Source organism: Dipodomys merriami, unplaced genomic scaffold (genome assembly GCF_024711535.1).
Source record: "Dipodomys merriami isolate MVZ:Mamm:240054 unplaced genomic scaffold, mDipMer1.0.p SCAF_2, whole genome shotgun sequence".
Lineage (NCBI taxonomy): Eukaryota > Metazoa > Chordata > Mammalia > Rodentia > Heteromyidae > Dipodomys > Dipodomys merriami.
In genome coordinates, this window is record NW_027203381.1 from 35,680,178 (window position 1) to 35,752,266 (window position 72,089).

General features: G+C 36.7%; 1 long non-coding RNA gene across 1 annotated transcript; it reads left to right on the forward strand.

Moving 5' to 3' along the window:
• Positions 1–15,942: 15,942 nt before the first annotated feature.
• Positions 15,943–57,561, forward strand: LOC138831593 (uncharacterized). Its single transcript, XR_011373395.1, has 3 exons — positions 15,943–16,051; positions 56,615–56,735; positions 57,230–57,561. It is a non-coding gene; the product is annotated as an uncharacterized lncRNA (long non-coding RNA).
• Positions 57,562–72,089: the final 14,528 nt, after the last annotated feature.

Genomic DNA, 72,089 nt, shown 5'->3' on the forward strand with positions numbered 1-72,089 from the left:
CCCTTCAGGAATTTAGCAGTGGAGAATTCAAATTTTGTTTGTGCTATTAACACATGACAGACAATAATAATAGCTCTTTGAAATGGGCATTTAAAATGGTCTCATTTATTATCATTATTGTTATTTTCCTTTTGTTGGTGGTTGTGGGGCTTGAACTCAGAGCCTGGGTGCTGTCCCTGAGCTCTTCAGCACAAGGCTAGTGCTTTACCACTTTGAGCCACAGTGCCACTTCCAGTTTTGTGGTGGTTAATAGGGGATAAGAGTCTCATGGACTTTCCTGCTTGGGCTGGCTTTGAACCATGATTCTCAGATCTCAACCTTGTGAGTAGCTAGAATTACAGGCATGAGCCACAAGCACCAGGCTTACTGTTATTTCATAAGTGAATGTTTATATGTGATAAGAAAAATTACTGGAAATTATAAACATATTTCCAAATTTTACAGAAATATATGGACATATACAAAAACATCAGTTTCATTTTCTTGCTTATCTGTAAAGTCTAGACATCATTCTTGTAGAATGTTGGGAGATTAATGAGAAAATACATATAAAATGAAATTTATTGTTCCAGCAAAATAACAGAACACTCATCTAAAAGCTAAAAGCCTTTTGTGCCAATTTTTACCTGGTGTTATTGTTATTGGAGCAAATTAGTGCCATTTAAAAAAAAGGATTGAAAAATAAAAAATAACATAATTAAATAGCCAGTTCTTCATTGGAGAGATTGAAGGTGATCTGAGTCTAAACTAGAGAAAGAAGCTTATACGCTTCTCCTAAAACAAGCCAGTCCATTTTATAGTTAGAAATATATTGATTATGATTTACTTTTTTATCTTTCTTTTGTTGGGAAAGCATACAGTCAGCAGAAATGTATTCTCTTAGATAATAAGTATAATTATTTTTTAATGCACCCTTGATTATCAATATCTTCTGTACAAAATGTGGAGCTATAAAAAGCAAGCCAGGTATTTGCCATTTTCTACTTTTACTTATGTCTCCTTAAGGACATTTTTTTAAAATATAAATTTTCTTGGCTAGCCTAGTTTTAAAAGTACATTTAAAATTGTTGAAGACATTGATTGCTGCTTAAGAGGCATGATTTGCTCCTGTTTGCATTATGCATTTAAAAAATCTTTTATACAAGTTGCTACTTCACTAATTACAATTTGGCAAGGGATCAGGAGAACTAATAAAGGCATGTAGACTTTCCTTTAAAAAAATCTGTTCTGATGTTAATAAAAGGGGCAAAGCTACAATGTCAATTGAAGAACAGTTTTCTTTTTCAGACATTTGTTCTTAATGATGAGTTATACTTGAGGAAGACAAATAATGTTCTTTCTTAAAGAACTCATTTTTCCCCCATGATGGCATTTTGAAGTCTATGATTTGTCACAACTCTCAGCAGGAAGTATAATGGGCAAGCATGGCTTAACATGTCATTTATTCAAGGAACATGGTCTCAGTTCTGTAGGTGGCAAAAATTCTCAGTCTCTGATTTGCCCTTGACCAGCAAGTTAACCAATGAGAACAGTACAAGAATGAAATTCAAAGTCAAAGTGAAGTTCCTAGACTCACCTTGTTCCATCCCAAAGAATGGATAAGTACATACTGAGTAAAGAAAACACAAACCACTTGAACAGGTAAATTAATGATTTTTTTTCTATGTCTAGCAAGTAACTTGGGAATCTAAAAATATCTCTTTTTGATATATGGTGAAAATTCCCAATAGAAAATGTATATATGAGGGTAGTACACAATTTCTTGAATATTTTCTGAAGCACAGTTTGAAGTAATAATTTCAGGCATAACAAAAATGGTTTTGTGAAGACCATAATACTCCATCGCATTGTACCTTGGCATAGAGACTGTTTGGGGCTAACAACATTGGAAAGAAGCAGAGCAGAGGGCTCTCTGCCCTTACTCTAGTCACCTAAAAGCAGAACATAAATTGACCAAGATTAAAAGTGTCTTGCTGCCTTTTCTACCAGGAAGAACAAAAATTCGTCCCTGAAGACAACTTCAGCCACTCATTGGTCTGAAAAGTATCATTCAATGAAGTCTACATTAAGACACTGTGCTATTTTGCTTTTCTCTGCCACTTGTTTGCTTGTCCCAAATTTACAGAATCAATGGTTTCAAAATTCTTTCCTTTTACTCCTCCAGAAAATTACACTTGTTTGTGGAAGAGGCCATACAAACTGGATTCAAAGCCTTTTCTGAGAATTATCCATTCCCTGGTTATTGCCCATGTATGTTAGAAATAGACGTTAATAAACCTGTAAATGTTTTTCTCTTGTTAATCTGGTTGCTGTTACTAAAGCTTGTTCCAATTAAGTACTTATGAGTGCTAAGAAAAAAATATTATTTTTCCTTCTCTCCTGTTGCTTAGCAGGCTAGTTAATGATAACCAACAGGAAGTGAATATTGGCACTGATTGCTGAATGTGGCTCATGTAATGGAAACCAAGCTATCATATTTGAGCTCCTGCTGCTTAGAAGAAAAGTCATCAGGAAGGAACTTGCTCTCGTTTGAATATTCTCTCCTCCAATTTATGCAGAAGTGTAATCTCCAGAGTTTTCTGTTAATGCATCATGAAGGCTGAAACCTTAGCTGGAAGAGCCTGCAATCCTAGCACTAGGAGACCGAGCCAGGAAGGTACTGAGTTCAAGGTCAACCAGGCTTCATATTAGGGTCCTGTCATAACAAGAGAAAATGAAGCAAAACAATACCAACAAAGGTGAAAACCTAATATAATTATGATATTTAAAGGGTGAACAATTGGAAACCTGATTGCATTAGCTTTTATCATTCAGGTAGAGTCATGTGGAAAATGATAAAATAATAAGACAGGCAGCTGGATATAAGCAAAAGGTTCCCTGCTTTGGTATGATGTAGCTAGTGAACACTTCAGGTATTTCTTTAGAGTAAAAATTAAAATCTGCAAATACAGAACTCTTTGTTGTGGTTGTTGATTATGGGATTTGAACTTTGGCAAATACAGAACTCTTAAGTGAGTTCTCCCTGGCAGTGAACTATTTGATCAAAGTTTTCTTCTGCCTTGGTGTTATGTGATGTGTTCATCTCCTGATTAACTTTTGTCTCAAGTTCTTTTCTAATAGACCATACTGTATTGGCCAGTATCTATTTTTTTTTCTGTTTTGCTAGGTATAAATCTATTATTCAAGCCATACCTTCAGCCCTCATTATGGTCTTTAATCACAAATTGTAGAGGTCTGGTTGGGAACCATAAACAACTATAACTGTTTTATGTTGTAGATTTATGGGAAAAAAGTAAAGCTCAAAATTAGAGAAATACCTCTAGATATCTTATAAATATTAGGTAAGGAATAATGCACCGGTGTGATACTGCATATTTAATCTATGGGTATTCTAAACTAATGTTCAATTAGTCAGTGTTTTGCTATACCTCTCAGTTGGTGATTTAATGCTTTTCTCCAGGATTACCCACATACCTGAGCATCTTTTTCCTGACCATAGAACCCATAAAAATCTTTTAAGCATTCCTTTTCTACATTTAACCAGGGCAGTGTTTAAAACTTGATTACATTCATTGCTCACATTATACAATCGCTTGAGTAGAGTTTCAGAGGGAATTTCTACTATTAAAAGAATGCTGCCTTCTTTTATTTCTTAATGCTTTTATTATTAATTCACTGTGTATGGTATAATGTGAAATAAGAAGCACATCTTGTTTTATTTAAGTCTTGAATATGAAACTTACAAAGGTTTGATTTGTAAAACTATATGGTAACTAATTCAGTTAACACAGCAATTTGCTGCTTGTGAATTTCAAGGAACCTTCTATGAGTCCAAGCATTTTTGGTTGAAGAAGCAAGTTAACATAGAACAAAAAAAAACAAATGGATTTGATTTAATTCTGATTTTGCCTTTTCTTTATCCATATCACCTAAATCTAAATTCTACCTTATTCTGGGGCTTGACTTCCATATCTTTAATAATGAGAATTGTATGATCCATTCCAGAAAGGAATGAAGAGATTGAGTATGAAAGTTCTATCAACAGCTTGCATGGAAAAATTCTTGTTTTCCTCCTTAAAAATATCATCTGAAGAAAATGCAATGAGTTTTGATAATCAGCTCAAAAAATGGCTTCTTCTTATGACTTATGTGGATTCCTTTGTCAACATGCATATTAGAAAAACAACCAACAGGTAGAGATATCTTCCATTCTTATACCTTGTTGGTACAGAGTTAGGAACTCTAATAAAGCTGGTCTTTTATTTCCTGGATGTTTAAGAGGGTAGTTAGATAGAAGTGATTGGATGCGGTTCATATTTTATAACACACTGACCTTCACAAAGTGACCAGGAGTTCCTAAGCAGCATGTAAGAGACCTTTCTGGTGCAGCCTCTACTGCTTCTTCTTACCTGTCCATCATAGGCTTTCTGTAATGGACAAAACCTGAAACACAGTAGGATATCTATTTTCATTTGTGTAAAAACTGCACTTTTTCTTCTCACTCTTTACTCTCTTAGCCTTTTGAATATATCCTGGAAAATTGGGATGGTCACTAGGATGAAGAGGGGATTAAACAATGTAGTGTCATATCCGACCGTGCTTACTGGTACAACTGGACAGAATATTTTAAGGAGATGATAGAAGCAAGGATGACCACTGTAAAGATAGCAGACATTTGACTGAAATAAACAAAAAGTATAGTTGTTCTTCTCTTTTGTCACTCCTATTCACCACAAGCATGGCGATGGTCATTTAGGGAAAGATTTTTCTCAGGGCTGAGCAAAAGAACCAATGTATCAGCGCCTCAAGAACTTCCTACATTTTCTCTCCACTCAGGAACATTTTCCTCATATTCTTATTGCTTTTTTCTCCTTTTACTTCTTCCAGAGCTCTATTCAAATACCAATTTATCAAAAGAAGTCTTCCAGGCTGCCTCTATATTTCCATAGCATTCATATATCATCTTTGGAACAATACATATTTACGTTCAACTTACAGCATGGCAGTGGGATCTGCAGCCTGGACTAGTCATTTATCTCTTTTTATCTGTTGAAGGTTTCCCTGGCCGTAGATGAGTGTGTGGTACCTCTGAAGACAAACAAACATGCACTGATTATACAAATGTTTGATATTGTGTACAGAGAAATATATGAATGAGAATGCCACACAAAGCAAAACAGGAATCTCATTGCAATTTCTGGCAAAGCTACTCAAAATGGCAGATGATGGCCTGTTGTTTCAACCATCAGAACAGGGCAGGATATAGGATTTCACCTCACATTTTGTTCAGAAATAATGTGAGAGTACTTTAACTTTTAGCAAGGGCAGTCGCTACATAAGGTTCATCAAGCACCTGAGAAAGAGGAAAGGATTAAAATTAGACAGACTGGAAAACAGGGAGGAACTTAATGGCTAAATCAATATCACTATTTGATCTTGGCCTCTGATCAACAGAGCCCTGCCTGTTGACCCCACAGAGATCATTAGGACAGTGTTTGCTTTTGTTCCCGCTCTCATCAATGCTACTGCTGGTCATGCACAGACGAAGATGTCGGTAAGATACAGCTGAGAATTGGTTCTCATTACAATTTTAGAGTGCATTGAACCTGACAGTTCTCTGGATGACTGGTTTTCAACCAGTTTCCTTTCTCAACAGGCTATCTGCTAGGTAATATTTACCTTAGCTACAAACATCACTAGCTGGCGTCTGCTATATACAGAAGTCATCTAGTTCTGTGAGTTCTGTGCAATTCACTTCCATCCCCTAAATGATCCTTCCTCAGAACCATTTGTTTTTCTTCCATCTACATACTTCAAATATGAGGTGGTTTTCTCCATGAACCCTGCCTCGTGTGTGTGTGAGTGTGTGTGTGTGTGTGTATGTGTGTGTGTGTGTGTGTGTGTGTGTGTGTGTGTGTGTATGTGTGCCAGTCCTGGAGCTTGAACAGAGGACCTGGGTGTTGTCCTTGAGCTTTTGTGCTCAAAATTAGTGCTCTACCACTTGAGCTACAGCTCTACTTCAAGCTTTTTTTTTTGGTGGTTATTTGGAGATCAGAGCCTCCTGCCCAGGCTGGCTTCAAGCTGACATCCTCAGATTGCAGCTTCTTGAGTGGTCATTGGTGCCCAACTATCTGTCTTTTTTTTTTTTTTTTGATACAAGAAAATCTGAGGCTTATAGGCAGCAAGTGATTCACCCCAGTGGAAAGTCTAGGAATTAGAGATACAGAAAGTCAAAGACATTTTCTTGGCTGGAAGACTGTTCATAGTAAAAGACTAAACATAGAAGCAATCAATGAGCAGACAACTCATAAAAGTAAAACTTTGACCCATAACACAGCAACGAGCCCAGAAAGCCAACCTATCAACTGCAGTAAGCACTCCTTGATGTCAAATCATTATCATTAACAACCAGTCTAGGAAGCCAAATGAGATGTTCTGTGATAGCCAGAACATGAAGAATAATGGATGGCTTCCGGTCTATGCTTCCAACTTACAACCAACTGGAGAAAGCCACATGTTCATCCTTAAGTAATATAATAATAATAATAATAATAATAATAATAATAATAATAATAATAATAGTAACTTGCCATGATAGCAGCCAAAGTTACTTAGGGAATAACCAAGGCTGTTCTTTCATTCTACTACTAGAGATTTTCCATTTCTTAATCTGCTTTTGAGTTTCCGTAAGTGATCTTGGTTAACAATTATACTATAGCAAGCTTTAAACAGATTGCTCTTGACTTGCTCTCATTTCAGTGGTCTTCACTGGTTTCCATGGTTTTCATGGAGCTCTCACCAAAATTCTGTCTGCATTGCTCATTGCTACAGACCCCAGCCCCAGAGCACATGCTTCTAGATGCAGTCAAAGCCCTACACCTTGCTGCTCAGAGCTTGTTAAATCCATGCTCATGTGCAAGGGGTCCAACTGTTGTCTTTGCATTGAGTTTCTCAGATTTTAATCCTAGTTTGGCCTCCTAATGTTGGTCCTTTTCCATCCCATTTTACTGTCTTCTCTGCAATGGTCCCTCATTGTGCTGTCTAAAGGGTGCACAGCATTTTTTAAAAAGGCAAACTCAAGCCATAAAGATAAAAGAAGCATTGCAGTAATATTGACACCCATACAAAGTAGAATTCAAGCCACAGAGTCTGAAATAAAGCAAAGAAGAAAGCATAATGTTAAAGACTATCCCTTAAAAATATAATTATTAGTTCAAAACCAGCCCGGGCAGAAAAATCTGTGAGACTCTTATCTCTAATAAACCACCAAAAAAACTGTAAGTGGAGCTGTGGCTCAAGTGGTAGAGCGCTCACCTTGAGCTGAAGAGCTGAGGGACAGCGCCCAAGCCCAGAGTTCAAGCCCCATGACCACTACTACCACCACCACCAACAAAAGTAATTATATTTATGTACTCAAATGCTTAGCAATGACTTTCATAAATGAAAATACTGGAAGATATGGAAGAAAAACTGACAAAACCCCAAAACATTATACAATAGTGTGAGGAAAAAAATTATAATATATATGCAGAATAATCTAAAGCAAGACCAATCTAACAAAAATTAGTCAGCTAGAGAAGTCCTAAGGACAAAATCAGTAGGGTAGGTCAATCATACTCATAGGGAATTTTGTACTTCAGTAACAGATTGCACCCTTTATGCTAAAAGAGAACTTGGAACAGCCCCCCCACCCCAAATCAAATACAACTTAGACATCAAAGAAAGACTCAAAATTCAAAAGTATATGAAGAAGACAAACATCTCAGACTGCATTACAAGGGAAAAATCATGAATGGAAATTACTTGTATCTAGAATATTTTAACATATTCAGAGGGGTTTTGGAGATCTGTATTAAAGGGAAAATAAAAATCTAAAAATTGAAGTTTTATAAAGTTTTTTATAAAAATAAAATCTCAATATAGGAGAGCAGAATCTAATGGCTTTTGCAGAGATGGGACTTAGGGTAAAATTTGCCTAATTAAATATATCAAATTGTTTAAATAGGGATACAGGTTGACCCATTGCAACAATGAGATGTACAAGACGCTATGTCCAAAAATGACCTTTACAATTTAGGCGGGGGCATGGGGGGAGATAGGGGGTGGGGGGGTGTAGCTGAGGAGATGGGAGGGATGGGATGGTAGGGGAAACACAAAGGAGGAGGCAACAATGCTTGATAGGAAATGTACTCATTATCTTGCTCATGTAACTGTAACCCCTTTGTACAACATTTTCACAATAAAAAACTTAATTTAAAAAATTTAAAAATCAAAAACAAGTACAAAGCTAGAAAAAGAAACAAAATAAGCAAATAAAAGGCAAAGGAGCATTTACAAGAAATGCTAAAAAGATAGCATTGACAAGGAATAGAGCTGGAAATAGATTTAAAAGTACCCAGTGAAACAAACAACTAATACTTCAAAAAATCAAAAGACAAATACTTGAAAAAAGTATTTTTAAAGGGCTGTGAAGATAGTGCAGGCATAATTAAACAAATCATGCCAGAGGAAAATATGAGCAAATAAAAATGGCACAGATTTTTTACAACATATGATATTGAAATTTGAAAGATTGAAAGAATGAATAACTTTGGAAATATTTATTTACCAAAAAAGCTTTCAGTAGAGAAAGTTTAGAAGATTAATTTAATTTTTTAAATTAGTTTAATTTATTTTAAATTTTAGGAGGACTGGAGTTTGAACTCAGTGTCTTGTGCTTGCTAGTTTAGCACCCACTTGAGCTATACTTCTAGAACTTACATTTAATATTTTAAATTTTTGAGGCAGTATTTACGATGTAGCCATGCTGGCCTCAAACTCTTGAGCCTCTGGCCTCAGCCTCCGCAATGCTGGGATGATAGGTGAACAACACCATATTTGACTTTAAAAAGATTAATTTTAATAAAATAATTAGAATTGTTCAAGGGCAAATGATTACACTCAGATAGTTTTCTGGGAAAGCCCCAAACTAATTATTTTCAAAGTCATATTAAGAAAGTAGTTAAAAAAATAAAGTAGTAAAAGAAAAGGATCTGCCATATACATTTTCTGATGAACTGTAACATTGATACCAAAACTTGATAAAGTTGACTCGGGAAACAACCAAAGAATACCAATTTTGACTATCAGCATAAATCAGCTTAAATAAAAGCAAACATAAATCATCACTGCCATATATAAAATAGCATATCCCAACCAAGTGGAGTTCATGGGGGAAAAATCTGTCAATGAAATTTAACACTTTGAGAAACAAATTCCCAGTGTTAGTGAGACTTGTATGCAAGCAGGTGATGAAAAGAGAAACAACAACATGAAACAAAATTAGAACAAACATGGTCAGCAACAAAATCAGAGACTTGAAAAAGAATGAGAAAATACAGAATATATGGGCAGCTTTAGGTATGATGAATGATTAATTGGTTCCAGAATTTCCCATGGATACCCCAAATCGATGAACATTCAAAAATTCCTTTATACTGAATGGCATATCATTTGCATATAACCTATGCATTTGCATATCCTCCTGTATACTCAAAGCATCACTAGATGACCTATAGTACCTAATACAGTGTTAGTGCTAAGTGAATAGTTGTTGTAGTGTATTGGGTAGTGGCAATAGGAAGCATAGTTCATATACCTTCACCACAGAGGCAATTTCCTTTCATTCAAATAATTTTGTATCTGAAGTCGTTCGAATTTGTTAGTGCAGAATGCATAGAGGATCCAGTTGCATTTTACGTAGCTCATATCTATAAAATGGTACTGTATTAAAAATGATAATACAATAGAGACAACATGGTGGGTGATGTGTACACACACTTGTAGAAGATGAGAATGGTTCACTTGAGTTCCTTCCCTGTCCTGGGACAGTGAATTGCTATGACATCTCATTCTCTGAAGGTTCTAATCCATCCTGCTCTCTGCACTGTACAGTTGTGGAACAGGCTCCAAAGGCAAGCAGCAGAAGCAGTAGCAGCAGCAAGCAAGAGTTTTCCATCGTCAGACTTAAATCTGCAAAGTCAACTGCTCCTGCCTTGCTGAGTTCCTTGAAGTTTATCAGACCCTCAGCTTCTTCTGCCTGCGGAGTCAACATTAGGGTGTCTCTATGCTGCTTAAGAATCTCCAGTGTGATTCTATTTAGAGGTGGTCCATGTGAGAGATGGTTTAGGTTGTAAGGACAGAGCCTTCATTACATCAGTGACCCTACTGGTAGATTCTAGAGAGCAGCCTGGCTCCTCCCCTCTGAAGACACAGTAAATCCATGGCCTTCTGAAGGCTAGAAAACAGGCCCTCATCAGGCTATGAATCTGTCAAAGCCTTGACTCTCCCAGCCTCTAGAAGTACACAAGAGTTACTGGCCCAGTGTTCATATTCTGTTACAGCAGCTAGAAGGAGATAAGCTATCCAAGCTCAGAGCCAACTGGTAACACATTCTCACCCTGCTCCGCCCCCTTAGGGACTCTTGAGAATGCACCTTCTTTGTCTTGTGGGGAGCCTCACTGATCTCAGAAAGGTCCCAGCCATTCCTACAATCTCCCTTTCCCCAGCCAGCCACTAAGCCATACATGAATAGATTTGGGAGGTTTTTATGGTGAACAGGGCCCCTTCTAAAACCCTCCCCCCCCCATCTCTCCTGTGCTCTTTGTTTGTGCTCAGCCCAAGATCCTGGGAAAAAAAATCTAGCAAATGGCCCCAAGGATGTTCAGATAGGCATTTTGGGTCCTGCCATGACTTTAGGGAAACATCTGCAAATCAAAGATATGTGTTTTACTTTCTCAAATATAGAAAATCATAGATGGGGAAAGGCCAATTTATAAACATTGAATTGCTGTCTTGGTTCTTCGTTTAATCTTACATGAACCCTATGGTGTAGATCTCAACAACTATGCTTCAGTGATAGAAATAATGAGGAATAGAAAGGTTGACTTAGCAAATGACACAGCTGAGGAATGTTGGATTCAACTCTGGTCCAGCCCCACAGCGTACTTTCTTTTTATTTTGACACATTGCATGATTATAAATACAGTCTAAAATCTGCAATAAAAAGTTAATAAGATGTTGTTCATATAAAATGTGTTTAAGGGGTAGGAATGTTGAAAAAAACTGGATGAAGTAGAACCCTAGGATCTTGGTCGTCAAAAGTGTATTCTGAGCTCAGAGGGCTGGAGTGCGTCAAAGCCCAACCTTGCTTCCTAGTTAATGAAGTGTGTGCTGCCCTCTACTGGCAATGAGAACACACTGCATCACGCTTTGTGTTGGCTCAGCATGCTAACAAGCAAGGAAACGTGTAAGATTGAATCCTCTTGCCTGCTGTAAGAGACAACAGGGTCTTGGCGCTTTCAGCCACATTTCTCCAAGAATAAATTTATGAGTTTTTGTTTCCTTTCTTCCCATCTGCTTCTGTCATTCCTATGAATGCATTTGAGGCTGTAGCAAATGAATCTAGAAACACTAAGACCATGTCTGCGTAAATATAAATCCAGGAGACAGAGAATTGGCAGCTATGTCTCAATGAATGACTCTTTAGCCCTTGCTGCTTATTCTTAATATTGCCTAGATTATAGATGACAGACACATAAACTTTCGAATGCCTTATTCTTTCCCATGTACATAAAACAGACTATTGATTTTCTATAGGCCAACTCTAATAGTCAGCCATTAATTTAATCATTCATTCACTAAGCCTGGATTTACCAGATCCTTTCTTGTATCATCATTGGAGCCCCTCCTGGGTATGTATAACTAGGAATAAAGCATCTCATAGTTTAATGGTGGAGATGCATGCGTGAACACATAGCTGTAATGTAGTTTGAATAATACCATGGCAATGACGAAGTGCTCTATATCAGAAGGAATGATCCATTTTTGCCTGTTGTGAATGAGGAGAGCTCTGCCCAGGAGGTTGTGCTTATCTCACAAGATAAGAAAGAGTTAATGTACTGAGGGAAAGAGAAGAACATTTCAAATTGAGGCAATCTTCTGAGCCATGATGTGACTGCCCCCAGTAGATATGAAAAAAAAAAAAACACCAGGTCCATCGGTGGCCCATGAAAAGTGTTAAGGAGCAGGAAGAGTTAAGTCTGTATTTAAGAGGTGAGCAGAGTTATAAGAGGATGAAGTGTGCTTGTGCAGAGTCTGGATTACAGATCATGGATGTTATGTGTGCAGGAAAAGAACTGTAGACCACTGACAGACTTCACATTCCACCTGCCATTCTGATCCTGTCTTACTTAATCTAAAGTGGTTACCTTATATTGGAGGGGAATCAGTCAACAAAAATATAGTTCCTGAAATATTTTGATTGATGATTGAATTAAATATTCAGTTAGCAAATTCTCTTTCTTATGAGCATGCTTATGAGTCTATTTATCTTTTGCTGAGATTTGAGGATCATGCTATGAAGCCAGTCTTTAGACTCATCTCTAATTAAGCAGCAATAAGCTGAAACTGCATTTGTTCCTGAGAAGTAGAGCCACATCTGTTAGTGAGAGTGTTAGGTCTGAGTGTTAGGCCTCAGTCCCACTCCTTGACCTTTGGCCACTAGCAGGATTTGAACTAAAGGTTTCATTCTTGCTTGGCCTGCTCTACTGGTACTCTGCCACCTGAGACAAGTTTCTAACCTGGAATTTTGCTACCTATTTTTATAGATGGAGTCTTGAAAACTTTTCTGCCTGGGTTGTTTTATGATCTCTCTCTTTTGGATCTCAGCTTCTTGAGTAGCTAATATGACATGAACCACAGGAGCCCAGATTTAAAAGAATACTACTTCAAGTGTGTGGATATATACTTTAGTACCCCAGAAAGACAGAAAAAGTTGTCCTGCTCATGGTTTTACAGACTACACATTTTCCAGAAAAACATAAAGAAAAGTCATTAAAAACCCATATGGTGTCTGGATTCTTGGATTCATAATTGAACTTAGAATTCATATGAATCTTCCATGACCATTATAATTTATCATAATGGATAACTAGTTAATAAAAACTTAAGACAATACTACTTTCACACTCTGGTGTAGTTCCTGCTTTATTTTCTCAGCATTAATTAATTTTCTATTCATAGGGAAGTAGTAAAGTTTCTGTAAGAAGACTGCTGTGATATCACAAATAGCTAACGAGTTCTTTCAAATTCATTTTTTATCTGAACTCTTATTGGAATGCTTTCCAGTTATACAATAATCTCATTGGGTATTGGGCCATGGGAGAGACTAATACAAAGTAAACCTCTTATATCAAGCGAAGAATTTAACTGAATTTAATTGGCTGTAGATCCCTGCCTATGTCTTTTGTTTCTGTAATTGTTTCTTGCTCTCAGCATCTCTTATAATTTTGACATCATTACATACATGATACACTGAGACTGTATAGATGTATTATTTAAGAATGATTTTTAATTCCAAGCTCATTCTGGGATAATCACAATCTATTTTATTGTATGCTGAAAATAAAAAGACCACCCTCAAATGCCAGAACAGTGTAGCTTAATTCTGTTCAGTTCTTTTTCTCCTTGATTAGTGGGTTTGGATCCAGCATGCTCCTGCTTTTACAAAGGCACCTCACCTAACTGGAGTAAATGAGATAACAGCTGTTTGGGGAACTTACCTAGAAGCCTTTAGAAATACACTTTAGAAATACCTTTAGCCTTTAGAAATACTTACCAAAAAGCTGCCCTTTAAAATACCACCTACCACCAATGGGAACACGTGCCTATTTCTATGACAGACCTCATGTAGTAGAAGAAAGCTCATAATACATTTATGAACAGATACTAAGCTGGAAACTCAAATGGAAAAAAACTAGCAGGTGTCATCTGCTCTCAGTGTTGGGTGGGGCTGTATATTTTTTTTCCATAAAAGCACAATTCCATCTACATTATTTTGTTAGAGTAATATATGCTATTCTGTTTTTCCATTTTGTAGTTGGCAGAGTGTCCTGGTTCTCTGAGCCCAGCTTGACCTTGCGGAAGTCGAGCTGTACCGGCTCTGCAGGTGATTTTTGAGTGGCTCTAGGTGTACTCTGAATGCAGCCGCAGAACTTCTGGTTATTCTTTATTTCTGATTCAGATAAATAGATAAATTCAATTTCTCACTTGCTCTCAAAGATATTTGCTGGGTTTCTCAGCACGGGAGAACCAAAAGCTCACTTTTATTTGTTTTTTTTTTTTTTAATTTTTATTTTTGTCGATCATGGGGCTTGAACTCTGGGCCTGGGCACTACCCCTGAGCTCTTCAGCTCAAGGCAAGAACTCAACCACTTGAGTCACAGCGCCACTTCTGGCTTTTTCTGCTTATGTGGTGCTGAGGAATCGAACCCGTGGCCTCATGTATGTGAGGCAAGCACTCTACCACTGAGCCACCTTCCCAGCCCCCAAAGGCTCACATTTTTAATTGATAATATTTACTTGGCCAGAGCCACTCTGCACCTGTCTTCCCGTTCTCAGGCGTCAATGGCTGACTTCTTATGGACAGCTTCCATTAGCTCTCCTGCCTAGTCCTCTGTCTTTCCAGTTGGCTTATATGAGGTTCAGAAAACAATCAAAGAACTGCAAGAAAAAGAAGTTCTGATTTTTCCATAGACCCGTAACTTTCTGTCAGGTCATGGGGTGGCAACAGCTCCATTTCTCACACAGAGCCTGGGCCACACTGTGATCAGCTTTCAGAGTCTCACTTAGTTGTGTCAAATGGCTGCCTCTCTCACCCTCAGGCTTAAACATGCCAGTGGCTTTCCATCATCTAGGGTTTTTCTCTCCATTGTTGACTATCTTCAACTGGACTAATCCTTTGCAAATATTTCTGAGGTGTTCATTCCCTTGGATAATCCCTCAGGAAAGAGAGCCAGGTGCAATCTTTCCTTCATGAATACAGCAGAATCTGCGAATTGAATCTAAATAGAAGTCATAGGAAAAGGTCAGATGCTAAGATGGTTCTTCTTGGATTCTGTTGTGTTATAAGAGATGATGCAGGCCTTGGAAATCTAGTCTGCCCATGCAGAGGGGATGTAGATCTGTAGGTGACCCTCTTACTCAGAAGAAGCAGTGAGGATATCTAATAATGGAGGCTGGACATTTCCCTTTGGCCTGCGGTCAGCAACCTGGGCATTCGTGAGAACCATTGGTTCCAATCTGATTCTGAAGGCAGAAGAAGCAGACCTCTGGAAGGTCCAGACCCAGGTTATCAGTGTTTCAGCTGGAATTACAACAGAAGGACAAGAACAAGGAAAAACAAAGGACAAGGAAAACAATGTTTCTGCTGAAAGGCAGAAAGACAGCCTTGTTTACATGGGCTCCCAGCTGACTGGATGAGTCTCATCCACATTAGAGAGAGAAATCTGCTTCACTCAGTCGACTGCTGTTTATCTCTTACAGAAACACCTTCATCAGCACACTTAGAATTATGTTTGACTTAATCTCAGCCCAGTCAAGCTGAGACAAAATTAACCGTCACAATGCCCTTAAGAAAACCCCTACCCCGGCTAGCAAGAAAAGTGGACTCCTCTCTACAATCATAAGGTGAAGACTTACACCAACATCCTGGAGGGGAGAGGGCAGTTGACATCTCACCTCCATGAGCTTCTGATGAGTCCACATCTGGATACAAAGTGGTGAGACTTTGGACAGATGACTCAGCAAAGCCTGGGCTCATGATGCACAAAAACTCTAAGATTATATATGAGTATATCTAAGACACTGATGAGTATGTGGCTATTTGTGTAATCATTATTGCACAATAATTCTTCCTAGCTCATAGTTCATCACAAACAAGTAAGATGCTAGATGTGATCCATGAGCCATGATTTGCTAATCTCTGGTTGGGCAAATATAGGTAAATGATCATATGCTTGATTTCTTTCCAGTGAATGGACAAGTGAAGGCAAATCCACAAAGCCCAGCCCTGATCAGACAAAAGCATTGTGAAGTTATCCATACCAGGGAATGCCTCCTTGCCTGTCTGGAAGGAAAGGCTCCAAGGTCTCTGTAGTTAGAAGTGCCTCAAGACAGAGAAGCCCTAAGTCCCTGTGTCTCAGCATGGAATGCTGGAATACCTGGAAGAAAAGTGAGTTTGATTATTGTATTAGGAAGAAGGGATTGTGTGTGTATATTTGTATATATTTCTCTTTTACATTAAACTCCTAGAATCTAAAGTCAATTTATTCTATATACCACAATGTTGAAGGTACCAAGTAGTAGCTTCTTCTGTTTGCATTTTCGGAAGAGAATGTCCAGAGATTGTTTCCTTTGGACACCTTGGTAAGCAAAACTGTTCTCATTTCATCTAGTTCAGGTGTGGTTTATAGACTAAGAATAGGAAAGGTTCAATGGCTGAGTTATGAGTTAAAAATATACATCTGATTAGTGTAAAATCCACATCTAAAGACCTGTTCATTGTTCTTTCTTCTCTGTTCTTTGTTCCTGCTGATTTTGATGGTTCCTCCATTTTTGGAGACAGAACCTTCTTCTCTACCAGAAAAAGACTTGCTGGATCTCTGGATTCACCTTCCCTGCTTGTGCTCCAGGGAGAAAGGTGTGAGCAGTGTGTCCTCCTGCTATAGCTACACAATTCATCTTTGCACCACAGTCAGCTTTTACCATTTCATATTTCTGAATCCCCTCTGTCAACAGCTTCTAGTGAATGTGTGTAAGTACACTCCCAGTATGGACACAAATCTTTAAAGCTACCTCCGTCTCTATTTCATTTACTTTTATATGTTTACGATTTCTTAAGTGATTCTACAAAGGGGTTTCCATTAAACAGCTCAGTTTATAAGTACAATGCACCTTGGTCAGTGACACCCCTGCCTTTTGATGTTATTATTTTAGACTCTTTGAAAGATAGCTTCCCTTCAACCAAACTGTCTCCTGTCAGAGAATTTTGGTATTTAAATTTTGGTATTTGGATCAATTCAATTGGAATATATCATTGGACTTGTTCCTGAGACTGATCTTTGGTCTGTGAAACAACAATCTGGTGATCTGCTGGATTCAGAAGCCCTTAGCTGGGCTACTAACAATAGGATCCTATGAGAGAGCCCAATCAGTAGAGGAACAACAAGACATGGGGTATTTCAGCATACATCTATTTATAATCGATTGCCTTAAGCTACCACACTGTCCTCAGTGTGCATCAATTTAGAGCCTTCACAGAAACGATTCAAATGCCAAGCATCTTAAAGATCCATTCCTCAACGCAGACAATTTGAATATGAGTCAACAGAGACAAAGGTTTTCTAAATAATTAATTATGAATATTATTGCTAAAGCAACTGCATTTTGTCTCTATCTCCAAATTTCCTACTCTGTGTCTGTCTGTCCATCTGTCTCTCTTTTTTTCCCCCCTCCAATTGTCATCTCTTCTATGGAGGCAAGGAATGGAGGCAATGCTTGTCCAGTAACACCAGGTGGCAGCAGTGGGTTTTTAAGCCAATACATTTCTCCTTTTACCAATGGGCAGAAGTTACCATGATTAAGAACCAATTTTAGTTGAGGGAAAACTAGATTTTCATTCTCTAGAATGACACGAATTCCCTGTTCATAGTTTCATAAACTAGTAAAGACATAGCCAAATACTATTCAAGGTGTGGTATCAGGAACGGTGTGACTAGAGTCTTTGAAAATGGAATACAGCCTACACAAAATTAAGACTCTTCCCCTCCCAGAAGATAAACCATTGCCTTAGGAGAGTCAGTGATTCACAGAAGACTTGCATTTAAAGCATTAGAAGTCATTGCCCACTCCACAGTACTTCCCAGTGCGCAATTTGGAAGGAAGTGATTTTTCAACTTACGATTGATACTTGAAAAGTAACTTGCATTTTTGTTGTGATTTATTTCTTGTATTACTACTCTATTACTTTTAAGACTGTGGTATAAATATCATTTAACAAAGAAACTTATTAATCCTTCTGGAAAGAATTAAATCATGTCAGTCTTTCAAGCAAGAAATAGAACAAGATTAACAAGATGACCTTAGTTTGGCATGTTGGGTTAAGAAAGAAAGATCAGGGCTGGGAAGGTGGCTCAGTGGTAGAGCGCTTGCCTTGCATGCCTGAGGCCCTGGGTTCGATTCCTCAGCACCACATAAGCAAAAAGAAAAAAGCCAGAAGTGGCGCTGTGGCCCAAGTGGTAGAGCGCTAGCCTTGAGCTGAAGAGCTGAGGGATAGCTCCCAGGCCCAGAGTTCAGGCCCCACGACTGAACCCCCCCCCCAAAAAAGAAAGAAAGATCATATGTGTACCCACATTCTAACAAGGTTTCATTCAGCACTTACTCTGAATAATTGAAGCAAATATGGACTGATTTTAACAATAGATATGGGATGATAAGGGCAATGATCTGAAAAAATTCTGCATTTCAATCCTAGCTCTGCATCCTAAACTTCATCTGTGGCTTTGAGTCAATAATACAACAAATCTACAAAACTGAATGTTCTGTTTTAACTGTGTAAAGTACACATATTATTTTACATGATTTCTATATTGTAATTTTTGCTTTTGGTTTTGTGTGTGTGTGTGTGTGTGTGTGTGTGTGTGTGTGTGTGTGTGTGTGTGTGTGTGTGTGTGTTGTCGGCTGTGGGGCTTGAACTCAGGGCCTGGGTGCTCTCCCTGAGTCTGTTTGTGCTCAAGGCTAGCACTCTACCACTTGAGCCACAACACCACTTCTGGATTTTTTTTTTTTAAGTAGTTAATCGGAGATAAGATCTCACTGGGACTTTTCTGCCCTGGCTGGTTTTGAATCATGATCCTCAGATTTCAGCCTAGGTAGGATTACAAGCGTAAGCCACAGGCACTTGGCCTTGTGATGTGTTTTTTAATGATGAAAAATTTCATTTGTTTTCTATTGTTTAGTTGTTATATATACTTGACATAAAAGGTGAAGAACATGGTGTGTGTGTGTGTGTGTGTGTGTGTGTGTGTGTGTGTTACATGTGTGTACTCTTTTGGGTTGATCCTGTTTTTAAACTCACAGGTGAAACAATATAGGTACATGTATTTCTTCTTATGTGGAGGTACAGTGTGCCTTTATTAATTTACTTTGCAAATAGCCCTTGAGAATGCTGTTTGTGTAAGTCATTGTATGATGTTGGAGCCACGGAGGGAAGTAGTGACAATATAAAATTGGTTTTGTTTCAACAACTGAGGCAAATTCACCTTTTTTCATTATTTCTTTCATCTCCTGACTTGAAGAATGCAGTGGACAGCATTACATGAAGCACACCATAGGAAGCAATGTCACTTAACATTATGGGTCAAGTGCAGGAAACTGGATGTATGCTTTGGTTCTGCAAAAAAATGGAGAATCATACTTAAATCCTGGACATTCATAGTGGTGAAATGACAGCTATATTGTTTATTGCACACTTAAGACTCCTTATCATTCTCAGGAATTGTGCCCAGTTGTAGAGGATGTCAGGCCTTTCTTTATTAGAAATACATATTCAATTAGAAATAGGTGCTGACATCATGGTCAAATTAAGTCATTTCTACAAAATTATCAAGGATGGGACCTGGAAGATTGTATGCCTCGCAGCAGCATCTCCAAGTTCCATACCATACACTAAGAACTTTATTAACTACATATCATAGCATGGGATAAGATGTATATGATCAGCTTAGGAATAAAGGAACTGGGAGGGTCAGAGAATGATGAGGGGTAAGTGAACTTGAAGCACATGACAGTGGGTAAGGAAACTCACTGAAAACTGCTGAGTGATGAGAGAGACTAACACAGCGATTAGCAAACTGATTCAAGTATAATATACGAATGTGTGAAATCTCACATTGGAAACCCTTTGTACTGTTAACAAACTAAAGAAAACGAATGACAGGAATGGATAACAGGTTCTGTTGGCAATGGGTATCAGTAGGCAGGAGGTGAACAGAGAAGGTAAGAAGGGTAAATACTGGCTCAGTAATTTATATGCACATCTAAAGTAGAACAGAGGAAACTGTTACAATTATTTTTGTGTGTGTGTGCTGGTCCTGGGGCTTGAACTCAGGGTCTGGGCACAGACCCTGAACTTTTGTGCTCAAGGCTAGCACTCTATTGCTTGAGCCACAGCTCCATCTTTGGCACTTTGCTGGTTAATTGGAGATAAGAGTCTCGTGGACTTTCCTGCTAGGGCTGGCTTTGAACCAAGATCATCAGATCAGTCTCCTGAGTAGCTAGGATTACAAGCGTGAGCCACTGGTATCCAGCCCATTGCAATTATTTTAAGAAGAGAGAGTGGGATGGGGTAGAGTGTTTAAGAGGGTGAATTTGATCAGGGGATATTGGACAACAGTGTAATGAATACCCCTTATAGAAACAATAGGTGCTGAAAATATTGAAAACAAACAACAGCAAGTGCTTGTGAAGATAATGCAAGGAGAAAGGAGCCTCTGTATCGTATTGGTGAAAATAAAAATTGAACAGCCAATATGGAAGCCAATATGGAAGTTCTTCAGGAAACTAAATGTCAAACTGCTATTGTGCTATACAATTTTTGGACATATCTCCAAAGGAATATAAATCAATGTGCCAATAGAGATACCTAAATGTCCATGTTTATAGCAGTTCTGTTTAAAATAGCAAAGCTATTAAATGAATTGAGGTGTGTAAGAACTGATGAATAGGTAACAAAAACATGGTAACACACAACAGAGGAAGGTACATTGGAGTATTCTAAAAATGTGAATGAAAATATATCATTGGCAAGAAAATGGATGGAGCTAGAGACAAGGTAAGGTAACGTCAAGCAGACAAATACTGCATGCTTTCACTTGTATACATGGTCTACACATAATAGCAACAATACTAATAGTTTCAGTAATTTATATATCATTGTAAAAATGGAATTATTTGGGGGATGGGATTGGCAGGAGGGAACGAGGGAAAAAGGAGAATGATTGGAGTGAATGTGATCAAGGTACATTATGTATGTATGAAAATAATAAAGGCATTAAAAAGGCAGAAGGGAGGGGAACAAGAAAGAGTAATATAGATGAGGTGAATTTGATCAAAATACCTTATATGTGTGCACATAAGTATCACAATGGAACCTCTTTGTACTAATACTAATGCTAATAAAACCTTTTAAAAGGAGACCAATGGGGGAGAAACTTTAGAAACTTCCCCCAGGTGATGAGAGAGAATTAGGATCAAACTCTAGAACCCTCAGTTCCAAGCCATGTTTGAAAGAGTCATTTCAGGTACTTGGTCTTGTAGTTAAGTCTTCTGCTGTACAATCATGGCAGAACTCTGAGGAGGAATTACTTGGACAATTAGAGCACTCGCCATCCTCAGCATTACTGTGTCTCTTTAAGAAATCAATTTGCAAAATTCTTGCTGTAGTCTACTCTGGCATTAAAAGTAGGAAGAATCTTTGAGTTGTAGTCAATATCAATTGCTTACAAATAAACAGAATACCTGAATAGTTTTGAAGTACTCTTTTATTATTTGAGAATGAGTCATGAAAGGATGTTTCATTATTTTCTGTTTAAAAGAATCATATTCCATTTCCCTTCATTGGTTTATGTCTTTTATTACTAATGTTTCCAGAAGTCAATACATCAATGTTGTCAAGGAAGTGTCTATTTCTCTCTTATTATTGTCACAACAGAAAAGAAACATAGATAGTTAACAATGGTATAAACAATTTCCATCAACAAGTACTTAGGCTCAATGCTACCTAGTTAAATGTGCTGGAAATGAATGAATAAACAGAAAACATATCGCACAGTTGCAAAATTGCATATATTATTTATGATTCTCAAAGCTATAATAAAGTATAGTAACCATTTACCAATTAATGGACTGGTCTAAGCTCATGAGACATCAAGCCGTTTGACCAATGATTTCTTTTTTGGAGGCCAAATTTTCTCTGTAGCTTTCATTGTCTAAAGAAACTACATTTTTCCTTGTCTCTACCAACAACTGAATATCACCGGGGATGATCATTTAATATCACACTTTATTAAAACACTTAATACAAAGCTAAGCTATAACTGAAGGCAAAGCACAGATCCTGGTGTCAGAAGCTCCTCTTCAGAGCAGAGTAATGAGAAAATTATCACATTAATCTATGAATAAAGGCCCCTTAGAGATTGTCATGCCTCCGATGGTTTCATTTTTCCAAGGAAATGTGGAATAAGAAGAGCTTCTCATAAATTACTCGTTGTTAAACATTTCACATGTACAGGTAGGATTCTGTGAAGACACTGCTTCCATGGTGACATATAAAATGACACTTTGTTTTAGCTAAATTCTCCATGGCCTGTACCAGCAGTGCTATGCCTTGATCCAATGCACACAGAGCTGTTGTTTAGCCAACAAGTAGATCTTGGACAAATGGATATCCTCCAAGAAAAATTGCTTTTTATTTTTGTCAGTCCTAGGGCTTGAACTCAGGATTTTGGTGCTGTCTCTGAGTCTCTTTGTGCTCAAGGCTAATGTTCTACCATTTGAGCCACAGTGCTTACAGTAGTTTATTGGAGAGAAGATTTTCATGGACTTTCCTGCCTGGGGTAGATTTGGACCACATCCTCAGATCTCAGCCTCCTGAGTAGATAGGATTACAAGAGTCACAGATCTAGTTGACAGATATTGGCAGATCAAATGATGTGTTGTTGTGTTCTCATAATGTTATTCATAAATGGCAATGTTTCAGCCTAGAATATCATCATCCTGATCAGTTCTTTTGGAAGTTCAGAAGAGGGCAAAGATCAGAGAAGACTCAGACATGAGCTTGCCTCCAGGAGTCTGGCTCTAGTATCTCTGTTTTCAAACTCACCTGGACAGCTAAAGGAGGAGTTGTAGTACAGTGGAGCTTTGTTGGGTGAATAGATGAAGCAGTGTCTACCTGGAGGCCCATCTGTCATTTCCTGCTGCTGACAGATGCTCCTGGCTGCCCTAGGCTTCTGGGCAGGATCTCTGTTACCAAGTCAACAGCCAAGGATGGTTCTACAGAAAGAAGATGAAGCATTCCATAGGTGGCTATTACAAAAAGAGAGACTATTGCAGAAATGAAGAAATACGTAGCCACTCTTTGAAGATTTAGGTATAAGGTTGTAGGAAAGCTTTGACTATCTTTCTAAAAGGCTAGAATATTGTCTCCTTAGTAACAAAAGAGTTTATATTTGCCAAAGTCAAATGCAATCTGCAGTCCAGGCTAGAAACCGAATGGTTCTTGTTGCTATTAAAACGATCACCAGGGAGTTCAAGGACTTGGGAGTCATTTGAAACGGCCTTGGAAAATCTGTTGAAAGAATTGCCTCAAACCATTTTCCCTAGTGGTTGTTCTTTTGTCCCCTATGCTGTAGTACATAGCATATGATAAAATACATCCTGTATATTTATAGTGTGCCCAGAAAATGCCAAAGTGCTTGAGGCTCTGACATTGTTTTCATTAGAGATTAATACTCAAGGGAATGCAAATGCCAGCTTTTCAAATATGCTATAGGTGGAAAAATCTAAGCAATGCCAGCTTTCAAAAAACATTGTGTGCTATGAGACACGCTTGACCAGCTATTTGTGACTAGACTGGAGAAAAGATATTCGGAGAAAATGCAAACAGATTTTTCTACCTCTTGATAGGAGAAATGTTTCTCATACTGGCCAAGATCTCAAAACTTGATTTTTCAGTTAACCTTCTCTTTTTTTCAAGGGTAGCTAGAAAATCAGAGAAAGATAACTTATATTGAAACATTACAAGCTTTTTACCCTGCAATATAGCTCATTCCTTTTGTCTAAATTCATCAATCTCCACTTCTCAGTCATTGGCATGTATCATGAAAGAGGAGTTCCTTTATCAATGTTCTTTTGAGGGGCTTTCCATATTCAAGTGGCCATCTCTAACATGCTTTTGAGAAGTACTAGGCCTTGCCTGTCTTTATATTTGTCCTTTGGTTTTTTACTTGGAAACCATTGAATAAAATAATAATGAGATCTACTGAGGCTCCAGTTCTTTTGGAAAAATGTATGCTATATGACTTCAAACCTGTGCTTTTCGCATCATCTCCTGATTGCTTGTGAAATAATCTCTTAAGTTTCACACTGATTGAAAAACTTAGCGTCATCAGCCATTCCAGGTAGAAAGCCACATGACCTCAATAACTATGTGAAGGCTTACATTTATATATAATCATGGCTGGACACACACTTGTAATTTTTCTTTCAGTATCTACAGATGTCACATTCTCTTTCTTCTCATGGGAAGACTAGGAGGAAAATAGTAACTACCTTCATTCATGACAGAATCCAAGGACACACTCATATCTCCATATGTTTATTGTTTCTATTATCTTCACTAAGCATTTAACGACTGTTGTATGTCAGGCATCATAGCAGGTAGTGGAACAAAGAGGAATAAGATGCATTCTAAACTGACCAGAAGATTCTATTTATACAGAAGGAGTTAGGTCAATAAGTATGTAAGACAGTGCAGAGTGATGACAGCTAAGATGATGGTGACCATGCAGGAATTATTAGAAAGCCATACACTGATCTCCTAACCCCCAAACTGGCCATCCCAGGAAAGGTTTATGGCAAAGGAGACCCCTGAGTTAAGCCTTTTATAGTGTAAGAAGTTAATCATAGAATGGATGTGGGCTCAGAAGTAGTGATGAGTGTCAGCAGGAAAAAGGGGTGGACTAATAAAAGAAAGAAGAAGAAATTGTAGGTAAAAGACAGAGAAGCAAGGGACTCCATAAGAAGGTTTGGAAACATTAAATCATTGTGTTTGGCTTGCTTGAAGAGCAGATTCCATACAGTGCCCAGGCCAGAAGTGCCAAAGGAGAGATGGCCAGCAGAGGGCTGAAGGGGGACTCCAGGCTACTGTGTGTATCCCATGTAAAGGTTATAAGGAGCTGGTAAGGAATTTTGCATGAAAGAGTACATGATCTTGCTTTTTCTAAAGCAAGATGAAATAGATATGTTCCCCTCAAGTACAGTGGGATTTGGAGGTAGTGATGAGGATAGTGGAGAGATGCTTATATGATCTTTTTTTAAAAAATGATCATTTTAAGTAGTTGTACCAATGAATTGCCATATAACAACGCAGTTTATAAAGATAGTGCCTCTTGATCTTTAATGATAACTACACCTTTGTTTCTTTTCCTCTTTTATCTATTCATCAACAAGATATTCAGTTTTATATGTGCACATTTTAAAGTAAATCATCTTCAGCTTGTCCTTCATATTTTTAAAGTGTCATTCCTGGCTCTCACACATAGGATAATGAAGTTTAAGCCAGAGACACAAAGACTCAGCTTAAGATCCTCAATCTTTTTAATAAAAATGATGGCAGCTGCATACCTAGGGAAATCAACTATATGAGTCAATCATGCAGGAATGGATTTATATTTTCTGTTCCACATCTTCCAGGAAGGAAGGGCTTTGAGCCACATTCCCATCAGTTCAAGTAAGGCAATGTGAGATCACATGGCATTGGTTTCCTGACCACAGTGCCAGGCTTACACTCTAGATCTAAATTCAAATAGAAACATGTTTTCTTTATCCGTTACATGCCACTTAAGTAATAATGATATCTGCATTAAAAAAAACAGGAGGAAAGTGTGAACTTGTAGAAGCAGTAAATTGGAGTATAACTCAGTAGTAGAGTGCTTGCTTAGCTTAAGTAAGGCCTTGAGTTTCATCCACTAGCACCATATTAAAATAAAATAATAAAATAAAAAGTGGAATTTTATTCAGTTACTGGATTTCTTCATTGGTAAACTCAATTAACTTGTTCACTGTTCTCCTTTGGAAAGGAAATAGGACCATTTCTCCAATCCTCCCCTTTTATTTCTATTAAACTGGTATATGTTTATTGTTTTTTTGTGTGTGTTGCTGTTGTTGGTTCTGGGGCTTGAACTCAGGGCCTGGGCATTGTCCCTGAGCCTCTTTGTGCTCAAGACTAGCACTCTACAACTTCAGCCCCATTGCCACTTGCAGGGTTTGAGTGGTTAATTGGAGATCAGAGTCTCACAGGGACTTTGACTTTTCTTCCCAGGCTGGCTTGGAACTGCGATCCTCAGTTCTTAGCCTCCTGAGTAGCTAGTATTACAGGAGTGAGCTACTGTCACCTGGCTCATTTATTGTTTTAAATATAGGGATATATATCAAATGAATAATTCTACAATGAATTTAAATACAGTGATGTCCACAGGCATGCAGTGTTTTTCCACCCCTGAGTCCCTCTTGATCTGTTGGTAAGTTTCTTTAGGAGGACTTGGCTTTTCTTCTTATGTGTCATCTTGATGAACCAATAATTGAAGTGTGATATCCTAATAATATGGAAGCTTATTAAGTTTCTAGAGGATTTCAGCAACATGAACTCTCAGTATGACTGGGCAGAACTAATTTGGAAATCAGGATAATCATTTATAAATTAGGATTACACTTCTACGTAGCCACTTACAAACTCTTCTATATGTCCATGTGGATAGAAATGTGGAAACACTTACTATGTTAACAGTCAGTAAGATCACAAAAAAAAATAATATAGGCATTCAAGCGAATCAGTAACTTCTGATATATTTATTCAGTGGAATAGTAAATATTGGCCTCAATGAATGATTACTAACCATAAATTGCTGCCTAGAAAAAAATCTTAAAAAGCAAAATTTGAACTGGAAAATTAGTGTAATCATACAAAATATAAAATTCCATTTATAGTACATTAATAAATTTAAAATCTCATATATGATTTCTGAAATAATTTATGTAGTCACACATAATATACAATATTAAAATATAATATGTAATATAGATGTCATAAAATGGATAAGCTTAAATGGAAAGCAGTCATAACTCTGAAGAAGGTAGGTTAAGATGGAGACAGGAGATACTGTAAGTTTAAGATGTAGCTAGAACATTTTGTTATTCTTATAAATCTATAATAATAATATTGAATCGAGAAAGCTTGATGGTAGGTGGGAACATTATATTATTTCATGATTACTATCATTTTCACAGTGATGGAGATGCAACCCAAGGCCTCATGCATGCTAAACACCTGCTGTACTATTGACATTGTATGGGGTTGAAGCTCTACATATTACTCTGTAATTTTAGTAATTTTATGATGTTTCATAAAAAAAGTGTTATGTTGAGCTACAGAAATTGATCTCTGAAGGTAACTACCAATATACTTCTTAATAACTTTAGCATTCTATATTTCCCCAAGACTTAAAAACCTGGTTCAACATTTCAGAAAATTGCTTCTCCTTTACTTTTGCTTGCTAATACATTCTCTTGCTTTTCAAATCATGATTCATTTCTATTCTTAATAATCCTGTATAATAGAATATTCTTCTACATTTAAAGCTCTAATTATTTCTGTATCTAGAGGCTTCAAATTTTCAGCAGAAAATGTCTTTAATTCTTAAAAAAATTAGCAAAATCCATAAACTGTTTACAAATGAGTTAGACACTGTCAAAACTAGTAAATCAACATTAACAATTATATTCGTTTCATTCTAATAGTCAACTCTCTAGAGCAATCCCTGCTCTCTGGGTATGTAGAGCATTACAATTATTTTTTTCTCACTTGTTCTTCATAGGAAAAAGGAAGCAAATGAGAGAACTTAAGTAAACTTACAAAAATGAAAATATTTAATTGGGACTACTATTATCACATATTTGGTAATCCATTCTATTCATTAAAATGATGAAAACACAAAATAGTTTTTCATATCACATTTCCCGGGGTTTTGTAGAACTCAGCTGTGAATGAGTGGATTCTAATGACAAGAAAAATGTCATTGTGACCCGATTTATCCATTCTGGGATGTGTGTGCGTGCGTGCGTGCGTGTGTGTGTGTTCAAGGTTAGCCCTCTACCATTTGAGCCACAGTTCTACTCCCAGCTTTTTGTGCTTAATTAGAGATAAGAATCTCATGGATTTTCCTGCCTAGTCTGGCTTTGAACCATGTTCCTCAGTTTCTCACCTCCCAAGTAGCTAAGATTATAGGCAAGAACCACTAGCACCTGTCTGAAAACTAAAGAGTATAAGCCCTGGAGGTGTGGGAAAGATGATTCACAGAGCACTTCTGCATGCAGAGTTTTAAGAGGACTAGTTTTTTGATTCTCTGTTTCCACATTTACATTCCCCCAAAATAGATAAGCCTGGCAGGCTTGCATTCATATTAATCTTTTCATCCTTTTCATAAAGAAAGGCAAACACCATAATGCTATTTCCAGATTGTACCAGGATAGCTAATTATGACCTGCTAAAACCTCCTGGATATTGAAATAGTCATAACTTGAAAGACTGGCTACAACAAAATTTTCATTTTTGATTGATATAAATTCTTTAAAATTGAAACTACTTTTCTCAGTTATTCACAGCTGTTAAGAATGAGGATTGCCCTATCTAATGAGATTCCAAATTCAGTAAAACCTAAGCAGTACAGATCATGCATGGTATTAATATTTTAAAATGACCTGTGGTCTCTATATTTTTCAAGAACACATTAAATTAAAATTTTTTGGTAAAATATTTACATAATTTCCCCCTCAATTTATGTTGATATTTAGGTAGTGAAAGTTCATTTTTACTTCTTGTGGTACTGGGGATTGAACCTATGGCTTTATACATGACAGACAAGCCAGCATTCTACCACTGAGCCACAGCCTCTGCAAAACTTAGTTTTAATCCAATTATAATATACAGTTTGGCAAAATATCAAAATCTATTTTTACCAAAACATGAGCTATTTATTCAACTAGATAAATTCTTATTATATTTGATTTTATTGAATTCATGAAGTTTTTCTCCTATTAAGAAATAATTAAAAATCTGGAGTTACTAAAACTCACATTGGAAAATCCTGGACACAGCTGAAAATAAGCCAGAGTCACCTTTGTCAAGTGTGGTGAGGGATTTATGTGAATTAAAATATTTAAAACCTTACGCCCCCAAATGTAGGGAGTTGAGACTGGAAGACATAGGCAGATTTCACAATGGTCAGGGAGCAGGCATGAGCTGGTCTCTATCCAATTAAGAAGTATCATTCATCTTCCTTTGTCTTTTCTTCTCCTCTTATCCAGAGCTCCCTTCTGTAGCTTGTTACAGTAACTACCCTCCCATTATGACTGTTTTAGATATTCCTCCTATTAGAACCAATAATGCTATCCAATTCTAAGTGGATCCTGCATTCTGTGAGAATTGGCAATCAAACCAGTGTAATGAGGTTAGATTATATATGGAAATAATATTTCCATCAGATAATACATTTAGATGTTAATGAAAGGGACTGTTTTCGGGAATCAATGAAATACTCCAGAATAAGAATTTGAAGAAATTCCACTGACAATTAGAGCTCCAGGAATAAAAGATTTTGGTGGTTATATTTCATAGCATCTGTCATGCTAATTTGTCTGTGAAAGCATAAAGCTCAACCCAAGAAATACTATGTGTAAATGATTATTCCACATGACTTCTAGAAACTTATTCAGAAAATAAACTTGAAAATCTGTGAACTTTGCTAAGGATGCATCTTACAATATTTTGTATTATTTAGTGTAACATCTGGTGCCTATAGGATGTATTCTTTGTCACTGCTGTCAGCAGATCTAGGGACACAACCTTCTGAATCATCAATAAGGTTAGTTCCTTCTTGCCTCACATTAAGATTCCCAAACATTCTGTATCACACAACTATGAATGACAGTTGTGAGCTACAAAATTTATAAATATATATATAGTTAAGTAAATAAATATGTATAAGCATGTATGAATAGTTAAGTAATTAATATTTAAATATAATGTAATAGTGTGTGTGTGTGTGTGTGTGTGTGTGTGTGTGTGTGTGTGTGTGTGTGTGTGTGTGTGTGTGTGTGTGTAATGCTGGGCACCAGTGGCTCATACCTGTAATTCTAGATACTCAGAATGCTGAGATTTGAGAATTGTGGTTCAAAGCCAAAGCTAGTCTGGGCAGAAAAGCCTTGAGGACTGTCATCTCCTATTAACTACCAAAACCTGGGAGTGGAACCATGGCTCAAGTAGTAGATTGCAAGCTTTGAGCACAGAAATTCAGGGATAATGCCTATGCCCTTAGTTCAATCCCAGGACTAGTATTCACACACACACACACACACACACACACACACACACACACACAGACACACACACACACACACACACACACAAGCATGCACACATACATGCACATTATAATATATATATATATATATATATATATCTTGCTATCTAAGATTATATTACGCAAGTGTTGAGATATCTAACTGAACTTCAGTAATTGTTGTCTGGATGTTTAACGATGATGTAATTCTAATCACAAAGTATGCAGGGGAAAATTAGTCTCCAGAAGATGCTTGTGTGGCAGAACATCATTTCATAGGCATAGACTTAACCTCCTTGAAAGTACTTCCAGTATTTCCTCATGCACTATCATAGTTATTTTCTACTTTGATTTGAAAGTGATGCCAGTTTTATTCATCTTAGTCATAAACTGCATCTGAAAATGAGCTTTTCTTTTAGAATGAAAAAGGAAGCCAATTGGTTCTTTTAAATATTATGCTGGAAGGGGAAACAAAGGAGGAGGCAACAATGCTGGATAAGAAATATACTCATTATCTTGCCCATGTGATTGCAACCCCTCTGTATGGTATTTTCACAATAAAAAAATAAAACAATGGAATAAAAAATATTATGTTGGTAGCTAAGTCGGTGCAAGTGTACCAGCTACAAAGAGAATCAGCTGGGAAAGTTGCCTGCTGACCACTGGACCAAATCCCCTTCTTTCTGTAAGTACCCTCCGTTCCACCATCGATCACAGCAGCAAGGGAAAAATGATGCAATGCACAGGCTGGGTGGCTTTAGTACAATGTGATAATTCAGTGAGAGCCAAGACTATTCAGAAGGAAGCAAAGCAGATGCCTGACTCCCATCCTGATCAATGTAATCCCTCATGTAGCTGACATTTAAATACAAAAAGGGAAGTTGCAAAACCACTTTGAAAAGAAAATGTGGGTGCTTTGATACATGATTCTGGTAGGAAAGATCGTATGCATGTTAAAAGGGAAAGACTAATTAAAAAAGACTATTAGATACAAGTACAAACCACAAGTGAGTATATGTATCTACACATGTACCCAAACACAATTCTTTCTGAATATTTTTTAAAGGCAAAGGAAATCTAGGAAATCATTTATCATCAGAAGCAGACAATAGAGCTGTATTTTCAACTATAAACAGCTTTTGTAGAGTAATGGAAATTAAACAAAATGTCCCATATTAAGCAATGAGTAAAAAAATGGAAAAACATAACAAATTACTAGTAATTCAATTAAAAGCAAACACGTGAATGTTTATAGAAAATTAACAATAGTAAATTTCATACCAAATCTTACCAAAGTAAAACCTCAATACTGCTGTGAAGAATATTTTTATACATCACTGGGTAACTTAGATACTTGCTCCAAAATCTTAAATATGGATATAATCTATATCCTAGTCTTCCATGCTCATGAGCTTTTTGTAAGGAAGCATTAATAAATAAATGTCAACATAGGCATATAAATGAATAATTTTGTAAAATTAGAAACAAATTGAGCAACGATAACTTTGGCACATCCATATAAATTCTTCCCTTGTATTTTAAATGAATTTTGAGTTGCTAGCAATTAACTCAGTGGTTGCTACAGCGCTAATCTAGCATGCCTGAAGCCCTGTGTTAACCCCAGTGCTACAAAACAAAATAAAACAAACAAAAAGCCAACTGTTCTTTAAAATTAATATTGAATTACTTCTTTTTTATGAAGTTCTTTAAAGTTGTCTGGTGCATATTTGGTACTGAACACTTTCTGAAAATACTGACAAAAATGTCTACTATTCATTCTGGGAGTTGAGGCAATTCCTTTAATTCTCCCTATTTTGCAGAGAAGTGAGGCTCACATCAGCAAGTGACAGGTTCAAGGACATCCAGCCTGTGCATGGTGGAGCTTATCTACCTGACCATACCATGTTCTATGCATTGGCTACCATTTGTTCATACTTTTGCCAGCAAGGATGTTTTGGATCATAGTGTTCAAGTTAGGCCAACAGTGCATGATGTAATAGCCTACATTTCTTCCCAGTGTGCCTTCTGTCTGATCAAGAGTTGAATTTGTATGAGGACAAAAATCAGCCTTGGAAGTTTTCCACTACAAAAGCCATTTTAGGGAATGTGCAGACCCCATTTTACATCACCTTGTACTTGGCTGTTCAATATAAATCTCTTCTGCGAATGATTTCTCTGCTATACAAGTAGGAAATAGTCCATCCCAGGATACTGACTGTATTTGTTTACACTTGGCTCAAATCGTCCATGCTTTCAGAGCTATCTTACTTATGCTCAGAGCTAAAGCATTTGAGTCACAGCAGATTGTTGTGTACATTTCTGGCCAATGAGTTCCAGTGTCAATTCTCTCAGCATCGCCATTCTCATGTGCTTTCAGCGCAGACTGTTCTGCAATGGGTATTATTTATTTTCCTTGGACCTCAATTTCTGCTGTGTCTTTTCTTCTACCAAGACTGTAGGCATACCTAAATCTGAGAACACATGAGCAAAATGACAGGTCCAACCCTCTCCTAAAGAAAGGGAAAAGTAGTATCTCTCAATTCTTATAAAATGCAAGATGTGTTGAGGCTGGGGATTGCCATAAAGCATAGATCCAGGGAGAGAAACCAGATGGCCAAGACAAGGGAACAGTGAGGAATTGACAATAATTGGTTGATATGGGTATTATAAGCAAAACTACAACCCCTTGAAACACAAGGAAAATGAGATGGGTGGTGAGGGTTAGGGTTGTAGCTTCAGGGAACTCGAAAGAAAAAGGTAACGCAGTCCTTGATGTCTGATGACTAACACACACACTGGTCCCATTATTCTTCCGTTGGCAATTTTCATGTACCCTGACTGAATCTACCCTGTCTCCCTGTTGTCAGTATTGTATGGAGATTTGGCTTGTTTGTTTGTTTTATTTTATTTTTTTGTTTTTAATTTTTATCGTCAAGGTGATGCACAGAGGGGTCACAGTTACATAAGTAAGGTCATAAGTACATCTCTTGTCAAACTTGTTACTCCTTCCCTCATTTTTCTCCTACTCTCCTTGTCCTCTAGCCCCCTACCCTCAAAGTTGTAGTTTTACATACCAAGAGGAGAAAATATTTTTACTAATTCCAGGGCCCAGTTTTCACACCTGGGCAATGGTCCACCTATTTTAGTCTTCCCAGAATACATGGGATGACAAATGCAAATGCTGACACTCAGCTACTTCTGCTGGAACAGTTTTGTAGACCTTTCTGTGTGGGCTGGCCTGGAACTTTCATCTTCCTGTTCTCAGCCTCCCATGAAGTTAAGAAAAGAGGTATGTACCACTGTGAAAAGGGATTCTGAACTTGTTACTTAGGTTAGCTTTGCACCAAAATCCTTCCATTCTCAGCCACCTAATAAGGATTAGAGGCATGGGCCACTAGCATCAAGATTCATAATAATTTATTTCCATGACCAATTCTTACATATTGTACATAATTGGACATGTTCTCATTTCATGTGATTGGCAGGGCAGAAGGTTTATTTATACTAGCCTCATCACAGACATGGACAGTGTGATGATCACATGTCAACTGTGATATCCCTAAGTGATAGAAAGATTTTATCTTTATTATCATCTTACAGGACCATCCTCCTAAAATATGTTTTGTTGTTGATTGAAATATCATGATTTTGTGTGTTACTGTCCTGTTTCCTAGAGTGATAGACTTCAGACTGCTATTAAGGAGTAAAATCATATTTTATTCCATTACCAGTAAGGATAATGTGAAATTGAAATTGCTAATGTTTATAAAGATAAAAATGTGATTATTCAATCTATGTGAAAAGACAAAACAAAGCATTACACATCTGAAATGGTTCACACTTGTAGGGCTGACAATATACTGAGGTATTGTGTAGTGTTTATTGTAATTGCAATTCTCACTTTACTTCAATGGTATTTTGAGTGAGTGAATGTTGATACAAGAATACTGATATTGCTCAAGGCAGCCTTATGCACACGTGTGATAAAATTCAAGCAATAACACCTACCAGTCTTTCTAAAATAGAAACAACTTCCCATCAATAAAAACATTGCATTTCCTCTAAAAATACAAATAACAACATACAAACAAGACTTCCAACAACACTTTTGAAAAATTTCTAATAAGTCATATAATTATTTTTCTTAAAAAGAAAATGTTTGGAATATTTTCTCTCCGCTTTGCTCTTTTCATTAATAGACAATCAGAATACATACTTTAAAATAAAACTGATAGGCATTGCCCCTTTCTATAAAATCACATCAGTACTGCTGCAGAATTTTTGTTTAGTAATAGACTAAATAATGTTCCTTTTCAATTTTCCATGATTAATGTATCACCACTTTATTTTTGTTGAGTGCTTATTTTAAGAAATAATTTCCTTCTAATAATTTTATCAGCTAATAATTTACATTAAAATAATAAGGCTTGGTCTTTAAAATAATCACATGTTAATGTATGTATCATGTATTTTCAATTTGTATCTGAAATTAATCAAATATTTGGCTTTTCATAGATTATAATTTGTAAAATCTTACCTTCTGTATCTGTGTTAAATATCAGTAAGTCAATAATATATAAAATAATTGACAAGATATCTGTGTGAGTTTTCTCCACAGATGGAATTCACTAATAAATATTTGGACATTTTATCAAATGTCACCTCCTCAGAAAGATTTTACAGGTGATGTTTTCCAAAATAAAACACTCCACTCTCAAATCCATTTGTTTCAGGACCCTAAATTACTTAATCTTCTTCCTATCCCGTACAATGAAAGAATTTAGCAGGGTTTTAGTGGCCGATGCCTTCAATTCTAGCTACTCAGGATGCGGAATGAGATCTAAGGATTGCAGTTCAAAGCTAGCCTAGTCAGGAAAGACAAGGGGAGTCTACCTCCGATTAGCCAACACAAGGCCAAAAGTGGAACTGTAGGTCAAAAGGTGGAATAATAGCCTTAAGCAGAAAAGATCAGACACAGTGACCAAGTCCTTAGTTCAAGCCCCAGGACTGGTAAACATAAAAAATGTTTATTTATTTTATTGTGTTTATTTTTGTCTTTCTTTACAGAAGTATAATCTCTGTGTGTCCTCAATAAACAGAAAAGTACTTTTCACACACCTGGGCAGGAAGTGAGATACCAGGTCAAAAACAACCAACACAAGCCTGGTACTATTGATTCATATCTGTAAATCTTAGCTAACAGGAAGCTGAGTCCCAAAAACACTTGCCCAGTAAACCTTGAGTCTAGTCACCATCACTACCAAAAAAAAAAAGAAAAGAAAGAAAGAAAGAAAGAAAAAAAAGAAAGAAAGAAAAAGAAAAGAAGAATGAAAGAAAGAAAGAAAGTTTGCATGTGATAGTTGAGTTAATAAACATTTATTGAATTAATGTTATAATAACTAAGTTGAAGAACCACTTAATCAAATTTCTCATATGTAATGATAAAATGTTTATTATGTAAGTTGCTAAGGTTAGGGGTTGCTGGGATTGATTCGTAAGATGAGTAGCTTTGTACATAAAGTTATTTTAAATCTTGGTGTTATTTAGAATGACTGGTCTAAGTGTAACAAATATGCTGAAGTAACTTAAGAAATCCAATTCAGAACCGTTCTCTGTAAAGCCTGCATTAATTTACATATGTACCAAGGACTCATTCTCACTTATCTTGTTGGCTTTCAAACTTATGTCCATAGGTCTGTTTCATCTTCATTCTTATCAAATGAGGGTACTGTATTACAGCTGTTTTTCTCTACAACAAGTTACCTTGCTACAAAAAAAGACAGAGAGAGAGGTATTTAAGAAAACAGCTTAAATTATCATTGCTATTTCTCTAGTAGTTATCCATAAAATTTGCTATGGCACACAATCTTATAATTCATAAATAAAATTTACTGAAAACATTATAATTGTTTGCAAACACAGTATACTCTTGCAATCATTGGTATGAACAAACAAAATGAGATGCCTAATGATTTATACAATAACATTTTGAATTCTGTCACTATACATGAGGGTTTTTAAAATTTTTTTATTTTACCCAGTAGATTATCAAAATGTGCATGTGATTATGATCATGATAGCAAGGTTCTTCTTTTTTCTTTCTTTATTGAAGTTCACACAATGTGTGTGTGTGTGTGTGTGTGTGTGTGTGTGTGTGTGTGTGTCTAATTAATGTGGAGTGTTATGTGCACATCTGAAGGGGAGCACCTTTAGCTCTGTAGGCTTTTATCCAAGACATTTGATAATAATTACTGCATAAATAAATTCATAACACCAGGCAGCTAGAAGCAGTCTAATTGCAACAATTAATTTGTAGACTTACCTAATTAAATCTCCCTAGCCAGAATGTGTTTTTTGCATACATCAAAGTTTACAAAAGAGAAGTAACAGAGCAGGATAAAAAATGACATTGTGCCTAATAGAGTCCCCAGAGGAACTTCTAAGGTTAAAATAAAATTCTATCAGTACTGAACAAGAAAATATGCAGTTCAGCTGCAATGATAGATGATTCCACTAACCTTCATGCAAAGAGATCCTGACACATATTATTATTGAAATAGAAATGAGCATATCTTTGTCTACCTTATTGTGTTTATAAAGTGGATGGAATGGTCTGGGAGTGTAGAAACGCTTTTATATTGTACTTCAAAACATTAAGATGATTCTGATCTCTTTCTTCCTCTTGAGATTCCATCGCTACTTGTTTATCTGCATCCTGCTTTCATGTAATACTTGAGTAATAGTGCAAATACAAACCGAGGATAGAAAACTGCACAGCATGCACCTTTGCTAGAACAAAAGTACTTTCCCTGCCACTGGGAGGCATGAGGAAATTTACATTTCTCAACCTTCTATTCAGTACAGACAAGAACAAATGATGGTCAAAGTGTATTATTTTTAAAGAGAAAGGGGAAAAATGCTGGCTAAATGGAAAAAGTGCAGTAACCACAAATTATCACTTGTTTCCTTTCTTGGAGTTCATTTATTTTTATTTTTTATTTTGCCAGTCGTGGGCCTGAACTCTGGGCCTGGGTGCTGTCCCTCAGCTCTTCAGCTCAAGGCTAGCACTCTACCACTTGAGCCACAGTGCCACTTCATGCTTTTTCTGCTTATGTGGTGCTGAGGAATCGAACCCAGGACCTCATGCATGCAAAGCAAGCACTCTACCACTGAGCCACCTTCCCAGCCCTCTTAAAATATTATTTTATATGATCATATTGTTTGTATTTGGGTGAGTAAGGGGGACACAGAAAAGGTGAAATATAGGGTGAACAAATACAACAGTGGTACTCACTGGACCGTATATGGAAACTGAACTGTATATCTTATGGATTGGGAGGGGAGGGGGAAAACTGTATGTGTGAGAGAGAAGGGGGTACATAGTTGAAAAAGGAGTATACTCATTACCTGTTCATGTAACTGGAACCCCTGTGTATATCAACTTTTCAGTAACAACAAAGTGTTTTTTAAAACTAATTTAAAAATTAGAAAAATAAAAATAGCAAACAATAAAAATAAAAAAAGGAAAGAGTACAGAGCAGTTTACCTGGGGAATATTGCTATACAGTGATGTGCATACATATCTCCTTTGTCTTTTCCTTCTCACTACCTCTCTCGGTAGCTGACTCTTCTTTTGACCTTATTGGTATTTATTAGCATATATAGAACCTTCATTCTCTGCTTTGTTTTACACCTACTGGAGATACATCTCACTGTCCTTGCTAAACTAGAGTGTCTACCCAGGCAATTTTGCCACCAGAGCCTCATCCCCACCCACCCTGCCTGATTCCCCCTTAACTTCCCATGCATCTCACTCCCTCTCCATAAAGGGCCTGCACTCTTAGCTTGTCCTGTTTTCCAGGAGAGCCTAAGGCGTTCTGAGAAGGACAGGCAGCATATCAGAGATCCTAGTTCTCATCTGTGTTCTGCCAGAGGGAAGAAGAATAGATTTCATTTGGACAATGAACTATTGACTGCTACTCATAGCTCCTTAGCCTTTTATACATACATACACAGCCTTTGCATCTGAGGAGTGTGACTATGTTTTCCTAGTAAAATGCAGTCTACATTTATGTAATAAGGAGTTCAAAACAAATAAAGAAAATGGTGCACAATTGCTGTAGGAAATAAAGCCTTACTAAGTACTGTGGTAAGCCTTTATCCCAATCTAGTCCCAGAAGAAGTGTGAGTAGGCGTGGGAGGCAGACGATATAGAATGCAGGTGTAAATTTCCTCATGTATATATCATGTAAATGTTTAATACTTAATTGCAAATAGAGGATTAGATAATAGCAAGAAATTATTTGGAAGTTGTATCAGGATCCAGTGTGTGATTGTCCATCTTGACTAATGGTGGGGCCTCTTTCTCCATCCTGTGGAAAATGTAGATTCTTTATTAGTTTATGTTGACCTGAATTCTTTATGTAGATCCTTCTTCTTTTATTAATAAGTTTTTATTGTGAAAATACCTTACAGAGGGGTTACAATTACCTGGGCAAGGTAATGAGTCATTTCTTATCAAGCATTGTTGCCTCTTCCTTTGTGTCCCCTTACCATCTCTGCCCTCCCATCTCTCCCCCACCAAAGTTGTAAAATTCGTTTTTTGACATAACATCTTATACATCTCATTGTTGGGGGGTCTACCTGTATCTTGTGGCAGACACATTTCAATTTCAAATAATAATTCTTTTTTTTAATTTAAATTTTATTTTATTTTATTTGAGAACATACTGTACAGAGGGGTTACAATTACATGGGCAGGATAATGCATACATTTCTTACCAAGCATTGCAGCCTCCTCCTTTGTTTACCCTTCACCTCCCTTCCCAGCCTCCCCCCTCCCCCCCACCCAATCATACCTCCCTCCCCCCCCACACCGACATTGTAAAGCTTGCTTTGACATGACATTTTGTAATTCTCCTTGTTGCAACAGGTCCACCTGAATCCTTAAACGACTTGTTTGTCCCCATCTCCTCCACATGTTATACTGACATCAAATAAAGTGAAAGCGGGGGTTACACTGTGTGGGAGGGACATACAAAGCAACAAAGAAATAATCTTATAAATGCGTTAGAAACACATGCATGAAAGAAACGAAAACATTAAAATACATATTTAAGGGTTCGTTTTCCTAACATCACATTATCTGACCTTTTCCGCTTGACTCATCCTATACTAGATATTGCAAATAAGGGAAACTTTTGAAGGTAGGAAAATACATTTCATAATAAAGTTGTTGGCTTTGTCTTTCATGGAGATACCATTTTCTTCTTTAATTTTCTCTTCTCTATTTTTGAAACAATAAAAGGCTTTTACATGACAAACGAAACATTTCCTTCTCTTAAGTTTCTTTCTGTTGTGTCAAGGAAGACCCAGGGAAAGACTCTTATATTGAGTTCCATTTACGTTCATGTTTCACAAAAGTAATGATGGCCAGTGAATGTGGGGAGGGGGAATAAAAGAGGGAAAAAAGCCCAGAAAATGTCTTGATTAACTCTCATTCAGAATGTTATCTTCACTACACAATTTTATTTAACATGTGGATTCCCAGGGTCTTCTTTGTTCTCAGGTTTAAACTCAAGCGTAATGACTAATCAAGTAAAGTAGAAATGATCTTCCAGGCTTTAAACTAACAGGTTAATACCGCCTGTCTTAGAGTAATAAAATAGGAGCTTTCAATCCCTCTACCTAGGACATGTAATTTAATATATATATATATATATATATATATATATTTGACTCAGATAAATTTGACTTTGTAATGTGTCTGCTACAAGAAGGGTCCACATATAGAATTCAGGTCAACATAAAATAAAAGCAAATTGTATCTTCTGATAGGAATTAAATTAGAAACTCCCAGAGCAATAAGATAAAAGAAAGATAATGAAGTTTTAGCAATGGGATTAACCCTCCCTTTCTGACCTCTTTTGTAACTCTCCATCTTGGCTACTGTGACTCCACCTCTTCTTATTCGCTGGCTCCCAATAAATCTGATTGGCTGCTTTAAATGAAAAAATTAAATCTCTTCAAGGCTCTGTCTCAGTTCCCTTTTCCTCTGGCTCTATCCCATTGACTTACTTAGTGAGGTCTCTGAATTCACAGCATGTACAAATGTCAGTCCCTATTCACAATTCTGTTTCTGTGCATTAAATCAACATATCTGGATGTGGAGCCCAGTAACAGTTTATATTTTAGCAAACCTTCCAGATGAATTTGCATGTACAGTCAGGTTTTGAGAAGCTCAGCTTTCTTCTGAGGCTTTCTGAACCTTCATCACTGGCTTCAAGTGCAAAGGACAGACACTGTGCAGGGAATGTTAACTTCCCAGAATAAGCCTTAAAAGGTGATGATTCTGTCTTGTTTGCTAAAACAGCTGCATTTGATCCTCCAAATGAGTAGTCTGATTTCCCTGAGGTTGACATCTAGTAAGGAAACTGGTCACAGAGAAAGCTAGTGGGAAATCTTTCTGATGTGATTGGCAATCCTAGCCCTTCCTAGGTAGGCACCTGACATGTGAATGTATGAATGAGCTTTCCCAGACCTGTTGTCAAGTTATCTTCTTGTCTTCACATCTTTCCAGCTATGGCTTGAATGTTAATGGAATCAAGCCATTTCTGCTATGCCTTTCCAGTATTTTTCTTTTCTTTTTTTTCTCCCCTCTTTTATTTGGTCAGACTTGGGTTTGAACTCTAGTCTTTGTGCTTGCTATGAAAGTTGTCTCTCAAATACACATGTGTTATTGGTTTGGGGACCAAGCCAATTCTGCTGGCAGGTGATGGAAACTTTAAGAGATGGTGCCTAGTGGGAGGTCTTTAGGTCATTGGAAAAATATCCTTGAAGAGAATTGTGGGACCCTGACATTTTTCCCTTTCCCTTTTGCTCCCTGATCATGGTGAATAAAGTTTTGCTTTGCTTTTCACTCACTGTTGCCATCATATACAACTTCACTAAGGCCCAAAACCATGAGGCCAACTGACCAAGGATCTGAGACTGCAGAACTCTAAGCCAAAATAGTCTGGGATCTTCTCCTCCATTCCTAATCATTTTTTATTCTATCAGTACTGCATAATTTCCTCCATAGCTCATTTGCTTGTTTATAATTTATATGGTAACTGTTAGCTGCTGTGATATACATGTAGTTTTCCTCATTATAATACCAATTGTTAGTGCAGTACCTAGCATATTAGAGTAAGCACTCTAAACTATCTTTAATTTTATTTATCCATAGAAAAATGGAAATAGTAATATTTTTAGTCCAAATATGCTAGATATAGACAAGAGATATTTGAGTTTCAGTTCTCTTAATCATGATTCTTAATCCTCATAATCTTATTTTTCCACATTTAAAAATGTTTTATCATTGAGTCTCCTGAGTCATATCTGTAGAAAGACAGTAAGAAAAATTGGAGTTTTAGCTTGTGGGAAGCAGGATGAAATTCCCTTCCCTATTGACACTTTAATACTCTGTGGAGCTGTGTGTGTATAAGTGTGTATGTTTGTGAAAGTTGTAAAATTCAAAAATCACTGACATTTTTAGGCTTGCACTAACTGTGCTACTTTAAATATGAAAAAAGGGAACACAAATTTCAAGACTAGAAGTCAATTCAACTGGATTTTCTATTGCCACTTAATTTTCCATCTTTTTTTGCTTTTCTTTTTCATTTCATTTCTTTTTTTCTTTTGCATCTATGTGTGTATGTATGTATGTATGCATGCATGTATGTATGTATGTATGTATGAATCTATCTATATCTATCTATCTATCTATCTATCTATCTATCTATCTATCTATCTATCTATCATCCATGTATCTACCGTTGGTCCTGGGGTTTGAACTGAGGGCCTCACATTTAATCAAGTGTTCTATAACTTAAACTGTGTCACTGCCATTTTTGCTTTTAGATATTTTGTAGATGATCTTGCAGTTTGGGTGTGCTGGCCTTGAACTGAAATCCTCCTATCTACACCTCCCAAGTAACTGTGCTTCCAGCATTTTCTTTGAGATTAGTTTTTTTTTTCTTGTTTTGCCAAGATTGGCCTTGAATCTGATCTCTACTTTCCAAGTAGTTGGTGATTACATATTTTCCAATGAAAACAATAATTATTTATGTTGCATTAATTTTGGTCCTAGGACTATATGACTTTTTCTTTTTAAATATCTTGGCAGACTTGCCTCTTTACCGTTATTATTATTATTATTATTATTATTATTATTATTATTATTATTATTATTTCACAACTAGTATCTTTTTAGAAAGAAGAAATTAGATTGGTTATTAAAAATCTATTTTGGAGCAGAAATGATTGGCAACTTTGAGTGTCTATCATAAATCCACTACTACAGCTAAAGTGGGGTTATTGGTGACTTTAATCTATTTTGGAAGTACCAGCATTAGACAGTAGATCCCCTTGGAGAGAATCTCTTCATAGGAACATAATAATTATGTGGTTTTAATAGTGATAATTTGTAACTTTATCTTTGGAAAGTTTGTGTACCCTAAACCCAATGTGACAAATCAAACAAGGATGCTATCTGCTAATGCTATATGCTTCTTGTGAGGAAAAAAGACACTCCAAGGTGACTGCCTGCAATTATTATCAAATGCATAAAGAGAAATGTGGACAAATATTTTAAAAAATATTTAGCATGATACCATGACATGAATGCTCCATGAAATGCCCTCAGACAAGCCAGAACCTAGTGGCTCATACCTTTTGGAGCCTGAGATCTGACAATCAAGTTTGAATTCAGCATTGGCAGATAAATCCAAAAGACTATCACACTCAATAAACCAACAATAAGACAGAGATGTGGCTCTGTGACAGAGAACCAGCCATGAGAGAAAACACCAAACAAGAGAATAAAACCTGGAACTCAAGCCGTCTCAGAACACACACTCACACACACACACACACACACACACACACACTCACACACACACACACACACATTCACACACACACAGAGATATCCTCAAACATGTTCAATGAATAGGCTTCATATCTATGACTTCAGTTAATGCATGTTTAACAAACGAGTAGTTTGAAACTTTCACATACTCTGAACCTATACAGACATTTTCCCTGCCATTGTTCCCAAAAAACATGGTACAACTGCTGTTTTATTGAAATTTGTTTTGTATTTGGCATACTCTGTGACACACAGTATAAGAAATATTTGCAATAACTAGTATATATCTGAGACAAGCAGAAAAGTTCAGATAAGATGATGCTAAGGAAAATGAACCCCAAGATAAGGACACAAGTGGTTTTTTTTCTTTCTTGCTATTGTTTCTAATATATTTATAAGGTACCACATGATTTTTTGTTGTATGTCCCTCCCCCATGCTATAACCCCTGTTTTCACTGTATTTGATGTTGGTATAATTTGAGGAGGGGAAGGGAAAAAATGAATTGTTTAAATAGGGATATAGGTGGACCCATTGCAACAAGGAGATGTACAAGACACTATGTCGAAAAATGAACTTTACAATTTAGACAAGGGCGGGGGAGTGTCGTTGTGAAGTTGGGAGGGAAGGAATGGTAGGGCAAAAAACAAAGGAGGAGGCAGCAATGCATGATAAGAAATGTACTCATTACCTTGCTCATGTGATTGTACAGTATTTTCACAATAAAAATTTATTACAAAAAACTTCACCATTGTACCTGAGGAATGTACATGACCACCTGGGCTTGGTTGGGTTTGTGCGTGCAGTAAGTTTTGCTATTGAATGAGCAAACATATAGTGCATGTAAGATCTATGAAGTTATGGGGTGGGGGGGTGGGAGGGTGTCTTCTTCCTCCCAATTCAACAATTCAGGTTATGAATACAATGCTTCTTGATCAATAACACCTTTTTCATCATTCTCTCATCTATCCCTTTAATGTTCCTGGTTTCATCTTTACATACATACATGGAATATCCTGACTCGTGCCTCCCACTCTTCCTTTCTTTATTCACCTACCACCTTCCCCTTAACTCACTCCTTAGTACCTCAAGTTCCAGCTCCCTGGTCTTCATTTTGTTAGATTATAAATTAGTTATTTAAAAGAATGACAACTTTTTTTCTAATTCATTTAATTCTGATTTAATTTTAAGGATTCCTTTCCATCTACTGAATTGGGGTTTAGCTTGCTGCTATTTTTCAAGGAGGTTCAGATGTCTCATTAAATTGTTGGTTTGGACAAATGGGATTGCATAAAGCTGCAGAGCTTCTGCAAGGCCAAGGACATAGCTAGCAAGATCAATAGAAAACCCACGCACGGATTGGGAGAAGAACTTCACTAGCCATACAATGGACAAGGGACTCATATATCTAAAATATAACTGGAACTCAAAACATTAAATCTCACAACAACAAATCTTCGAAGAAACAACTGCCTAATAAATAAGTGGGCTAAGACTTAAAGAGAAACTTCTTTGAAGAGGAAAGAAGAATGGCCAATAGACACACGAAGAAATGCTCAAACTCTCTAGCCATAAAAGAAATGAAAATCAAAACAACATTGAGATTCCACCTCACCCCAGTTAGAATGGCTATAATCAAGAACTCTAATAACAACATATACTAGAGGTTATGTGGCCAGAAGGGAACCCTACTGCACTGTTGGTGGGGGTGTAAACTTGTTCAACCATTTTGGAAAGTAGTATGGAGGTGCCTCAAAAGACTCCACATAGAGCTTCCCTATGACCCAGCAATCCTACTTTTGGGCATTTAGCCAAATGATCACAAACAAGACCATACTAAAACTACCAGCACAACCATGTTAATTGCAGCATTATTTACCATAGCTAAGATATGGAACCAACCCAGATGCCCCTCAGTAGATGAATGGATCAAGAAAATGTGGTATATATACACAATGGAATTCTAGGCCTCCATCAGAAAGAATGACATTGCCCCATTTGTTAGGAAATAGAAAGACTTGGAAACAATTATATTAAGTGAAGTAAGCCAGGCCCAAAGAAACATAGGTCCCATGGTTTCCCTTATTTGCAATAACTAGTATATGTCTGGGACAAGCAGAAAAGGTCAGATAAGATGATGTTAAGCAAAATGAACCCCAAGATAGGGACACAAATATTTTTTTCTTCCTTGTTATTGTTTTCAACATATTTATAAGGTACCATGTGATTTTTTTTGTTGCTTTGTATGTTCCCTCCCCCATGGTATAACACCTGTTTTCACTGTATTTGACGTTGGTATAATGTGGAGGGGGGAAGGGAAAAAACAAATAGGAATACAGGTGCACCCGATGCAACAATGAGATGTACAAGACCCTGTGTTGAAAATTGAACTTTACAATTTAGGTGGGGTGTAGGGGGTGGAGGGGTGTAGCTGAGGAGGTGGGAGGGAAGGGATGGTAGGGGCAAAACAAAGGAGGAGGCAACAACGCTTGATAAGAAATGTACTCATGACCTTGCTCATGTAACTGTAACCCCTCTGTACAGTATTTTCACAATAAAAACTTAATTTAAAAAGATTAAAAAAATAAAAGTAATGACATCTTTGAAATTCTCAAGGGGATTTTTTCCTCAGGTTTCCTTTTTCTTTCATGGAAGGTTGCTAAGACATCTGTGCTCTTGGGAACCTGTCTAGAAGGAAGAGTCCACTTGATCATTGGAGCCCTAAGCCACACTTAAAACAATTTTAAGGGGAAGAAGGAGGAGGTCCCTGGATCTGCATTATGCCTCCTCCCTGTGAGTGAATGTCTAGGTTCTGGGTTTATTATCTCTAGCCTTGCCTTCAATATGAACTCCTGCAATGGGCTTTTTCTGCATCATCAATTCTGACTGAAGTTTCAGTGCAGCAGGCCTGGCCAGGGCTATAACCCAGGGAAATAGACTTTTCTCTGCATAATCAGTGAGGTAGATATACAAAGCAAGATAGGTTCTTGGGATATTAATCCAAGATCTATTACATGTGATAAAAGGATCGTTGTGAAAGTCCTTTTCCATCAATCAGGAGATGAGGGAAATAATTATAGGAGAGATGAAAGCACACAATTTTGGAGCTCCTATACACTGGATTGGAAGAAGGGAAAAAGGTAATGCATTTGATAGTCGGCCACATTGCCCCTCCAACAGTCTTCTGAGATAAAGCACTAGCTAATTGTCCCATTTCAGCAGTTGAACCTTCAGGCTGAATCTGAATGTTAAGGTTTCCTTTATTTAAAAAATGTCTTAGATGTTTGCAAACCAGAGGCATCTTGCTTTTTTTTTTTTTGCAGGCACCCCTATGCATAACATTTATTAATTCTGTCTTCTCTGTTCTGATACATTTGAAGCCCAAATATCTGCTCCTCTTGCCTTTTAAATGAAAAGAACTAAAATTGAAAAGAAATCTTTCATCTTACTACCTTTTCCCTTAAAGGTGAGTGCTGGTCTTGAACTAGTTTTTCTGCCACACATAACTTCTTGTAGAGTTGTTGAGTAGGTTTTCTTACAAAACAAGGCAATGCATTTTGCTTTTAGAGAATAAAGAAAGATTTCTTAAAATACCATTCATCATCAAGTAGATTTCCATTAGCAGGATGATAAGTTTCATTAAAAGGCATGAATACCTCTATTATAAAGCTGGAAACATTCTTTCTCTTTTCAAAAACATGTTGAAAATAATTTGATGTCAATTTCCATGGCGACAGAAAAGAAGAACATCACTTAAAACCTTTAAAAAGGATATGGATTTCTGAGTCACTGTGAAAAACTGAATTAGTCCCTTTGTGTCAAGAGTTCTCTGGGTTTTGATGTTATTATTGTTTTATTACCTGAGAAGAAAAAAATGAATTTATGAAAAAGAGAAATTCTGAATTATACCTTCTTTATATCATCCTGGTCAACCAATTATCTTATGAGATAATGATTTAAAAGAAGAAGCCTAATTTGGTATTTGTGAATATTTTAAATAAATGAGCTCATTGTGGATGGAAATGGTTATATATGAAATAACAATTACTGGGAGCTCTTTTGCCTTGCCAAATGCTACCTCACAGATTTAAAATATATATATATAGGTAGAGAAACTGGTGTTTTTTTCATGTTCTTTCATGTTATTTTTTTCTATACTCCTACTGTTTGTCCCTACATGATACCCTATATTAATGAACATATTTAGTATTATTATTGGAACTATAACTTGCAAGGAAGGTAATTAAATTGATTTGTCTTCTCTGAGTTCCAGGAGTGCCCAACAAGTGTCAGAAAGTAGACTCCCAGTCCTGGTAGGTCTAGTTTTTCAAAACAGAGACATCAAAATAATTGGTCATGAATAAATTCACATGAAGGGTTCCCTGTATATTTTACCTTACTGAACATAACAAACACAAATAATACAAACCACCACTGTATCAAAACCAGTCTAAATTTACTACACACTCACACAGACACAGACACAGACAGACAGACAGACAGACACACACATACACACATACGCCCAGAACAAAACAAAACCAAAACCCTCATGCAGATCTTAACACAAGTAAGCCATGTGCTTCTAGGACATTTGCTTCTGCCCTATTCCTGTTCCATTTCTCTGCTCTTATTATCTGATACAGTCTTACCTGCCTATATCCCATACTGAGTTCTATTAATATCACTTCTTGCCAAAGTAAGAACTTTTTCTACTCTGCAGAAATGACTTAGTACTCAGATAAATACATGTGTGTCTGAGAAATCTTAACCTCATGCTCTTCTCCTTCAAAGGTTTCCAGAGATGGCTTTTGTTCAGCCAGCCAACAGCCCTTCCTCACCTTAATTGCAGGTATAGAGAATATTTCTTGTCTTTAAGTGTTCCGACGTGGACATCATTCAGAAATGACAGCAAAATTAGAGGGGAATGACATTGTTGTGGCCACCTCTTGCTCTGGGATTTACTTCCACTAATTAACCTTCATAATGGATCATGTTATTGTTACAAGCAACTTTTCTGTTCTTTGATATGATACACAGAATATGGATGAAGTTGGATCTTTCACTGACTCACATAAACACACACACAGTACTTGCTAAAGACACAAAGGATACAGAAACTTTACATTGCAGAAATTATTAAATATTCTTCTTAAAAGGCATATATATATATATATATATAAGGCATATATATATATATATATATATATATATATATATATTGATCCTTGAGCTTGACCTTTGGGCAGTGTCTCTGAGCTTATATTCTCAAGGCTAGTACTCTACTACTTGAACCACAGCTCCAGATCTGGCTTTTTTGGTGCTTAAATGGAGATAGGACTCTCAAGGACTTTCCTGCTTTGGCTGGCTTTGAACCACAGTCCTCAGATCTCAGCCTTCTGATGAGGATTATAGGCAGGAGCCACTGCTCCTTGCTTTTAAAAGTCTTTTAACTATGCTATAACTTGAGATTTTTCCCTAGAATTTTACCAGTGATACCTTAATTTTTCTCTCACTTTCTCCTCTGTAATTTTTTGTCCTCAATTTCCCTGTATTTCTCCCTTTTAAATTCTTCTCAGGCTGTTTGGCAGAATAATTTAATTTCCCTTTATTCAACTTGCAAACTCATTCTAGGCTCTACCCATCCATCTCCATCTTCAGAAGGATACAGGGCCAAGTTCCTACATTAATAACAGCACAGAAAAATGAAAAAGAACTTGGAAATTCACTTGATAAGAATCTAAGCTTTAACTTTACTCTTATTTTTCCCTATCCAGTATGCTAGGTATAGGCTCATTATAATTTCCATAGATCTCATTAGATATACATGATTTTATCCGACTTATGGCACTTTGTTTTTTTTGGTTTTTTTATTTAAATTTAAATTTTATTGTCAAGGTGATGTACATAGGGGTTACAGTTACATAAGTAAAGTAGTATGTTTCATGTTGAACTTGTTACCCCTCCCTCATTTTTCTCCCACTTTCCCTCACCCCCAACTGCTACAAATTGTGAAGCTCATTTCCAACATACTGTCTTGTGATATCACTGTTGCATTGGTTCCCCCTTTGTTCTTTGTCTCACCATTTTGTTGCTCCCCTTCCTTCCCTAAATCAAATAAATGTATATACAATACCAAGTGCACCAAAATGAAATACAGTGACAACAGTATTTGAAATACAGTGACAACAGTGACAATAGGGAATAACATATAGAGGGGAAAAACACAGAAGAAAGAAGAAATCACATTGAGAACACCAAAGAAAAACCTCTTGTGTCCATGTCTTGGAGTTCACTTTGCTTAGCATCATCTTACATGGTCATATGTATATAGCTATTGAGCTATTCTGTTCATCTGCTAAGATTATCCTAGATGTATACTAGTTATTACAATTAAGGGAAACCATGGGACTTATGTTTCTTTGGGCCTGGCTTACTTTACTTAATATAATTTTTTCCAAGTCCTTCCATTTCCTTACAAATGGGACGGTATCATTCTTTCTGATTGAAGCATAGAATTCCATTGTGTGTGTGTGTGTGTGTGTGTGTGTGTGTGTGTGTGTGTGTGTGTGTGTGTCCCTTTTTTTCTTAATCAGCTCATCTACTGAGGTTTGGTTCCATATCTTATCTGTAGTAAATAATGCTGCGATAAATATGGTTGTGCTAGGAGCTTTAGTATGGCCTTGTTTGTGGTCATTTGGGTAAATGCCCAGAAGTGGGATTGCTGAGTCAGAGGTGAGCTCTACATTTAGTCTTTTGAGGAACCTCCATACTGCTTTCCAGAGTGGTTGAACAAATTTACACTCCTTCCAACAATGTAGTAGTATTCTCTTTTGGCCAAATTCCCTCCAGCATTTGTTGTTATTATGTTATTATGTTATGTTATTATTTGTTGTTATAATGGCCATTCTAACTGCAGTGAAGTGGAATTTCAATGTTGTTTTGGTTTGCATTTCTTTTATGGCTAGAGATGGTGAGCGTCTCTTCATGTATCTATTGGCCATTCTTATTTCCTCTTCAGAGAAGTCTCTCTTTTAAGTCTTTAGCCCACTTACTAGTTGGGCAGTTGTTTCTTTATTTGTTGTTGGGGATTTAATTTTTTGAGTTCTATATATATTTTTGATATGAGGACCTTTTCTGTTGTATGGCTAGTGAAGATCTCCCAATCTGTGTTCTTTCTCTTGATCTTGCTAGCTATGTCCTTTACCATGCAGTTTAATGCAATCCCATTTGTCCAACCTTTCTTTGTTTTGTTGTGTTTCTGTATCTTTATTAAATGCCACGTTGTTTTAAAAAGTATTTGATTAACATCAAATTGAATCACGAGAAAATTGTCAAAAAGTGTAACAATTTTAAGCTATTATAATAAATAGTCTATGGAACTACTGTAACGAATAAGCTATATTGATTTGAGAGAAACTCAACTGAGAAAATGTGACAAAATAATGTATCCCTATATTATCAGAAAATACCCAGTAGGATACCTGTGTGTGTGTGTGTGTGTGTGTGTGTGTGTGTGTGTGTGTGTGTGTGTGTGTATGTGTATGTTTAAATTTTGGGACTTACACTCTCACTCAGCTTTCTCTGTCAGAGCTGGTGCTCTATCACTTGAGCCATGCCTCTAGTCTGTTTACTTTTTCTGTTTGTAGTTAATTTTATATGGAATATTCAGTATATTTCTGCTCAGGTTGGCTTCCAATCTCAGTCCCAAGGTGTCAGCTTCCGGATCAGTGAGAGTGACAGTCATGAGCCACCAGCTCCTGGCCACCCGTGTTGAAAGAGTTTCGAAAATGTACTAAACCTTAAAGTCATATAAACTGTTTGACGATATTTTTGTTGTAGCTTACTCAAAGCAGGCTTTCATTGGAAGAGTGTGACTAATATGAATGGAATAAAAATCTTACTGTGGCAGCATAGCTCATTCATATGTGTTCTACACCTCCCCACCCCCTAAAGCACATAAAACTCTTCCTCATTAATGAAAACCCTTGTGTGAATTTGAGAAAAGTGGTCCTAAAATGCTGCCTCTGGATTCTTTGTCCAGTTCTTTAGGACAGCAGTGGTTGTGGCTCACCTACTAAGCCAGTCATGCTACTACGTGACTGAACTTTCCTGGGCGACATGGATTGTCCAGATTGTCCAGATTCTCTGGAGATGGATATTGGATGACTTGATTACAGGTCCAATTTCATGATTAGAAATGCTGATGCACATTTAATTTTTTTTTGGGGGGGGAAGGGAATGCAATCCAGTATGTGGTCTCTGGCATTTGTCAATCCTTCTGTCAGAAGTCAAATTGCTTCAGCCAGCTGTCTCGGCCTTCCAAAGTATTGTGAGCTCTGTGTTGGCCAAAGTTCTCTAGTTATCATCATTTCTGACAGATACAATGCAAAAGAGATGTGAGTTTAGGGTTGAACATTCTAGTGGTGATTTAGGCACAAGCCTGACTAATCTGTTGGACACTGTAAAAATTGATAGAACCCCAAAGTCATGGGTCATAAATGATAAGCATGGGATTTCCATTTTATTTATCCATATTAAAATCTGTTCATTTGTTGGCAGGATTGTATCACACACATGAAAATAAAATTTAGAAAAATTTAAAAATTTGTCTCCTTTGGATATATTTCTCCCTGAGTATTTCCACCATCTGTGTAATAGTCATCTGTGAATTTAATTTGAACATGATTGGAGAGAAATTGAGTGGTAAAACTGGTATTAGATTAAAATATTTCAAAATTTCTGTGAAACCAATGCTAATTATATTTTTAAAGAGATGTACTTTTTCTAGAAATGTCTAGTTAAGATACCTTAAGGGGCATTCATTTACCCAAAAAATATACATTCTATATTTGTTATTAGAAAACATTTAGGTACTGTTAAAACAAGGAGAAATTAAGCAGATATTAGCTTTATGGACCTAAATAATTCAGGAAGAAATAAGAAAAGTGAAATCCAAAAATGATCAGCTCTAAATGCTTTGTAGGAAATAAACAAGGGGCCAAGTGACAGAAGATGCCACTGTAGGAAGGTTTCTAAGAGGTTTTTGAAGTTCAAATAAAAAGGCAGAAGCCATGAGACAAAAGCCATCTCTGCACAGAAAGAGCAGAAGCAAAACACCTAAGTAAGATGAATAAGAATGATGTTGGGAAGAAGGGCAGGGGTTCAGAATTCATGAGCTAATAGATTAAGGCAAAGAATTTTCATTATGTTCTAGGTAGAGATTCTGCTTGATTTACCCTGGGATTACATTCCAATAAACCATTACAAGGTAAAATATTATACCTGAAGAAAATCACTTTATACTTAACCTATAGAAAAAAAAACATAGCTTATCTTTACCTCACTTTAAAGGTGCTGAGAATACTTACATTAGCCTACCATTGAGCAAAAGCACGAGACACAAAGCCTATTCAGTAATTTGACTATGTCGTATAACACACACACACACACACACACACACACACACACACAGGTGCTTTGTAGATTAGAGGCAATGTGCAAACATTAAACAGCATAACCATAAAACACAGCCAGTAAGATTCACTGCCTGTTTGCAATGGCTTACTGACACTGCCTAGCACTGTGGAGCAGGAGCCTACTACACTTAGCAAGTCTGGGAAAACACTCACATTCAAAATTTTATGTATGGCCTCTATTGAATGACTATTGTTTTCAAACCATTGTGAATTTGAAAATTTATAAATGGGGGTGAGTATTTTTATACTGAAAATTCCAATGGGCATGTGTGTGTGAGAGAGAGAGAGAGAGAAAGAAAGAGAGAAAAAGAGAGAGAGAGAGAAGGACAGAGAGAGAGTTCTGAATTTTGGGGATACAGAAAAGAGAAGTAGAAAAGACAAAAAAAGTAGAAAGACAAGTCGAAAAATAATTGCTGAAGATCAGAAAAAGGAATATGTTGAGGTGTGGATGTAGTTTTGATAACCATGATTAAGATATGTCTAGTTGAAGGGAGAAATAAAGGCTAGAGATAACTGTTGGTTTCTACTGAAATGATGTAGAGGCAAACTGAAACAAGCTTTTGTGCACCTTATTATGGTTTTAGAGTACTGTTATCCAGAGTCAGTCTTTAGGCCACAATCATGTGTACTTATTTCTGAGACTGAAGCTAACTTGGGTTGACAGACACATGATAATTCTGTGCAGAGAGAGGGTCTTTCCTGAGAGACCAGCTAAGGAACATTTCTTTTATTGTGGGTGAAGGAAAGAATTTCCTTGACCCAATTCTAATCAGGGTCCTCTCCCTCTCAAGGTGCTGCAGCTTGGCGGGATCCTGGCCCCCTTCAGTCCAGTTTTAGCAAAAGTCTCACTGGATCTGTTTGCCACAAATCTTTCACCTTCGATGCACAATCGAATCCCTCATTACTTACTCTCAATTTCTTATTCCTGGCTTGCCTTTATCAGATCTAGATTACTCAATTCAACAAGAATCTTCCTTGTCTTGATATTTTGACTATTAATCTACTTTTGCATTTCTGTATTCAGAGTTGAGCCAAATTTCTCTCTCCTACCATAAAACTCCATTTGCAGTAGTTCTGATGAATAAAGGCACTTTATCCACTTTTTACAATTGTCATGAATGTCTTGTTTCTTCTACCAATGAAAACGTAAAGACAAAAAGAAAAAAAGAAAAAAACTGTCTGAAGAAAAGTAGAAAAAGCAGCAATAGCTAGTGATTTCAAGAGACAGAAATGAATGAGTATGGTCAAATGTCAGAGGGAGAGTTTGCAGAATAAAATGATAACCAAAGACTTGGTAATAAAGACAGTTGGAGATACAACTTGCTGGAGAGAAGGCTGGACAACTCTTTCGCTAGGAGTGGAAAAGAGAAAGTCTCTGCTTTATAGTCTTTCCCTTTCCTTCCTTCCTAACCATACAACTTGTTTTCTTGTTAAGTAATAACCTTCTTTTAAATATTTTAAATTAATTAATTAATTAAAATATCTTTTAAGTACTTGTAGGGATGATTTTGCCATTCAACAAAGCAGTTTATGAAGATAGTGCATCTTAATTATTGTAAACCTTCCAACATCTCACCCACCCTTCCCAACCTACCCCTTCCTTCACTTTTCTTTCTTCCTTTCTTCCTTCCTTCCTTCCTTCCTTCCTTTCTTTCTTTCTTTCTTTCTTTCTTTCTTTCTTTCTTTCTTTCTTCTTTTCTTTTTTATTGTGAAAATACTGTACAGAGGGGTTACAATTACATGGGCAAGATAATGAGTACATTTCTTTTTTTTAAGCAGGAAGAAACTCATTTATTAACGCAGAGCAGCCCTTTTTTATTGTGAAAATACTGTACAGAAGGGTTACAATTACATGGGCAAGATAATGAGTACATTTCTTATCAAGCATTGTAGCCTCCTCCTTTGTTTCCCCTTCCCATCCCTTCCCATACTCCCCCACCCCTCCAATCCTCCCTGCTCCCCCCCCCAAAGTTGTAAAGTTTGTTTTCGACCTAAGGACTTGTACATCTCATTGTTGCAATGGGTCCACCTGCATCCCTATCAGGCATTGTAGCTTCCTCCTTTGTTTCCCCTTCACATCCTCCCTCCCCGCCCCCATCCTCCTCCACCACCAAAGTTGTAAAGTTTGTTTTCAACATAATGACTTGTACATCTCGTTGTTGCAATGGGGCTTGAACTCTGTGTCTGGGTGCTGTCCCACAGTTCTTAAGCTCAAGGCTAGCACTCTACCACTTGAGAGATAGTGCCACTGCCAGTTTTCTGGTGGTTTATTGGAGATAAGAATCTCAAAGACTTTCCAGCCTAAGCTGGCTTTGAACCACAATCCTCAGATCTCAGCCTTCTGAGTAGCTAGGATTACAGGTGTGAGCCACCAGCGCCCTTCATCCTTCACATTTCTTACTTTTTAAAAATAGAAATATTGAATTTATTCTTTTACCATTTAGCACAGCAGTTTATATATAAATGCATCTTCTTTTCCCAGTCCAAGGGCTTGAACTCAGGCCCTGGGCACTGTGTCTGAGCTTCTTTTGCTCAAGGCTAGCACTCTACCACTTGAGCCACAACACCACCTCAGACTTTTGCTGGGTATGTGGTACTGCAGATTTAAACCCAGGGCTTCATGCATGCTAGGCAAGCATTCAACCTCTAAGCCACATTCCCAACCCCTACAATGCACCTTGATCTGTGTCATTCCTTCATCATTTCATCCCCGCTTTGACTCACCTCTTTCTTTATAGTTCTTAATTTTATAGTATATACAATGAATTCTTGATTTCATTCTCCCTGCTTCCCCCTTTTATTCATCTATCCTTCTTCTCCTGGCCCCACCTTCCCGCTTGAAGTATACTTTTTTCCTGGTACTACTTAAAGATAATGAAAATATTACAAAATTAATTAAGGAATACCAAATATTATGTAAAATATTGGGCACATAATGAATGCAAAGCTTGACTTTATTATTATGCAAAGTATGCACTATTTTTATTGGATAATCATCTTTATTATCGTTATTATGCACCCTATTATTGATATTGAATAATCATTATTTTTATTATTTTTTTATTTCTTTCAATATTGTGCCTACTGCTCTTGTTTGTATTTATCTTTCTGGGATGCCAGTTAGATATAGAAAATATTTTCCCACTAAAAGAATACTACAAATATCGACAATGTCATTAGATTCTAAGAAATAAAAACACTTTGCTTAGCATGTATACACGCGAAGGAGCAGCTGAATTCGTATGTTTCAAGAGCTGGGATGAATGCATATGTGGTAAGGAGGAAATGAGTATGAGATATTCTATAGGAATACCATGCAGAATTCATTATTATTGTTATTCCAGTGACACTTAAGTTTGGATTAAATTTAGAGCTCTTCATGATTTTGAATGTACCTTCACAGTATAGTGCCGACTAGGTCAATCTGAAACCTTTCACATACACACTCACACACACTCATGCACACAACCCTTCACACGCAGAGACATAATAAGAGACATATGTCACTTTTGGTACTGACTAAATATGACATGTTTGATTCTTCATCTTATCTCTTAAAATTTAATTTTCAGTTATACGTCTCTGTGGAAATGGATAATGTTTCAATAACCAAAATTCAGACAGATTATTTTAACTTCATTTCACCCTAGGATGCTAGTATTTATTTCAAATAGTTTTGCTATATGCACATTTCTCATACTTCTACTAGTCCCTGAGAAATTTCTTTAAAAAATATGTGGCTCAATGGAATGGGAGATCTTTGCCAGTGATACATCTGACAAGAATCTAATAATCAGAACAAAGAAGGCATGTAAAAACTATCCTCCAGAAAATCAACAAACTAGTCAATAAGTGGGAAAAAGAGCTCAATAAACATCTCTCAATAGAAGTTCAAAATGCCAGTAAATATATGAATGGTCAGTAAATATAAGCTCAACAATCTTTCCCCTGAAAGAAATGTATATAAGAGCAACATTGAAATTATATATCATTCCATTCAGAGTAATCATCATCAAGAGTTAAAAAAGAAACAGTTGTGGCAAGAATGTGAAAAAAGTTAAAGAACAAGTTGTGTCAAGAATATATTAGGGACCCTAATACATATTCCTAATACAATACTGTGTAATGGAATTTTATTCAGCCATCAGGAAGAATAAAATTATGTCTGTTGCAGAAAAATTGATACATCAAGAGAAAATAAAACCACAATAAGTGAAGTGAACCAGAGCCAGAATAATAAAGGGTGCATGTTTTCTGTTGTTTGTGGATCTTAGACCCAACATACAACATCCCAGGTAAACATAAAAAAGGTATATGTATACATGCATGACAAAACTGCCCAAAGCATAGTATATGTAGGAGTCAGACTCCCTGGTGTGAAACCTTTGAACAATTAACTAACAGTTTAACAAAATGAGTATCAGGAAACTGAAACATTTTTTTGAATGGATGAAGGACTTTGGGAGGTGGACAGATAAATGGAAAAGTGAACAGTAAATAAATACAGTCATAATAATCAGTGTGTGTGTGTGTGTGTGTGTGTGTGTGTGTGTGTGTGTGTGTGTGTGTGTGTGTGTGTGTGTGTGTGAAAAAGGAAGTAGGGAGGTAAGGAAAGAAAAATAGAAAGAATGATCGAGCAAGGTATACCATAAACATGAATGGACATGTTAAACTGCAATCCCTTTGTGAATTGTTTGAACATAAGATATAAATAAAAATTAATTAAGCTCACATAGTTACTCCTAGTTCTTTTCTTCCTGATATTATTGATAGCAATATCTCTTGACAGATGAAGAAGACCAGAACACAGGAGACAACTTCAGTATCTTTGATCTCTGGCATTAAAAGATCAATACCAAAGTTCTCAGAGACCAAATGGCACTTGGTGTTGGAATTAAAGGTATCTCGCTGACAATTTGATCAAGTCATTTCATCAGGCAAACCACGGAAGTATTACAAGAAGCCTCATCCACATAATGCAGCCACACTGCTATCAGTCAGTTCTCTAGATTTTTGCACACTCAAATGGAAATAGGACCCAACCACAGCATTTATCATCAAGCCCAGAGTGCTTACGAGCATTCCTTTAACACTGATTCAGAATGAGCCTGTGAAATAAATTATTAGGAGGGAAAAGTGTCTTTTGTCTTTTGGGTTTTGAACAAAAAGGAAAGATTTTTATGTAATCAGAGTCAAAGTCTTCAGGTAAATCAGAAGACAGAACATTTAACAAATAACAAAGCCTAGACTTCTGAAAATTTGTAAACATGTTAATTTGTGTAACTATATAGGATCTGTTTTTTATTTGTCCATTTCAGGACTTGGAGCAATGACAGCTGCCAATTTTGAACTTTTTTCCACATGTAGTTTTTCTATTCTCTTTGTACTTAAAAAAATCATTGTAAAGGTGATGTACAGAGGGATTAGGTAATGAGTTCGGTTCCTTTTGAATGGTGTAACTCCTTCCCTCATTCTCTCCCAGTTTTCCCCTCCAGACTTCCTTCACCCCCAAGTTGTATAGTTCATTACTAACATAGTATCTAGTGGGTTTCACTGTTCAATTGGTTCACTCTTTGTCTCACCATATGTATGCCTCCTCTTCCCCTCCCCAAATCAGATAAACTTATATACAAGGTAAAAGGTACAAAAGTGAAAAACAGCAACAAAAGGAAATAAACCAAAGAAAAAAGGAAAGAAGAAAGAAAGAAAAAGAACCATAAACAGTGCAATAAGGAACCTCTTGTTTCTATTTCTTGGAGTTTATTTCGATAAGCATCATTTTATATGATCATAAGCACATAGTTTATTGACCTTGGTAATCCTCTGGAAAGCAGTATGAAGGGTTCTCAAAAGACTAAACATAGATTGCCCCTATGACACAGCAATCCCATTCCAGGGCATTTATCCAATTAACCATAAACCAGGCTATACTAAAGCCATCAGCATGACCATGTTTGTTGCAACATTGTTTACCATAGACAAAATGTGGAATCAATCCAGACACCCTTCAGTGCACAAACCAATCAAGAAAATGTGGTGTATATACACAATGGAATTCTATGCTTCCATCAGAAAGAATGACATAGCTCCATTCATAAGGAAATGGAAAGACTTGAAAAAATGTTATAATAAGCGAAGTAAGCTAGATCCAATGAAACATAGTTTCCCTTATTTGTAATAATTAGAATGTACCTGTAAATCTACAAGTGAACTCAATGGATAGTAAAAGACAAATAATTACACATGGATATGATTAATTAAACAACAAACATTCACATAGTGAGACAAAGGAGGATATTCTTTGGAGAGAATCTCTTTGTATTTTTATTTTCATGATAAAGAGCCATTAAACAAACTTCCAATATTCCAAATAACCAAAAAACAAAAACAAAAAAAAAACAAAAAAAACTTGTCTCACAGAGAACACAAAGCTGACAATTTATGACCAAAATTAGAATCAGATACAGATATGACTTGGTGAGAAATACAAATATACATTTTTCTCCTTACAACACCTCATGTCAGGTATTTTTAGTCAGATATTACCTCTACTTTGAAAAAGTCTTGCCTTCTCTTTTCATGATTTCTCTTCTAAACTATTTCTGTACTTGTATTTCTGTTCTTCAATTTTTCTTATATATTTGGGATTTATGGCCTTTAATGCCACATCTTCTTTATTTGACAATTAATTACTAGCATCGTACACAGGTTTGTGCAGGTGTTCAGGTGTGAATGAGCAAGAGAACGCTGAAAGCTTTTAAGTGACAATATGGGTATGACTACGTGATACAGGAGTTTGATAGGTATACGAAATTAAACAGCAGTCGCAATTTCTTGTTCTTACAGAACACCCACGTGCAATTGCTCCTCAAATCCTAAAAGCAAACATAGAATAGCACCTTGTGCATGCTGTGCTGAAAAATTCTTCCACACTGGTTGAGTTGCAATTTATTTATTTTTTCCTGCAAGCTGAGTTACCATAACTATTGTTTGAGTGAGAGAGTCTGCTTGAGCAGCAAGCTGAGCATTCTTTCTGGCTCCTACTGTTTGCTTGTAGAGACCTGCCAAAGAGATAGGGACTTTGTATTTGTGACTAGCAAAATAAATAAATAAATAAGCTACTTGTGGAAATAATTATGTAAATATACTTTGAGAATTCCGTATTTGGCCTACAAATTAAGACAAAATAACTGGGTTTGGATCTAGTAGCAGTAGTCATAGGGCTCAGGAAGAGCTATAAATGAATCAATTTAATCCTGTGGATACACAGTTATATGTTATTTATAAATGTTTGTGATCACTTACCATATTCAGGATTTTTCCAACTTCCTGAACAAGCATCAGGGAGAATTTAGCATGAACCTTTGGGCAGTCCAAGGTGTACGCTACTAATCCCTGATCCCATGCATGAAATTTAAAATTCCATAAATATTCATGGACATTTTTATTCTATATGTTCAATATATATGTATATTCCAATACAGTAAGATGTTGGATAAGATGTTGGAAGATATATTGACTGTATTCTGTGGCTTCCAAGAGTCAAAAGAACTATTCCAACATGGCCAGAATGTATCTCAGGTTAAGAAGTTCACTGAGGTCTATGTAGAATGTCACAACAGCAACTTGGAGTATGCTAAGCTGGTGGCTTGTGTTATCTTTTGTTTACAATGATAGAGACTGAAGTTGTAAGTACCTAAGTGAAGTTAGCTGCAGTTCCCTCCCCACCAGCAAACCCCACTACTTTTGTCAGAGCTTACAGTTGCATAAAAACAAGTGTCCTTTTTCAGTGTTCTCAGTGGAGTCCCAAACAGAACCACTATTAAAAGGAGGTTCTAAGTCAGCACCTCACCTCTGCTCTCACCCCTTTACTCCAGACTAAGATTTTTTTTGACATATTAAATAAGATTGATGGCTTTCCATCGGAGTACTTAAGTATAAACAAGCTCTGATAGACATTACCTATGTTTGATAATGTTCTGTGCAGGGAGCACAGGTGAAAGAAAATGCACACGCAAAGGCCTTTCATTTCCCAGCATATTTGTGTTCCAAGTTATTTATTCATCTACAGTCTTACAAGCATCCATACAAAATTGGAGGCACCATGTTCTCAGACTTGAGCTAAAGGATTCAGTTTCCAAGTGTGTACAAAACATCATGAAGTTATTCTCTCTTTTGATTACTTATGTTGGCCTCAAGGGCAAAGGAGCTAGGTGAAATCAACTAAATGCAGTCAAGGAAGTGTGTGCAGCACTATTATTGGGATATACACAAGATTTTATGAGAATAGAGGAGAAAATTCAAGTAAGAATGAACAGCAGGGGAAGGACTATGGGAGATGTGGTGATGAAATCAAGTTTGAGAGATGCATTGCAGGAGATGGTTAACTGAAGCATGCAGACAAGAACAGGGTTCCGAGCAGGCTTATTGATTTCTTGATGTCACTGTCTCTGATCCCACATAGAATAACCAGACTCTCCTGGGAAGAGCCCCCAAGTCTAGCTTGGACGTTTGCCTTAGGTATCAGCAAGGAGAAAATCAAGTGTTTTCTGAATCAGCTTCATTCTCAATAGATTTCTTGAAGTGTAACAAAATAGCAAGATCAGACTTAATTGTTGTAACTTGTAAAAATGGAATGAAATAAATTTGATAAAATATAATATTGAGACAATATTACAGATTGGGTGGGAAAAGATTATGCATTTGTTTTTCGTGTATTCTTACTATCTCTTATTTAAAGGAAGAAAGGTATGATTTTATTTTTTCCATTAGATTCTTACAATACACAGACACATACATAGACATATACATATGTATGTATAGTGTTTGTTGCTATGGCCACCATACTACATTCCTATATGTAAGTAGCATTTCAAGAAACTTGTGATGAGAATACTATGATCTGTCTGCTAATGCATTATACATAAGGATGGCTTGGATCTATTTTATCTCGACCTGTGGCATCTATTCAACTGTGAGTTTGCATAAAATACATATTTCTATTGCCCTCAGAGTACATGACATTTTATCAAAAGCAACCTGTGTGCTCCTGTGTGTTTCTCCTGCAATGATGCCTCCTGGGTTTCCTGTAACAAAGAACCTCAAGCTTCTGAGAAGTTAATGCTCTTTCTTTTGAAGGCTGTGAGTCTGTGAGATCACACACAAGGTAACTGAAACCTGAAACATCATAAAGGTATTTTCAAAACTGAGGCATTCTGTGAATGAGACATGAAATGACTTTTGTGTGCATCAGCTCCCTGGAGCCTTGTCACAATAGATAAGGCCAAATCGAAGGATGCAGTGTTACTTCTTGTGGGCTACTGAGCAGCAGAGTTAATAACTGAATCATAATTTCACTGCAGGACATAGAAGCTGCTACATTCTATCCCCCTTTTGATCCCTTTATCCATAATAGCAAAAGGAGAAATACTTTACCATCAGACTAAATGATGAATGCATCTATGTATACACTCCTATAATGTAATTCAAATATCTGTATACTCAAAAGTACTTCTGGGTGACCTTCTCAAATTATCTGATCACTTAAGTATTTCACTATGTGGCATAGACTTAAGTCTTCATTACTCACACCTCTGGGCAAGGTGTCTTAGCAATCCTTAGCCTTCAGAGAATGAATTTCCGTTGTTCTTGGTTCAAAACTAGGAAAGTTTCCAGATATGATTTAAGTAGAAATTTTTATAAGTGCCAGCCATTGGTGTCTCATCCTGTGGCCCCATGAGTTTGCTATGAAAATATGTGAGGCTTGGCCCTCTAGAGGAGACATTTGTTGATCAGGTGTTTCTATTGCTCTAGCTGATCGCCAGCTAACCACCACAATTGTTTTGGCAATAACTACAGATAGTGCCAGATGTTGACCAACCCTGCTGAGCTAAGCCTACATCTGTTGAATCCTTCAGAGAAGTGTGTTCATGCTGTATTTATTGTCTGGTGACACTGAGAATTTGTGTTTGTTACACAGCTGTACTATGGCAATACATAGTTCAACTGATTTTTGTTATTTCTTTATGCAGCTATACCTTAGTATCCGTAGAGGTCCAGAATTCCTCATGTAGCAAAATGAGCAGATACTCTAGTCCCTCTTAAAAATCCACATAGAATTCGCATGTATGTTGATTTTTAGTACTTACGATACATAAAAATATAAATGCTATATAATTACTTGCTACACTGTATTGCTAGAGATTAATAATAAGGGAAAAGATTGCATATACTCAAAATGCCTATAATTTTTTCCAAATATTTTCCATTTCTGGTCGATTAAGTGCATAGAAGCCAAAAAAAACCTATTTTATTCTTTTCAACTTAAAAAATAATATATCCTAACTGCAATCTAAGGATCATAGTTGACTCGGGAATATTGACTCCAAATTGGTAAGTCTTACATTCATTAAGATCAAGTCCTTGAAAAATATTGGTGGTTGAAAGGAGAGGCAGAGAATGGGAGAAAATGAGAGAGAAAGGAGGGAAGCTGGGAGCTGGTGGCTCACGCCTGTAATCCTAGCTACTCAGGAGGCTGAGATCTGAGGATCTCTCAAAGCCAGCCTGGGTGGGAAAGTCTGTGAGACTCTTTTGTCCAATAAACCACTCAGAAAATTGGAAGTGACACAGTGGCTCAAGTAGTAAAGTGCTACCCTTTTGCTGAAGAACTGAGGGACAACGTTCAGGTCCAGAGTTCCAGCCCTATGACTGACAAAAAGAAAAAGAAAAAGAAAAAAGAAAGAATGAAAGAAACAAAAAAAAAGAAAAAGAAAGAACAAAAGAAAGGAAGGAAGGAAGGAAAAAAGAAAGGAGGGAGGAAAAAAGAGGAAGAGAAGAAAGAAGAACAAGAAGAGCTAGAAGAAAAAGGAGGAAAAAGAAAAAAGTAGAACATCTAATTGTAGAAGAAATGACCAAAGTGATTTGAGAAGGCTGTCAAAGAAGGCTGTCAGAAGCTTCCAGGAGAAGTACTGTAAATGTTGACAGGACTTCCCAGCATTATTTCTGAGTAATAAGTATTGCACATTAAAATTTCCAGTACCTTACAGAACATGCCCTTATAGATTTCCCAGACAGAGTGCACCCATATTTGAAATGCATAGAACCTATTTTATAGTCTTTTCCTCAGTACTTTTTCCAATGATAGGATGGTAAATTAGTGTGAAAGTAGGTAATTTTTTCTAAATGTTACAAAGCTTTTATTTTTTGGAGGATGGAAGCTTGAACTCAGGGCCTGGGTGCTATCTCTTAGTTTTTTTTGCTGAGGGCTAGCACTCTATCACTTGAACCACAGCTCTACTTCCTGATTTTTCTGGTGATTAATTGGAGATAAGAGTCTCATGGACATTCCTGCTTGGGCTTGTTTTGAACCATGATCCTGAGATCTCAGCCATCTGGGTAGCTAGGCTTATAGGTGTCAGCTACTAGCACCTAGCAACAAAGATGGTTTTGACAAATCTGGTTAGGAACATAACTCTCTTGATCACAGGCCAGTGGTCTTATCTCTATAATGTCCTTAAGTAATAGTATTTCAGAAGTTTTCTATAGTCGTTGGACTGTCCCTTCTATACTGCAGTTCTAGCATAATCATGAAACCATACAGTTCTACAATCATTTGAATGACAAAATTTCAGTGAAATTTATCTCATATAGACTTCTCAGAAGAAAAAGTTCAATGGCCAATAGATACGTGAAGAAATGCTTAATTAACATTTCTAGTCATAAAGGAAATACATAGAATTCCATTGTGTGCATATATACCACATTTTCTTGATCCATTCATCTACGAGGGGCATCTGGGCTGGGTCCATATCTTAGCTATGGTAAATAATGCTGCAATAAACATAGTTGCGCTGGTAGCTTTGGTATGGTTTTGTTTCTGATCATTTGGGTAAATGCCCAAAAGTGGGATTGCTGGGTTATGGGGTGGGGGGATGGAGGGGGAAGCAAAGGAGGAGGCAGCAATGCTTGATAAGAAATGTACTCATTACCTTGTCCATGTAATTGTAACCCCTCTGTACGGTATTTTCATAATAAAAAATAAAGAAAATGCAGATCAAAACAACACTGAGATTCCATCTTACTCCAGTTTAGAATGGCCATTATCAACAATACAAACAATAACAGATGCTGGTATAGATGTGGGCATAAAGGAACCCTAGTACACTATTGGTGGACATGTAAACTTATTCAATGTCTCTGGAAATGCTATGGAGGCTCCTCAAATAACTAAACATAGAACTAGTCTATAATCTAGGAATTACACACTTAGGTATTTATCAAAAAAATTACAGGAAATGGCTCCAGTGGTAGAGTGCTAGCCTTGAGCTAAAGAGCTCAGAGACAGCACCCAGGCCCAGAGTTCAAGCCCCTCAACTGACAAAAACCAATTAAAAAAATTACAAGCTAGGATAGATTAACACCACGTGCATAGTCATGTTCACTGCAGCATTATTCACCATAGCTAAGGTATGGAATTAGTCAAGATGCCCCTCAATGGATGCATGGATCAAGAACATTTGGAAGATCTATACACAATGGAATTGTATTTATCCATTAGGAAGAATGATTTTACATCACCTGCAAAAAAATGTAAAAAAATCGTGTTAAGTGAAGTAAATCAGGCCCAGAGAGAGAAAGAATGCATGTTCTCTCATGTGTGGAAACTGGAATTAATTTATAAACGTATAAGTAAACACTTGTAGGTTGTATGCCAGTATACACAAATACATGATGTATTCAAGAGAGAATTCAAACTGTAATTCCTTGAAAAGTATATATCTCAGTCCATCAAAAAGGTAGAGAATGGGATCAAGGAGAGGAAGTGTAGGGAGTACACAGTCATAAGATTCAGTGTATATCCTACAAAATTAAGATTAAATAGAGGGGAGGGTGTAGGCTTGGGAAGAATGGATAATGATGAAAGGGGTAATATTGATCAAGATGTATTATATTCATAACCTGCTCTGTTGAATGGCAACTCCTTTGTATAACTATTTTAAAGATAATAAATGTAATGTAAAAAATATCTCATATAATTTAATTCTGACCCACCCTAGTTCAAGTAGGAAACTCTCCCAGAATCATGTAAATTCTGTTACAATAACAATTAATATTCCATAGTGAATGGTTATTTAGTTTTATTTAACAAAAAGAACTGCACAGGTAGCATTAATGATTACTTCAGAGAAGGAATAAGGGAAAATACTGCCAAATGTAGTGCATTAGGCTAGAAGTGGAGGGGAGAAAAGAATATCCTTCTTTCATAAGTTGAAACAAGATGGAATATGCAGCAATGGTCCTTCATAATTACAGAGAGATAAACCTATGGGCTTAGGCTTCTATATATGAGGATATAGTCCCTTATATTTGGAAACATTCATGACATAGCTTTGTTCTCTAGGCTCTGACCTAGAAATGAGAATTTGTATGTGTGTGTGTGTGTGTGTGTGTGTGTGTGTGTGAGAGAGAGAGAGAGAGAGAGAGAGAGAGAGAGAGAGACAGAGAGAGAGAGAGAGAGAGAGAGATTTACTCCAAGAATACATTTATATAAATATGTTTATATATGTGACATTTGGTTCAAGAATAAATTGTATAAATGTTTATACATGAGATTTGATCCAAAGATATACTTACATAAAATGTTATCACATAATAATTGAGAGTATTATTACAAACTACTCATTTCTTGATCTTAAACTTTTAGTTTCCTTTTGACATCTTCTTATAGAAACCAATATATTTTTATGGTAATTGTGTTATCTTTAAAAATATAAGGGACATATAAAGGATAGAAAACTACTGGATAAAATAAAAGCTGGATATTTTTACCATCAAATCTATATGGTAGGGTTTCATTAGTAGTGTGCTTCCCTACATAGTCAGGCATTAGTTCCTGTATTCAATCCTTAATATGGTGAAAATGAAACAAAACAAAAATTTGTATAGCCAGGAATGTGAGTTTCTTAGTGAAAAATGTGTCTAATAATAAATAAATATTACAAAAATAAAATATAAAGACAAAACCACAAAATGAATACACATGTACAATTATGAAATTGAAAGGCATTGTAATCAGAAAATGAAATAAATACGTGTTGAATAAATAAAGGCTTATATGTGGCTTCTCTCTTTCTTTTAAGTAAGTTTCATATTTCCTAGATAGTTATAGCCAGTTTTTCTATTTCAATGGACTTTATTTCATGCCAGCAGAAAAGTAATTATTAGAAAAGAACATGGGTCTACTTTTGTACATTTTCTCATAACAGAAACAAATATTTGAAAGTACTAAGCGATCTTGGGGAATGCTTATTTGATAACTGTTAGATGGTGTCAAGATGGTGGTGTTCTCTCATCTTACCTGACTACTTTCTGCCCCTGTTAGAATTTTCAGCCCTCCAACTTCTCTTCCAGTTTTTTTAGCATCCTATTAGTCTCTCACATAAGGTCTGACTCCTTGTAAGATTTTTGCCCTTTTCTGGCCTTTACATGAGCACATCAAAACTATCAAAGAGCATGATTTCAGAGGTCAACTGCTTCTCAGATATTGAGTGCTTTCCTGTAGCTGAGGAAGAGTAGACATTTGATAAATCCTCACCCAGTGATCATTTATTAGCAACATAAAAGAGTAGCTCTCAAACAAGAGGAAAGAATAAAAAGAGAAAACTTTAGTTTCAGCTTCTTTTTGTATGAGTTGGAATGGCAAGAGAAAACACATCAGATCTATTTCTCAAGTTAATTATTCTTTTTCCTTCAACCTCACTTCTCTTTTCCTATTGGACTCTTCTTAAAGGATTCCAAAATCAGAATTATGAAGGATACATACCTACTGCCATACCTGCTTCTTTCTCAATACTTACTTGGTTATCTGACTCAGCCTCTAAGAGCCAAAAGTTTAATTTTAGAAGAGACATAACAATAAATTTCAGAGAAATAAATACCTAGAGTTGTTAGCCATGTGAATAGCTAAATCTACTCAGAAACCTTAATATTAATCATATATAAAATCATTTTTATTGTAAGTGTAGCAATTTTATTTGCGTTCCTATATTTTTAAGTTTTAAAAAAGTCTGCTTTGCTTGATACTTTCCTCTCTCTCATGGGATAATCCAGGGATCTAGCTATGAGTCCATTTAGTTTTTCTTCCCCATCTTGTCTTGTACTTACTATCTTTTGTCTACTGAAGTGTTCTATAGCATTTGCTATATATGGCCATTTAGTACTTGGCCATTTAGGGTGCCTTGGAACCTAAGTATGTCATATTAGTTGATTTTAATTAATTTTAATGCACACCCACATATATCGAGCACCTACCTTACTGAGCAGTATAGTCAGATGGTCTTATCTAAGCCTATGTCTTTGAAAAACTCATTTATGGTAATTTTGTGCCATACTTTATTTACAAATATTTCTACTTCATATTGCCATCATTCTGGTTAAAACCAACTTTGGTTGTTTTCAATGGTAACATTTTGAGTAATCTTCCTGTAACCATCCTACCATTCTGGCAATATATTCTCTACATGGCTCCAGAGCGATCATGCCTAAAACATGAATCATCCATGGACTTCTACAGCTCTGCTCAGAATCCTTGAATATGATACAATAAAAATCAGCACAAACTTCATAGGTTAGCATAATTTATTTCCTTTTATTTTAGTAGGCATGAAATTTTAACGATGTGTCACTGATTAACATTCAAGGTATTCACAGGATCCATGGGGCTGTGCTCCTCTTGAATGCCTCTAAGAGAGCAGCCATGTTCTTGTCCTTTCTACCTTCTAGAGGTCATGAACCTTTCCTTGGCTGCCAGCTTCTTTCCACAGCTTCAAAGTCAGCAACAGAATATTCTAACCCCGCCTTTCCTACCACATCTCTTTGAACTGAAAAAAAGATTCTTTGATTTTAAAGTCTCACGTGATTAGAACAAGTTTACCTATACCATCTTGGATAATTTCCTTTCTCTGAGATTCTTACCTTGATCAGAGCTAAAATTCCTTTGTCTCCCCTTTTGCTTAACCATAGTTTCTGAAGATTCGAATGTGAGCCTGTTGTTTGACCATTATTCTGAATAAGAAAGAATTCTGATCACTTCTATGATGTAAACACCTTCCATTACCAGGTTCTTCTCTGTATCTCTGAACTGTTTTCCCATTTGCTCCATTCTGTGTGCATGTGTGTGCGTGTGCATGCGTGTGTGCGATCACCTGTGTGTGTGTGTGTGTGTGTGTGTGTGTGTGTGTGTGTGTGCCCGCACATGCACTACAGTCCTAGAGCTTGAACTCAGTGCCTAGGCACTGACTTAAGCTTTTTTTTTTTTTCTCTCCCAAAGCTAATGCTTTACCACTTAAGTGAGGCACAGCTTCTTCCACTTCTGGCTCTCTCCTTCCTCCTTCCTTCCCTCCCTTCCCCCTTCCTTCCTTCCTTCCTTCCTTCCTTCCTTCCTTCCTTCCTTCCTTCCTTCCTTCCTTCCTTCCTTCTTTTCCTTTCCTTTTTCCTTTCCCTTTCTTTCTTTCTTTCTTTCTTTCTTTCTTTCTTTCTTTCTTTCTTTCTTTCTTTCTTTCTTTCTTTCTTTCCTTCCTTCCTTCTTTCTTTCGTTCTTTCTTTCTTTCAACTCCAGTTCAATTGGAGATAAGAACCTCTGGGCCTCTTCTATCTAGGCTGACCTCAAAAACTAATACTCAGATCTCAGCCTCCTGAGCAACTAGGATTACAGGTGTGAGCCACTGGCACATGGCTCCAATATTCCATATTCCTAATGAACAGAATTTCTCTTAGCCCTCGACTTCTTCTTAACATTCACCTCCACCTTCCCATGTCTTAGCAGGGATTGGTTCAATTCTTTTCTTGGGGGCATTTTTATAACCTTCCTGATGAAACACCAACAGTAACCACAATCAAAACAACCTTCCTCAAACAAATGAAATTCTGTTAAGATTAGCTCTTGTTATTTGTCTTCATAGAACTCAACTCATTTTCTGGAATTATATTAAGGCAAAATATATACATTTACATATTATTTATCTTCTCCAATAGGATGTGAGCTGTAGATAAACAAGCATGTTTTCTTTAACTCATGGGGTTATTAGCAGATAGAACAGTGAATGTATTTACTTATTATATATTTATTGAATCAATGGGTGGTTGAATAATATTCATAGATAATGATTTCATAGTATTTTGGAAGATGAGATAGTATGCCGTAACAGACTCAATAAATGTTAACAAAGAATTAATGATATCTGTAAACATATACATTTACTCACAGATAATATCCACATTTGTCCATTACCAAAGCAAACTCAAGTTAATTCTATGATGTAATTTTGAGAGAAATCATAATTTTATCATAGCCCTTGAAAGTAAAAACTATATTTGATTGCTGTGCCATATAAAATTATATGAAAAATGTTTTATAAGAACAAAATAATTCTAACAAAAGAAAAAGGGACCAACACATTACATAAAAATCAAAATAAATCCTTATTTCCTAGAGAAACTTTCATACCTATTTCACTGATTAAAATTACATGCTACATCAATGCAAAAGGTCCCAATTTCTCATTAATACCTGCACATGGAACAACACAGTAATTGTTGCTATGGTGATTTACAAAGCCTGTAATTCTCCAGTGCAGTCTGGCTTTTCTCTATTAAATATTTATAAAGAGTAATTAGATGTTATCATACCCTCATGTGTCACAACTTTATGTGTCTTCCCAAGAGTCCATGTTCTAGATTACCTACTATAAAGTTTAAACAATTAAAACTTAAATTAAGCATGGAATAGTTATTGGTTAGTGGGCATTGAAGCATTTTCAAGAAACACTTAATAGATCCTGCTCTGAATGTGGAATGAATCTATTTTACCAATTGCTTTCTTTGAGTAACATGATAACTTCTGGTCACAGCTGCACATTTTTCTCCAGAGTTAGAAAAGCATTTATAACAATAGAATCAGATTCAATGTATTCCATATGTATCAAAATATGTGCATAGGAATTGTAAAGAGGGGCTGGGAAGGTGGTTCAGTGGTAGAGTGCTTTGCCTTGCATGCATGAGGCCCTGGGTTCGATTCCTCAGCACCACATAAGCAAAAAGAAAAAAGCCAGAAGTGGCGCTGTGGCTCAAGTGGTAGAGCACTAGCCTTGAGCTGAAGAGCTGAGGGACAGCGCCCAGGCCCAGAGTTCAGGCCTCATGACTGACAACAAAACAAGAACAAAACAATAGCAACAAAAAACTCCACAGGAATTGTAAAGAGAGACCCCAGCATTCATTTCTGAAATAGAATTAATGATTATTCCATAAGAATCCAAAAAGGCAGCAATTAATTAAGAACAAATCTTGAAGTACTGTTATTAGTACTCCCATTCTGTCAATCTCCCCCTCTTTCTTCATGCTTTGCATTAACGGTCAGGTTTATTTATGAGATGAGGTTATGAGAGGGAGCTATGTGGAAAGTCAAATCAATTTTATACTCCTTTTGTTTATCCTGGATTAAATAGGGATAAGGAAAGAGAGGAAGGCAGGCAGTAAGGAAAGAACAAAGAAAGAAGGTAGGAAGGAAGGAAAGAAGGGAGGGAAGGAGGGAGGGAGGGAGAGAGGAAGGGAGGGAAGGAGAGAGGGAGGAAGGAAAGGGAGGAAGGAAAAGGTAGGAAGGAAGGAAGGAAGGAAGGAAGGAAGGAAGGAAGGAAGGAAGGAAGGAAGGAAGGAAGGAAGGAAGGAAGGGAGAGAGGGAGGGAGGGAGAAAGGGAGGGAGGGAAGGAGAGAGGGAGGAAGGAAAGGGAGGAAGGAAAAGGTAGGAAGGAAGGAAGGAAGGAAGGAAGGAAGGAAGGAAGGAAGGAAGGAAGGAAGGAAGGAAGGGAGGAAGGAAGGAAGGGAGGAAGGAAGGAAAGAAGGAAGGAGATGGAAAAAAGGGGATGGGAAGGTGAAAGTATGGAGAAAAGAGACATGGTCATGGAGGAGTACCGTAGTTGTCATCATTTGGTAATTTATCTTTACCTAATCTCTGTCCATCATTTAATTCATCTGAGTCAGAAGTGTAGGATGACAGACACCATCACACTCACACTGACTGCATTCATTCTCCTTTGAGAGAGCTTATCAACCTCCTTTATGTCAGATTTCTCTTTCCATAATGAAAATACAGTATAAAACGCTCCTCTATGTGTTTCACTACAGAGACAAGCCCATCCTGCTGATTTTCTGCACAATCCTACAGTGCATAAACAACTCATATAGCTTCTTTCTGTGCATATGATAGCATAAATCAACATGGCACACTGAAATTTACTATGCATTTTCTCTATGCATAGTCATCCAGAACTGAACAGCCATATGTAAAGAAGGCATCAACATCTTTTGCCATTTGTAAATTGATTATAGTTCCATTGAACAGTACAAATTATATTATGGCTTTTTTTCCAATAGCAGAAATTTATTTTCACACAGTTCACAGGGCTGGAGGTTGACGTTCAAGGAGTTGGCAAGTTGAGCCTCTCTGGCTGACCTCTCTCTGCCTCTATACCCCTGGTGTCCATGTACCCAAATTTCCTCTTCGGAGAAGAGGCATCCTAATGGGTAGGAATTATACTCATAGCCTTTTTTTCAACTTAACCCTTTTCTATGTCTTATCTGCAAACACAATCACATTC